The 60,948-nt window shown below is 43.1% G+C and overlaps 2 protein-coding genes and 1 pseudogene across 3 annotated transcripts; 2 read left to right on the plus strand and 1 right to left on the minus strand.

The window, feature by feature from the left end:
- Window positions 1-7,965: 7,965 nt before the first annotated feature.
- LOC115499764 lies at window positions 7,966-13,425 on the plus strand (annotated as a pseudogene).
- Window positions 13,426-21,100: 7,675 nt separating this feature from the next.
- On the minus strand, window positions 21,101-41,414 carry LOC115499762 (cathepsin L1-like). 2 transcript variants are annotated; one of them, XM_030293921.1, is made up of 8 exons: window positions 41,289-41,414; window positions 33,382-33,401; window positions 24,222-24,324; window positions 23,987-24,121; window positions 23,337-23,561; window positions 22,479-22,641; window positions 21,709-21,826; window positions 21,101-21,240 (listed from the first exon to the last, which is right to left on the minus strand). In XM_030293921.1, the coding sequence occupies exons 1-8, from the start codon at window positions 41,412-41,414 to the stop codon at window positions 21,141-21,143; spliced, it is 990 nt and encodes a 329-aa protein (XP_030149781.1). In that variant the 3' UTR covers window positions 21,101-21,140. The 2 variants fall into 2 exon arrangements, with proteins under 2 accessions (XP_030149781.1, XP_032451510.1); XM_032595619.1 differs by lacking the exons at window positions 33,382-33,401; window positions 41,289-41,414 and adding an exon at window positions 24,630-24,755 and having other exon boundaries at window positions 24,222-24,341.
- A 5,167-nt stretch (window positions 41,415-46,581) lies between these two features.
- On the plus strand, window positions 46,582-47,322 carry LOC115499767 (protein YIPF6-like). Its single transcript, XM_030293927.1, has one exon. It carries the CDS (start codon window positions 46,609-46,611, stop codon window positions 47,320-47,322), a length of 714 nt encoding a protein of 237 aa, XP_030149787.1. The 5' UTR covers window positions 46,582-46,608.
- The last annotated feature ends 13,626 nt before the right edge of the window (window positions 47,323-60,948 follow it).

Below are 60,948 nucleotides of genomic sequence, written 5' to 3' on the forward strand. Positions count from 1 at the left end.
TTCCTCACCTTCAGGTCAAGCTCCAAGTGTCCTGCTGTCTTTACTGCAAGTTCATCCTGAGATAAATTCCTCTGAAGAGGATGGATGTTTAAAAGATGCCCGAGTCAGTCTTTGGGCTACACACACAGTTGAAGTTGAATTGTTAGGAAGTGGGAGCCTGGGTGCATTTCTTGGGAGACGAACCCACCCTCGCCCTCGTGGCCCAACACCTTCCCTCTAGAGACTCAGAGCAAGTGATACCCCTGTAATAGAGTCTCTCTTGAACCACAGCATCCTTGTCTTTACCACCCGACCCTGTACCACCCCAATCTTGCCCATAAAGAAAGAAGGCAAATGTGACTCAGAGGGAAACCAAATCCATCATTTTGTACAGGATCTAGAGGCCATAATCTCTTTCATAATTTCTCGGCACCCTGTGCCCTGCAATCCAGCTGATAATCTTCATAATTCCTGCTGATGCAACCTGGTTTACAGAAATGACCTGTGAGCAGCTTCCTTTTCAATTCCTCTGCACCCTGACTCCTGGTTTCTTGTGCCTTCACGGTTTAAGGGAGACCATTCACCTGGGCTTGCATACCCCAAGGATATTTGGTGTATGCAATATTTTCCCAAGTCCTTAAAGTCCAGCTAGACACTGTAACTTCTACCCAAGGCTCCCTGCTGTTACCCTTTACTCTATAAACAAAGCAAGCTGGGAGCTTTTATGGACTCTCTCATTCTCTTAGGGGTACTAGCTGAACAAGGCAGACAGCTTATACAGCTCTACATCTAGACTCCAAGAGATGTAAACAACGGTTATCTATTTAGGATGACGTGACCTGTTTAGGACATGCCTCAGGGCATTCAAAATCTTACTCCAAATATTCTTTTTTTTTTTTGCTTTTTTAAATTTAACTTTCTTTTTTATTTTTTAAAATTCACATCCAAATTAGTTAGTATATAGTGAAGCAATGATTTCAGTAGATTCCTTAATTCTCCTTACCCACTTAGCCCATCCCACCTTCTATCTCCTCCAGCAATCCTTGTTTGTTCTCTATATTTAAGAGTCTGTTATGTTTTGTTCCCCTCTCTGTTTTTATATTATTTTTGCTTCCCTTCCCTTATGTTCATCTGTTTTGTCTCTTAAAGTCCTGAGTGAAGTCATATGATTTTTGTCTTTCTCTGACTGATTAATTTCACTTAGCATAATACCCTCCAGTTCCATCCACGTAGTGGCAAATGGCAAGATTTCATTCTTTTTGATTGCTGAGTAATACTCCATTGTATATATATACCACGTTTTCTTTATCCATTCATCCATCGATGGATTTTGGGCTCTTTCCATACTTTGGCTATTGTTGATAGTGCTGCTATAAACATGGGGGTGCAGGTATCCCTTCAAAAAAGCATACCTGTATCCCGTGGATAAATGCCTAGTAGTGCAATTGCTGGGTCGTACGGTGGTTCTATTTTTAGTTTTTTGAGAAACCTCCATACTGTTCTCCAGAGTGGCTGCACCAGCTTGCATTGCACCAACAATGCAAAAGAGATCCTCTTTCTCCGCATCCCCGCCAACATCTGTTGTTGCCTGAGTTGTTAATGTGAGCCATTCTGACAGGTGTAAGGTGATATCTCATTGTGGTTTTGATTTGTATTTCCCTGATGATGAGTGATGTTGAGCCTTTTTTCATGTGTCGGTTGGCCATCTGGATGTCTTCTTTGGAGAAGTGTCTGTTCATGTTTTCTTCACTGGATTATTTGTTTTTTGGGTGTTGAGTTTGATAAGTTCTTTGTAGATTTTGGATACTAACCCTTTATCTGATATGTCATTTGCAAATATCTTCTCCCATTCTGTCGGCTGCCTTTTAGTTTTGCTGATTGTTTCCTTCTCTGTGCAGAAGCTCTTTATTTTGATGAGGTTCCAATAGTTCATTTTTAGTTTTGTTTCCCTTGCCTCTGGAGACGTGTTGAGTAAGAAGTTGCTGTGGCCAAAGCCAAAGAGGTTTTGCCTGCTTTCTCCTCCAGGAATTTGGTGGCCTCCTGTCTTACATTTAGGTCTTTCATCCATTTTGAGTTTATTTTTGTGTGTGGTGTGAGAAAGTGGTCCAGGTTCATTTTTTTTTTTTTTTTTGCATGTCTCTGTCCAGTTTTCCCAGCACCATTTGCCGAAGAGACTGTCTTTACTCCATTGGATATTCTTTCCTGCTTTGTCAAAGATTAGTTGGCCATACGTTTGTGAGTCCATTTCTGGGTTCTCTATTTTGTTCCATTCATCTGAGTGTCTGTTTTTGTGCCGGTACCATTCTGTCTTTACAGATTTGTAATACATCTTGAAGTCCGGGATTGTGATGCCTCCTGCTTTGGTTTTCTTTTTCAGGATTGCTGTGCTATTTGGGGTCTTTTCTGGCTCCATACAAATTTTGGGATTGCTTGTTCTAGGTCTGTGAAGAATGCTGGTGTTATTTTGATAGGGATTGAATTGAATATGTAGATTGCTTTGGGTAGTATCAACATTTTAAAAATATTTGTTCTTCCCATCCAAGAGCATGGAATATTTTTCCATGTTTTTGTGTCTACTTCAATTTCTTTTATAAACTTTCTATAGTTTGTAGTGTATAGATTTTTCACGTCTTTGGTTAGGCTTATTCCTAGGTATAATGTGGTTTTTGGTGCAATCATAAATAGGATCATTTCTTTGATTTCTCTTTCTGTTGCTTCATTATTGGTGTATAGAAATGCAACTGATTTCTGTGCATTGATTTTATATCCTGTGACTTTGCTGAATTCATGGATCAGTTCTAGAAGTTTTTTGATGGAATCTTGGGTTTTCCATACAGAGCATCATGTCATCTACAAAGAGTGAAAGTTTGACTTCCTCCTCGCCGATTTGGATGCCATTTCTTCCTTTGTGTTGTCTGATTGCTGAGGCTAAGACTTCCAATACTATGTTGAATAGCAATGGTGAGAGTGGTCATCCCTGTCATGTTCCTGACCTTGGGGAGAAAGCTGTCAGTTTTCCCCAGTGAGGATATTACCGGTGAGTCTTTCATATATCGCTTTTATGATCTTGAGGTATGAGCCTTCTATCCCTACTTACTGTAGAGTTTTTATCAAGAAAGGACACTGTATTTTGTCTAATGCTTTCTCTGCATCTATTGAGAGGATCATGTGGTTCTTGTCCTTTCTTCTGTTGATGTGATGAATCACATTGATTGTTTGCTGATATTGAACCAACCCTACATCCCGGATATAAATCCCACTTGGTCATGGTGAATAATTCTTTTAATGTATTTATCCAGTTGGCTAGTATCTTCTTGAGGATGTTGCATCCCTGTTCATCAGGGAAATTGGTCTGTAGTTCTTTTTAGTGGGGTCTTCATCTGGTTTTGGAATCTAGATAATGCTGGCTTCATGGAAAGAGTTTGGAAGTTTTCCTTCCATTTCTATTTTTTGGCACAGCTTCAAAAGAGAAAAGGTGTTAACTCTCCTTTAAATGTTTGGTAGTATTCCCCTGGAAAACCATCTGGTGTTGGGTTCTTCGTTTTGGGGAGATTTTTGATTAGTAATTCGATTTCTTTACTGGTTATTGTCTGTTCAACTTTTTTATTTCTTCTTGTTCCAGTTTTGGTAGTTTATGTGTTTCTTGGAATTTGTCCATTTCTTCCAGATTGCCCACTTTATTGCATATAACAGCTCATAATATTCCCTTATTATTGTTTTTATTTCTGCTGTGTTGGTTGTGATCTCTCCTCTTTCATTCTCTGTTTTATTTATTTGGGTCCTTTCCTTTTTCTCTTTGATAAAACTCGCTGGGGGTTTATCAATTTTGCTAATTCTTTCGAAGAACCAGCTTCTGGTTTCGTTGATCTGTTCTACTGTTTTTTTGGTTGTGATAGCATTGATTTCTGCTGTAATCTTTATTATTCCCTGTCTTCTGCTGTTTTGGTGTTTTATTTGCTGTTCTTTTTCCAACTCTTTAAGGTGTAATGATAGGTTCTGCAACTGAGACCTTTCTTTCTTCTTTAGGAAGTCCTGGATTGCTATATAGTTCCCACTTATAGCAGCCTTTGCTGCTTCCCAGAAGTTTTGGACTGTGGTGTTATCATTTTCATTGGCTTCAATGTACTTTGTAATTTCCTCTATAACTTCTTCATTAGCCCATTAATTCTTTAGTAGGTGGTCCTTTAGTCTCCAAGTATTTGTTATCTTGTCAAATTTTTCTTGTGGTTGATTTTGAGTTTCATAGCATTGTGGTCTGAAAATATGAAAGGTATGTTCTTGATCTTTTTGTACTTATCAAGGGCTGATTTGTGTCCCAGTATGTGATCTATTCTGGAGAATGTTCCAGGTGTACTTGAGAAATTTGTGTATTCTGCTGCTTTAGGGTGAAATGTTCTGAATATATCTGTTAAGTCCCTCTGGTCTAGTGTGTCATTCAAAGTAATTAGTTCCTTGTTGATTTTCTGCTTACATGATCTGTCCATTTGCTGTAAGTGGGGTAGTGAAGTCCCTACTATTATGGTATTATTATCAATAAGTTTCTTTGTGTTTGTGATTAATTGATTTATATAGTTGGGTGCTTCCACGTTTGGAGCATAAATGTTAAAATTTTTAGATCTTCTTGGTGGATAGAGCCCTTATTTATGATATAATGTCCTTCTTCAACTCTTGTTACAGTCTTTATTTTCAATTTTTTAAAATGCTTATTTATTTTTGAGAGAGAGACAGAGTGGGGGGGGGTGGAGAAACAGAGAAAGGGAGACACAGAATCTGAAGCAGGCTCCATGCTCTGAGCTGTCAGCACAGAGCCCAATGCAGGGCTTGAACTCACAAACTGCAAGATCATGACCTGAGCTGAAGTTGGATGCTTAACCAACTGAGCCACCCAGGTGCCCCATACAGTCTTTATTTTAAAATCTAGATTTTCTGATATAAGTGTGGCTATTCTGGCTTTCTTTTGGTGACCATTAGCATGATAGAGGGTTCTACATCCCCTTACTTTCAATCTGAAGGTGTCTTTAGGTCTAAAATGGGTCTCTTGTAAACAGTATATAGATGGATCTTGTTTTCTTATCCCTTCTGTTACCCTATGTTTTTTGATTGGAGGGTTCAATCCATTGACATTTAGTGAGTACTGAAAGATATTAATTTATTCCATTATGTTCCCTGTAGAGTTAGAGTTTCTTGTGGTGTTCTGTGGTCCTTTGTAATTTTTGTCACTTTTGGTCTTTTGTGTTTTTTCCCCCTCTTTTCTCACCTCAGAGAGTCCCCGTTAATATCTCTTGCAGGACTGGTTAGTGGTCACGAACTCCTTTAATTTTTGCTTTTCTGGGAAACTTTTTATCTCTCCTTCTACTTTGAATGGCAGCCTTGCTGGATAAAGAATTCTTGGATGCATATTTTTCTGATTCAACACATTGAATATATTCTGCCACTCCTTTCTGGCCTGCCAAGTTTCTGTAGATATGTTTGTTGTGAACCTGATCTGTCTTCCCTTGTAGGTTAAGGACTTTTTTTCCTCTTGCTGCTTTCATGATTCTTTCCTTGCCTGAGTATTTTGTGAATTTGACTATCATAAGTCTTGTTGATGATTGGTTTTTGTTGAATCTAATGGGAGTTCTCTGTGCTTCCTAGATTTTGATGTCTGTGTCTTTCCCCAGGTTAGGAAAGTTTTCTACTATAATTCACTCACCACAGTCTTCTACCCTTTTTTCTTTTCATTTTCTGGAATCCCTATGATTCTGATGTTATTACTTTTTAATGAGTCACTGAGTTTCCTAATTCTTATATAGTGGTCTTTTGCCTTATTTTTTCTGCTTCATTATTCTCCAAAAGTTTATCCTCTAGGTTGCTGATTTGCTGCTCTGCTTCATCCATCCTTGCCACTGTGGCATCCATTTGAGATTGCAGCTCAGTTATACCATTTTTCAATTTCATCCTGACTAGCTTTTACTTCAATTTCCACAGAAAGGGATTCTATGCTATTTTCAACCCCAGCTAGTATTCTTATTATCGTGATTCTAAATTCTGGTTCAGATATCTTGCTTGTATATATGTTGATTAATTCCCTGGGTGTCATTTCTTCCTGTTCTTTCTTTTGGGTGAATTCCTTCATTTTGTCATTTCAAAGGAAGAAAATAAATTAATAAGGTAAAAAAAAATTAAAAATTAAAAACAACACGAAAAATCAAATAAAAGATGCTAGATCCTAGGTGTGTTTTGGTCTGGCTGTTGATGGAAGCTTGATAGATTAGAGAAAAAGGGAAATAAGAGAACATTTTTAAAAAGGAAAAAAAGAAAACGTTTGAAAATTTGAAAAAAATGAATACAATAAGATAGAATAAAATGAAATGTTGAAAGTAAAATAGAATTTCAAAAAATTACAAAAAATATAGTAGAAAAATTAAAGAAAATCTTTCTTTTTTTTTAATTTTTTTTTCAACGTTTATTTATTTTTGGGACAGAGAGAGACAGAGCATGAACGGGGGAGGGGCAGAGAGAGAGGGAGACACAGAATCGGAAACAGGCTCCAGGCTCTGAGCCATCAGCCCAGAGCCTGACGTGGGGCTCGAACTCCCGGACCGCGAGATCGTGACCTGGCTGAAGTCGGACGCTTAACCGACTGCGCCACCCAGGCGCCCCTTTTTTTTTTTTTTTTCGAAAATCTTTCTTATAAAACCAGAAAATAAAAATAACGTTTTTCTCTTTCTGTATTCAAGAATAAGAAAAGAAAATAAAAAGAAAAAAATGAATAGATAGAACAGTGAACAGAATGAAACACTATTGAAATTACATCCAGTTTCCCCTAGAAGTAAACTATGAAGAACTTTAGAGTCCATAAACAAAGCTGATGGAGAGACTTGTGGTGTTCAAGAGTGCTGTTGGCCCAATTGGGTGGGGTTTAGTGTAATGGCTCTCTTCTCCACTAGATGGTGCTGCTTACTTACTGGGTTTCATTGCTGTGGTGAGCGTAGGTGTGTATGCGCATGTGCTGGAGGGGTGACAATGGCATCCTTCAGCTACCAAGTCTCTAGTATCAGAACTCTGTGTTCTTCCCGACCAGCAATGAAGCAACCCTCCTTTGTCTCCCACCTCTATCCATTCCCCACTTCTACACTGTCCGTGAATAAGCCATCAGTTTGCAAGGTGGCACCTCCCTCCCAAAATTTATCTCAGATGGGGCTGTTGCCTAACCCCTCACTTCTGATGGTCCTGCAGCTTTGACTCATTGAGATCCTCTGGGGAAGGGTCTCACCAATAATGGTCAGGTGCAGGCCTGCCCCCAGGAACGTTTGCATGACAGTGCTGCTGCCGATGCCCAGAGACTGCTGCTTTGTGCCAGTCTTCCCCAGAAAAAGTTCCTACAATCGTGTAGACACAGCGTTTCAGGGATTATGGAAAATCACCACACACATCTGGTGCCAGGCTCCACCCTTAGCATTCTTGTTCCAACATCAGCAAATGTGGCTGCTCTCTGGGGTCTAATGGGACCTTTGCCTCTGGGGAGGCCACATCACCTCTACCAAATGTCATCCCAGCAGGGGAAGCACCTCTCCCCATGTAGCCCGAGGACACTCAGACCTTGCTCTCTCCTTCTGGAATTTTCCCTTCCCACCAGAGCACCACAATGTGTTGAGCTGTGGAGTTTCAGACTCTACACCCTCCCTGTTTATATAGTCTTAATGGAATTTAAACCCTCTCCTTTCTCCTTTCTCCCTTTTTTGTTCAGTCCCTTACATCTGTTTCCACTCTTCCTCTTTCTCTCCAGCTGCTTTGGGGGGGTTTTTTCCCTTAATCTCCCCCATCTCTGTCCTCTGTCTGCAAGAAAAAACAGCTCTCTGCCCTCAGTAGTTTCTCTCTCCCCCAGTTCACTTCTCTGCTTTGCATACCTGCTGAGTTCTGTGGTTCAAGTTGTGCAGATCATTGTGTTACTCCTCAACTCAGTTTCTACATGTGCCAGATGGTTTGGTGTTGATCTTGCTGCATTTCAGGGATGAGAGATGCAAAAAAAAAAAAAAAACTTCCATGCTGTTCCACCATCTCGGCCCTTCCATGAAAGTTTGTATTTCTAGACAACTGGTCATTAAGGTAAGGAAAAACTTTGGTTATATTTTTTATAATAAGCAAACTAACACTCTTAAGAAAATGTTTTGTCCCTTGTAACAGAGAGAAAACATAAGTTTTAATGTTGCATCAGTATCCTTTTGATATGAAAACTCATTCTTAAAAAAAAATCTTAAATAAAATCAATTTTGGCATGGCTTGCAAGAATCCAGGAGGGTTTTTCTTCTGTTCTGATAGCAGTGTAGCTGGTGAGCAGTACTTCATAAGGTCCTTCCCAGCGAGGTGACGGCACACATTTTCTTCCAAAGATCTTGAGGTCCACCTGGTCTTCCGGTGGACAGATGTGGCCAGCCTCACCAGTTGGTGGAGGCCATGCCTCTTTTCTCTGTTGGCAAGGTGCTTCAGGTGTACTAGAGAGTCCTCATCTCGAGTTAGTCATAGCATCATATTGTCCAGCCACGGATGGAAGATTTAGAGATGCCAGTAGGCTTTGACAACCAAACACTCTTTCAAAAGGGGTCAGTCCGTGTCCCCTGTTTGGAGTATTCTGGATCCTAATAAGGCTCAGGAGCAAAGTGTTTGGCCTTTCATGGTTAATTTCTTGATATTTATCTTACAATCCATCTTATGTCTAGATTTTAATGTTCCATTTGCCCTGATAATTGAAGATAATATATGGTATGAAATTTTAATGTGTACCCCAGAGATTTTGCAAGCAGGTGGTTTACACCTTCTGTAAACAGAATGTTTTGTCTGATTCAAACCATAAGGAATGGCATTTCTCCATAAGGAGAAATGGAGGTGTTAATTTCTCTATTACCTGCTGTGGCAGTGCCACATCTAGTCAGAGAGCATCAGCCCATCTGCTGAGCATGCAGACAGTGACCAAACAGTGAGACTGCACAAGGCTTGGGGCACATCTATCAAATCCGTCTATACAATCACAGAGGGCAGGTGGGCGTAGGAAGCCTTCCTGGGGTGTGCTGATTTCTTCCAGAGATTTCCCGGGATTTACAAATCATTCACTGGGAAATCATTTGGTCAGGAATGTTGTGGATGCCTGGGCAAATCCAACTGTCTTTTTGGTCCTTCATTATCTTTGTGTCCAATTTGGTGGGTGATAAGTGTAAGCCACAGGGTCAAAAGAAAGGGTGCTCTAGGAAGTCCATTTGGCCCACTGTATAATCCATCTGATAGTTGTTTGACACCTTTTTGTATCTGACTGTCCTTTGTAGACTGTGGGGCATTTGCCGGGTAATGAATACTGTCAGTCAGGGATAAAGGCAGGGTTCACAACTGGGTGGAGAAAGAACAAGTGGGCCTGTTTGGGGTGCATACTTACAGCTCTGCCAACCCTATCATTTTCTAAAGATGCAACATCAGCTGTCTTAGTATGCGCTGAACAGTGAACAATGATGGTTTTAGAAGGAGGGTGAATAGTGGTAATATGTCAGCAATTATAAGCATTTTAGCAACGGAAATAAGATGACGGAGGGTTAGTTAAAAGCGCTTGTTTGTAACGGGTCTGTCATGTTGTAGAGAGGTGCTATGATTTATGAACTTGTAAGACAGCAGGCACCACGTGGGGACGCACAGGTGAATAGGGAAGCTTAATGTCAGAGTGCTGGCTATGTCCATCAGGTGGCAGCTGTGGCCACCGCAGGAAAGCATGGGGCCATACCTGATGCCACAGTGTCTGATGGGCATGAGATGTGTGCTCCTGGTTGTATCTGATTGGCAAAATGCTGTCCCAGAAAGCATGAAGCAACACCGTTCCTTTCATTCAGTATAAATGAAAGGGCTTGTCAAAGTTACGTAAGCTAAGAGCTGGGGTGTGGACAGAGCCAGTTTTAAGGCTTCAAAGGAGGTTAATGCCTCTAAAGTCCATTGATATCTGAGAGAAGAGCATACAAAGGTTTATCAAACATTGCAAAACTAGGGACCCTTTGGAAGCAGTAGCCAGCTGCCCCTAAAGATTTATGTAACTGTGTTTTCATTTTGGGGAGAGGGATGTACATAACTGATTCAAGAATACTTGGAATAATGGGGAAAAGCTGAGAGGTTTCCCCCAAAGGTCAGGAACATGACAAGGATGACCACTCTCACCATTACTATTCAACATGGTATTGGAAGTCTTAGCCTCAGCAGTCAGACAACACAAAGGAAGAAATGGCATCCAAATCGGCGAGGAGGAAGTCAAACTTTCACTCTTTGTAGATGACATGATGCTCTGTATGGAAAACCCAAGATTCCATCAAAAAACTTCTAGAACTGATCCATGAATTCAGCAAAGTCACAGGATATAAAATCAATGCACAGAAATCAGTTGCATTTCTATACACCAATAATGAAGCAACAGAAAGAGAAATCAAAGAAATGATCCTATTTATGATTGCACCAAAAACCACATTATACCTAGGAATAAGCCTAACCAAAGACGTGAAAAATCTATACACTACAAACTATAGAAAGTTTATAAAAGAAATTGAAGTAGACACAAAAACATGGAAAAATATTCCATGCTCTTGGATGGGAAGAACAAATATTTTTAAAATGTTGATACTACCCAAAGCAATCTACATATTCAATTCAATCCCTATCAAAATAACACCAGCATTCTTCACAGACCTAGAACAAGCAATCCCAAAATTTGTATGGAGCCAGAAAAGACCCCAAATAGCACAGCAATCCTGAAAAAGAAAACCAAAGCAGGAGGCATCACAATCCCAGACTTCAAGATGTATTACAAATCTGTAAAGACAGAATGGTACCGGCACAAAAACAGACACTCAGATGAATGGAACAAAATAGAGAACCCAGAAATGGACTCACAAACGTATGGCCAACTAATCTTTGACAAAGCAGGAAAGAATATCCAATGGAGTAAAGACAGTCTCTTCGGCAAATGGTGCTGGGAAAACTGGACAGAGACATGCAAAAAAAAAAAAAAATGAACCTGGACCACTTTCTCACACCACACACAAAAATAAACTCAAAATGGATGAAAGACCTAAATGTAAGACAGGAGGCCACCAAATTCCTGGAGGAGAAAGCAGGCAAAACCTCTTTGGCTTTGGCCACAGCAACTTCTTACTCAACACGTCTCCAGAGGCAAGGGAAACAAAACTAAAAATGAACTATTGGAACCTCATCAAAATAAAGAGCTTCTGCACAGAGAAGGAAACAATCAGCAAAACTAAAAGGCAGCCGACAGAATGGGAGAAGATATTTGCAAATGACATATCAGATAAAGGGTTAGTATCCAAAATCTACAAAGAACTTATCAAACTCAACACCCAAAAAACAAATAATCCAGTGAAGAAAACATGAACAGACACTTCTCCAAAGAAGACATCCAGATGGCCAACCGACACATGAAAAAAGGCTCAACATCACTCATCATCAGGGAAATACAAATCAAAACCACAATGAGATATCACCTTACACCTGTCAGAATGGCTCACATTAACAACTCAGGCAACAACAGATGTTGGCGGGGATGCGGAGAAAGAGGATCTCTTTTGCATTGTTGGTGCAATGCAAGCTGGTGCAGCCACTCTGGAGAACAGTATGGAGGTTTCTCAAAAAACTAAAAATAGAACCACCGTACGACCCAGCAATTGCACTACTAGGCATTTATCCACGGGATACAGGTATGCTTTTTTGAAGGGATACCTGCACCCCCATGTTTATAGCAGCACTATCAACAATAGCCAAAGTATGGAAAGAGCCCAAAATCCATCGATGGATGAATGGATAAAGAAAACGTGGTATATATATACAATGGAGTATTACTCAGCAATCAAAAAGAATGAAATCTTGCCATTTGCCACTACGTGGATGGAACTGGAGGGTATTATGCTAAGTGAAATTAATCAGTCAGAGAAAGACAAAAATCATATGACTTCACTCAGGACTTTAAGAGACAAAACAGATGAACATAAGGGAAGGGAAGCAAAAATAATATAAAAACAGAGAGGGGAACAAAACATAACAGACTCTTAAATATAGAGAACAAACAAGGATTGCTGGAGGAGATAGAAGGTGGGATGGGCTAAATGGGTAAGGGGCAATAGGAAGACACTTGTTGGGATGAGCAGTGGGTGGTATTCATAGGGAATGAGTCACTGGAACTAGCCTTGAAATCATTGTTGCACTATATGCTAATTAACTTGGATGTAAATTAAAATATAAATAAATAAATTTTCAAAAAAAGGATATAAAAAAAGAAATATAAATTTTCTGTGCTTCGTCTTTATCAGATTATTCAAGAAAACTGAGTCTTAATATTAAAAGAGCTAAAGTTTGTTCACTATTGTATAACCTGCAGCATTTGCCTTTAAAATCTTTTATTCTTGGCCCTCCTTTCCAGGTGTCATCATGAGAGTGACTTCTTTCTTAAACTCTGCATGGCAATCATTGATGCATCCCCATGATGCCCAGGGAAGACAAGGTGACCCAGAAGTCCAAATACTTCCTTAAGATCATCCATCTTTTGGACGATCATCCTTCATTGTGGGAGCAGACAACGTGGGTTCCAGGAAGACGCAGTAGGCCCGCATGTGTTTGCATGGGAACGCTGTGGTGCTGCTGTGGCATGATTCCCATGATGTATGAGGTCATCTGCGGGCATCTGGAGAACAACCAGCTCTGGAGAAACCGTTGCCTCATATCTGGGTGAATGTGGGCTTTGTGCTCACCAAGGAGGACCTCAGCGAGATCAGGGACATGCTTCTGGCTAAGGTGCCAGCTGCCGCCCATGGTGGTGCCATAGCCCCATGTGAAGTCACTAGCCCAGAACACTTGTCTGGGGCCAAAGAAGACCTTCTTCTCCCAGGCTTTAGGCATCGCCACTAAAATGTCCAGGGGCACCACTGAAATCCTGAGTGACGTGTGGCTGATTAGACTGGAGACAAAGCGGGGGCCAGCGAGGCCACACAGCTGAATATGCTGAGAAACTCCCCCTTCTCCTTTGGGATGATCACCAGCAGGTGTTTGACAAGGGCAGCATCTACAACCGTGAAGTGCTTGACATCACAGAGGAAACTACATTCTCACTTCTTGGAGGGCGTCTGCAGTGTTGCCAGTGTCTGTCTGCAGATAGGTCACCTGATTGTTGCCTCACTGCCCCATCCTATCATCAATGGACACAAGCAGGTTCTGGCTTTGTCTGCATGGACTGGTTACAGCTTCCCACTTGCTGAAGCCATCACCACCACTGCTGTACCTGCTGCTGCCCTCAGCCCTGGCCATAGTTGAAGCAAAGAAAGAGTCAGATGAGTTGCATGAGGATATGGGACTTGTCTCTTGATTAATCACCAAAAAGCAACCAATTCAGCCCATTTTATTTGTGGAACAAGGGAATAAAGGCTCACTTCTCTTCAAAAAGGAATCTTTTATTGTCACTTGGGTTGAATAGTTAAATATTGTTGCATAATGATCTGTGATCCTATTTAATCAAATGTTCAAATATTTTGATTTTTTGTAACACACACTTTCCAAAATCAAATTCTAAAATGAAGTATTTTGACCACAATGCAATTAAAATATTCCAGAGGATCCATGGAACGTTTTCAAGAGATTTGGTCTGTTTATAAAAAGGAAGATATTACACAAATTAGGCTTATTTCTTATGTTAAATTACATAGGAAGCAATGTCAAATAAGGGATACTAACACCCTTAGATTACATTTATGTAGAAATATGTTAATAAAGTAAGTGTTTTAGAAATCATATGCAACTCTTAGAAACCTGATATGTCCTGAGATGTTACTGTCGTGTGTCAGAGAAATAACCAATTTCCTTGTCAGCAGCCTTGTCATGATCTCTCATCAGATCTTTAACCTTGGACATTTTAAATCTTTATCATTTATAGACAGACTTTTACTCAGACGCTTTTACAAAAGCTTCTGCAAATGTGTTTCACCTGCAATGATGCTGATGGGAAGAACTCTTTTCTATAGGCTTCCGAAAACCTTAAGATTGTAAAGCTGAACTGGGTTAAGAATTTCCAGAACGAATGGAAGATCTGGATTGAAGCAGAACAAGAATTAATAACATGAGACTGGATGAATGGAAGATGATTCTCATTTTTACAAATTTTTTTGAAACATTGCTGATTTTTAAATGTTTTTTCCAGTATTAAGGAAACTGTTTTAAGCTATGACTTAGAGCTGTATGATAAAACATGCTTCTATGAAAAGACTGGGACACTTATCTTTTTGTCCCTACCAATCTGTCCAGAATTCAAAACCTTTCAGTGAGTATTCTCATATGTTCATGACAATAGGTTAATTTGCATAAGTTGAATAAGAATCTGCTCTCCTTGTAACAGGACATATTTGGAAACACTGGTTACATCACCAAGACTTTGACAGAAATGTCATATTCAAGGGGGGACTTGCACAGACACAGATATGACCAGACTGCTTGAAGGAACTCAGGCAGACTTTATGGAGCCAGTAAAACCCATTGGAAAAACAGCCTGATACTTATATCTGGGTCTATAAGCAAGGCAGTCAGTTTTTATACATTGTGACAAGGAGACAACAAATTCATGATGAATTAACAGGATGAAGAAAACAGATGTTTGGGACTGTTAATTAATAAGGAATCCTAAGAAACTTTTTCTCATAAGCTATGATTTACAGCAGTTTCATCACCAGGCCAACTTAAAAAAAAAAAGCAACTATTACACTTTGCAAACAAATTGGTCTTAATTTGGCTGTCCTTGGTAAAAATGAGGGTGATTATAGAAAGAAACATTATGTTTCAATAACACACCATTGTGGATATTACAGTCTAATAGAGTTCACTATGAACTGGACGAGATCCTAATTTCTTCTAGTTTCCTCTGAAGCCTGGCCACAATCTCCAAACTACTATTTTCCACTTTTTTTCTATCCTTTTGACTTGGAATCACTGGATACCCAAAACTCCCCTTTTCCTGAAGCCTGCAAATGGAATATGAACAACTTGATGTAACCTTCTGAGAAATCACTGCAAAACTCATATGTAGACAATCTTCATGCCAGTTCCTCTATGAGCCTCTCAGAAAGTCTGTCAGCCTGCCAGTACCTACCTACCTTATCTGCCTAAAGATGCTTTAAGCCCAGCATCTAGAGATTCTTTCAACTGGCTATCCTTGGAACTCAGAAACTGGTTTATAACTGGATCCTTTTATTAACCATTATCTTTCTTGTATTGCCACAGAATTGCCTCTTATTTATTACCTGATTGTTTGAAGCAGAGGCCTCACTCTAAGAAGATACCTGCATTGCCTCTTCCTGAAATGAATTTGACTGAATTGACTCACTGTCTGAACAAAGAGACTGGATTAAGGACATAAAACCATCTATCAGCTCAACTTTGTTCTGAATGACAAGTTTGCTGGGTAAAGGATTCTTGTCTGCATATTTTTCCTGTTCATCACATTGAAAATTTCCTGCCATTCCCTTTTGTCCTGCCAAGTTTCAGTAGATAGGTTTGCTACTACCCTCATGTATCTACCCGTGTAGGTTAAGGGCATTTATCCCTAGCTGCTTTCAGAATTCTCTCCTTATCTTTGTATTTTGCCAGTTTCACTATGATATGTCATGTAGAAAATCAATCCAAGTTACGTCTGAAGGGAGTTCTCTGTGCCTCCTGAATTGCAATATTTGTTTCCTTCCCCAGATTGGGGAAGTTCTCAACTATGATTTGTTCTTAGCTTTGGCCCCTCTCTCTCTCTTCTTCTTCTGGAACTCCTATGATACGGATATTGTTACATTTCACTGAATCACTTACTTCTCTAATTATCCCCTTGTGATTCAGAATGTTTTTATCTCTCTTTTTCTCAGCTTCATCTTTTTCCATAATTTTATCTTCTATTTCACCTATTCTTCCCCCTGCCTCTTCAATTCTCGCTGTCACCACCTCTAGTTTATTTTGTACCTCATTTACAGCATTTTTAAATTCATCATGACTATTTTTAAGTTCCTTGATCTCTGCAGCAATAGATTCTCTGCTGTCTTCTGTGCTTTATTCAAGCCCAGTGATTAATCTTATGACTATTATTCTAAATTCTCGTTCAGTTTTGATCAATTCTCTGTCATTTCCTCCTGGAATTTCTTTTGAGGAGAATTCTTCCGTTTCATCATTTTGGCTAGTTTTCTGTCCCTTATGTGTTTTAAATGCTCGTTATATGTCTTGCACCTGCAAACACTACTATATTAAAGAGGGATCATACGCTGTCCAAGGCCTGGCCTTTCAGGAGGTGTTCTTCAGAGAGTTACTTGCTCTCTGTTGTTGTTACTTTGGTTACTTTATCTCCCTGCTTGTAGTAATGTTTCGGACCCTCCACCAGGTGTGCTTTGGTTTGTTTATTGAAGTAGTCCTGGAAAGGAAAACAAACAGACAAACAAACAAAAAAAAACAACAGAAAAGACACACACACACACACATACACATACACAAAACCAAAAGCAAAAAATCAGAAACACCAGCTACAAGTAAACAATGGGGTGGAGGCAGTGCTGATGGAAGAGGCCTTATCCCATACAAAAAGAGAAATGACAGGGCTGGGGAAGAAAAAAAAAATAAAACTTGACCAGGCAAAGAAACTATAGGCTTAATCCAGAGAGAGAGTAAGGAAAATAAAGAAGGAGGCGGGGAAAAAGAAAAGAAGGTAAAGTTGTCCAGACAGAGAAACTATTAGGCTTAATAGAGACAGAGAAACAAAAGTAAAGAAGGGGGTGGGGAAAAAGAAGAGAAAATAAACTTGATCAAAGAAACTATATGGCTTAATCCAGAGGGAGAGAAAGGAAAATAAGGAAGGAGGTATAGAACATGTATCAAGAGAAAGGATTAAACATGTCTGCTTAAATAGGCCAAAAACCAGGGTAACCAGACTAGAGGAGGGAAGAGATAAGAATAAGAAAAGAAAGGAAGAATATATCTATATAATAAGAATTGTCCGTGAATTAAACCAGGCAAGGCAAAAGCGCTGCTCTGGAGGAGGGGCTATCTCAGCTTCAATCCCACTCCAGTAGATACGCAGTTGCCAGGCACGGAGGGGGTAGGTTTGATGTAGGCAGGTCCCACCTCCACTGTGGGCATGATGTCTGTTCCCTGAAGCGCTCCTCCTATGGCCTGTCAGGTTGTCCAGGTGGGTCCCTGGAAGCAACTCTGCCTCTTTTCCTCCCGGATTCTTGGGGTTCAAGGTCCTTTGGCCTCAACATGGCTTTGTTGGAGAGGACAGAACTTCGGATCCCCCTACTTCTCTACCATGTTGGCCCCTCCCTTCAACCCCTCCCTTTTGAGGAACTGGGGCTTTGACCCACTGAGTTCCTCTGGGGGAGGGTCTTGCAGAGCAATGGCCAGGTGCCAGCCTGTCCACGGGAATGTTCAGGATACCACGCTGCTGCTGGTGCACAGAGACTGTGGCTGGGTGCCAGCCAGCCGCGGAAAAAGTTCACATGATCTTGTAGCAGCAGCAGTTCAGGGTTTATGGAAAATCACAACACACATCTAGCACCAGGCTTCCCCCTCAACATCCTTATTCCAGCACCAGCAAATGTGGTTGTTCTCCAGGGTCTACTGGGATCTTTGCCTGTGGGGAGGCTGCACAGCCTGTAACAAATGTCCTCCCCACAGGGGAACTGCCACTCTCCGTGTGGCCCACGGACCCCTTAGACCTCATTCTCTGCCCCTGTGGATTCGCCCTTCCCACCAGAGCCCCACCAAGTATTGAGCTGAGGAGCCTCAGACTGTGTGCTCCCCCCTGTTTATAGAGTCTTGATGGTGTTTAAACTCTCTCCTTTGTCCTTTCTCCCTTTTTTTGTTCAGTCCCTGCTGCTGTTTCCGTTTTTCCACTTTCTTTCCAGCTGCTTATGGGGAAGGGGATGCTTTTCCGGTACTCTACCCCTGTCTCTGTCCTCTCTCCACAAGCAAAAACAGCTCCCTGCCCTCCACGGCTTCTCTCTCCCCCAGTTCACCTCTCCGTTCTGCGTACCTGCCAAGTTCTGGGGTTCAGGTTGTGTAGATTGTTGCATTAATCCTCAAATCAGTTTTCTAGGTGTGTGAGAGAGTTTAGTGGTGATCTGGCTGCATTTCAGCGATAAGAGACACAAAAAATACTTCCATACTGTTCTGCCATCTTGGTCCTTCTCAGTCATACTTTAATTTTGTTTCAGAAGACTTGAAGAATGAGCTGGTCTTCTAAGGCCAAATAAGGGGAAATTATTTCCTTCCAAGTTGTCAGTGGAAGAGCTGCTTTTTCTTTATATCTTCAGTTAAGGGTTTTCTTTTCTCCCAATATATACAAAATACACCAGTCTCCCATGTCTGGCACAGATCTAGCAGAAACCTGGCCCACCCGCCAGAAGCCAGTCAGGCATCCACTCAGACCACCCTGAGGACAGGTCAATGTTGAAGACAGCTCAACATTGAATGTGTGAATCTTCCAAGAGAGTTGCAGAGCAAGGAATTGTATTGACCAAAGACAGGCCACCTAAAAACGTGGACCAAATATCTGGGCTTACTTGGCTGGGTGACAAAACCAAGCTTCCTAGCTGCCGGAGCCAAATAAGAAGACTCTGAAATCAGCTATTTTGAAACGTGTGCTACTCTCAAAGACTGACAGGACCACAAAAAAATGGAGATGTATGAACATTAACACTATCAATTAACACTCCAGACTTTGAAAAGTACAGGTTTCAATCTCACCTTGTCTATAAACCACACTGCCTTTTTTTTTGAGAGAGAGAGAAAGAGAGAGGGCCCAAGTGAATGAAGGGCAGAGACAGAGGGACAGAGAGAGGGAGGTAGGGAGGGAGGGAGGGAGAGGGAGAGAGACAGGGGGCTCACCTGAGACCGGGCTGGAGCTTACCTGATATGTGACTCAGGCTCATCAACTATGAGGTCATGACCTGAGCTGAAGTCAGATGCTTAAGGACTGGGCCACCCAGGTGCCCTTCTCCTTTATTTCATGTGTCAACAAAGCATGTGGGGTTCCCACCTAAATGGTCAGAACCATATGGACTTGGATACCTGGCTCTTCTGTCACTGTGCTTAGTGACAGCATTTGTTCATAAAATTGTGTCACACCCACATGCCTGTTGAGGAATCATAGAAAATCGGATGATACCTCAGAATTCCAGGTTCTCTTCAGCATTAAAGATCTTATTCCCAAGTTTCAGAGATGGTGAATTAGAAAAGGCAATCCTAAATCTGTCTATGATAATGGAACAAGGAGGGTTCAATACCATTATGCATGCTTTGAAAACACTCCAGTCAGAAGGTAACAGCTTAGCCTCTGGGGGTCTCCAAAGTCATCATGTTCTAGATACCGTGACTGCTTAGCAGGGGGTGCTCGTGCAGTCATCAGTGGAAAAAGTTGCTTTTTATCTAACCCAAATGAAGCACATAATATCTAACTTAAATCTACTTTTAAAAAGGAATTAATATTTTCCATCAGATAAATGAAGCACATTTAATTGGTCGGATCTATTCCAGGATTGTGGGACTCATTTCATGAGGTGTGGGGAAATGTGTTCTCTTCTATTGATTCATCCTCTTGCCTTCTTCTTTCCCAAATGTTTTGAGTATAAATGACACACGATGTTACCGTAGTTTCAGGTGTACAACATAGTAACTTGCCAACTGTATACATTATGCTGTGCTCACCACAGTGTAGCTACCCCCACCCTACATTGCTCTTAAAATACTGTTGACTATATTCCCTATGCTGTGCCCTTGATTCCTGTGACTGATTCATTCCATACCTGGTATGAATGAATACCAGGTACCCCCCACCCTCGTTCACCTGTTCATTCATCCTCATGGTGATCTATGCTTTTCTTATTCTTTGTAGATTTCTTACTGCTCAATCCAAACTGGATTTCTCTCTCCACAGTCATCTACTCAGCTATTTATTATATAAACTTTCAGGGGAGTTTCAGAGGAAGAAACTGTGAGGCCCCAGGGAAGCCACCCCAAAATGTGCCACCATGGCATATTGACTATCTTGAGTTGAAGCCACTTGGGACACAGCCGGTGCAAGAACACCCAGGCTGTCACATGCCTCTCTTGAAAGCAGGAAATGAGTGTCCCATATGAAAGGTCCCCTCCCTGTACTATGAGGTAAAGAGACATCCTTATCAGCAGAGATGGGGCTTCAAAGCTGAGAAAGCTGTAGAAACAAACCTTGTTACTTTTTTACTCATCTACAACCTCAGCCCAGATTCCACTTAGAATTCCTGCAATTTTAAACTCCCACACACCTTTTCTCTTTTTCCTGTCAATTCCTCACAAATTATTGTCTTTGTCCAAAATATATAAGACTGCAAAACAAAACAAAACAAAACAAAACAACAAAACCTGTCTGCCTTGGCCATTTCTTTGGGCTTAAATTCATTACTGGGCCTACCTGCCTATGTAATAAAACTTTGAGGGTTGTTTTTTTTTTTTTTCCTCCTGCTAACCTGTCTCATGTCAATTAAATTCTTAAACCAGTTGGAAGAATTTTGGAGGAATAAGGGTATTTCTTCCTCCCTACAAAACCATTGCATTTTTACTACAAAGAAGTTTATGTATTAAAAACAGAGCACACCTCAACATATGAAAGTAAATTTTATTTTAAAAGGTAAAACTTTCATGCAACTTTTAAACATGAACATTCAGGGGCACCTGGGTGTCTCAGTTCACTGAGTGTCTGACCTCAATTCAGGTCATGATCTGATGATTTGTGGGTTCAAGACCTACGTTGGGCTCTGGGATGACAGCTCAGAGCCTGAAACCTGCTTGAGATTCTGTGTCTCCCTCTCTGGTCTCCCCCACTCACACCCTGTCTGCCTGTCTCTCTTTCAAAAATAAATTTTAAAAAATTAAAACATAAACATTCAAAAGTTATTAAGGAACTTAATCACACACTGTTGATTAGAGCAGGGATTAAAGAAGTAGTTTCGTCACCAGTGTAAACACTAACAGAATTCGTCACAACTTGGATCTCCAGTGATTCAAGTGTTTTACCCCACAAAATAAGATGTGATCAACTTTAGAATAAAATACATTTCCTGAATATTCTGTTATCAGTCAAGGCCTTCTTCATCACCATCATCTCACACGATAGGAAAGCTGGCCCTGGTGGCGATTCCACAGTTGTTATTCCGGTCTCTGGCCATTTTTATGTAGCCACCCATGCCCCAGTCAGTGCCCCAGCTGAAAGAAGACAGGGTTTTCCAACTATTACAAACAACCGAAAACATACACCTTTTGAACAATAGCATCCAGTATTGAGCAGTGCACCAGAGGCCAGGACAGATTCAGGAAGAATCAGAAGAGGCCGTTCTTGTTCATGGTTGAGTTCTAACCCAGCACAGACATTTCACAAAACTGCAGCGTGAACAGGAAAAGGAAACCCTTGGGACCTGGGTGTGATATAGAATATTGAAAAACTTCCAATTTAGAAATACAGTGGTACCAAAACTATATCAGGACCCTAGCAAGCCTGAGACAGTATCTTAATGTTGTCATTATATGACTATGTCTGTGCTCCCCCCTAGATGGGATAAACACTGCTGGGATTTCAGAAGTGTGCTCAAGGGTTGGGGGACCTGCGTCCAAACACTGGTTCCAAAAAACATTCCCTTTTCAAATTCAAAAGTACGTATTCCTCGATTTTCATACCTGTTCTTGACAAACCAATATTTTTGGTTATCGGATTCTTTTCCTTGAAAGCCATAGCCAACCACCAGAACACCGTGATTCAGGTCTTCACTGCTGCACTTTGGATCATAATAAATGCCTGGGGAGTAATATTCAATGCTGAGTGAGGATTCCCACATGACATGTGATAGTAACCCAGCCTATCAACCACAGTAGGGGAGGCATTTCAAAATTCAGTTGTGATATTGATATGAATTCAGATGAGATTTAAAAGTCAGATATTTTTGTTTAGTGGGAAGGGGTGGGGATTTGGGCCCTCATCTCACTCCAGGAGAAATACTAACTGTCACAATCCCTTTTGAAAATAATAGTCAAGGGGCATTAAAAAAATCACCCGCCGAAACCTTATTATTCTACTTGTAGGATGTCAACCTAGGGAAACAGCAGAGAACATAAAATTACTTGAGCCAAGAGCTACTTTCCACTGTTAATTTCAGTATCAAAATTCTTTAAAAGTTATCAAGGTCTAACATTTGGAAAAAAGTAAAGTAAGCTCTACTAATTAAATTATGTTGTCATTTAAGTATATTTATTATATACTTACACTCGTGGGGATTTGGGCCAAGTAATGGCAAATGGAAACAGCAGACATAAATATTACATGTACAGAATGAACAACTATATTAAATCCACACACCCCAAAATTATACATTGAATTCTACATACCAAAGTGTCATTCTTGCTGTTTCTTAGGGTGGTTTTCCAATTTTTCTATATCAACAAATGCTTACCTCCTTTATAGAAGCGGAAGGTATCCAAGCTTGCATCTATAGCAGCAGAGATGGATCCCATGTTTTTCATTGCCACCAAGAGGGCCTCCTCCCGCCGAGGAATTGTCTGAAAGGCAGTGACATTGGCAGCAGAATACTCAGGCCTGTATTTGCAGGGTCCATCCTTTGAATGGTAAGGGAAAAGAAACTTGATTATGACCATCCACTTCCTGGGGAACATGACTTCAAGGCAGCTTACAGGTAAAAGATTTCCAAGTCAAGTTTGTTGTGAAGCAACCCAGGAGGTGAAAGGCTATTTATTGTCTTAAAATTAAAAAAACTAACTGGTGGCTCAGTAGGTTAAGCATACAACTCTTGATTTGGCTCAGGTCATGATCTCACAGTCATGGGATCGAGACCCGTGTTGGGCTCTGTACGGAGCATGGAGCCTGCTTGTGATTCTGTCTCTCTCCCTCTCTCTCTCTCTGGACCCCTTCCACTCTCATGCTCTCCCTCTCTTTCTCTCTCTGAAAATTAATAAAAAAACCTTTTTTAAAAAAAGCAAAACTAACTGGTGTGGATTCAATGAAACACTCATGGTCTACCTGTCCATAAGAAGTTTTTCACTCTGGGGAAATCCGTACCTTGTGTAAAAGGTATGCATATCTCCATGTAATGTAGAACTAAAAACAGCTATGTGGTAACCATCTAAGCAGAGAACTATGCCAGGCTAATACCGTTTAATGACAGTCTTGACAGACTGCAGATAGAGAGTCTACAATTGGAAATGTGAATGTTAAACATGGTGTCTGTTTTCTTCAAAAGCATTCAGCTCTAAGGACAGAGCTGGAATGGTGACAAGTGAGGAGCTCTACTCACTCTTGCAACATATGGATAGGATTCTTCTGTGTCCAGACCTCTGTTGTTCCTAACATACTGGAAGGCATTACTCATTAGACCACCATTGCAGCCCTCATTGCCTTCAGCCTGAGAGCAGTCCAGGAGGTTCTGCACACTCAAGGAAACACGTTTGCCGTATTTCCGGAATATCTGTCCTTCGATGGCACCAGTTGCACTAAAAGCCCAGCCAGAAGCACACCGACCCTGAAAACAAATTATAAAGGTCTCAGTCTACAAAACCAATAGCAAGAGTGAAAACAGTCCATCTATATGAAAACTTTAAAACATAGCAACGGCAGGGTGCCTGGGTGGCTCATGGTTAAGCGTCGGACTTCAGGCTCAGGTCATGATCTCAAGGCTTGTGGTCTACCTTCATCTACTCTGCATCAGGCTCTGTGATGACAGCTCAGAGCCTGGAGCCTGCTTTGGATTCTGTGTCTCCCTCTCTCTTTGCCCCTCCCCAACTCGTTCACTCTTTCTTTCTCTCAAAAATAAATGAACATTAAACAAAATAAATAAATATAGCTACAATATATTTTTCCACAGCAAGAAACCATAGCAGGGAGCCACTTTCTTTTTGGCTTTCCTCTTGGAGAGAGACCTGTTGAGTAGTCATCCTTGATACTCACAAGACTAATATCAGGTGTCTGTCTCCTATTCATAGGTAAGGAGATACCAGCAGGGAAAGGGACTTGAAACATTGTCCCATTCTCATTCTTCTGGATTTTAAGACCAATCATCATGTGCCTGAATTCTTCATTGGTCTTCAGGGAAAAGAAAGTAGAATATTGACAAGCATGAGATTTTGGGGGGAAAGTACTGAGAGAAACAACAAAACTTTCAGCAAATCCGTGCCACACTCACCATGTCACCAAAGCCATTCATTGCCATCAAGAAGCTATGTTTCCCTTGAAGGTATTCCCTATTGTGCTGCATAATCATTTTCATATTCTTCTGCCACACGGCTCTTCTGCATTCTTCAACCTACAGGCAAACATATAACATATCATTTTTATTTGTATTTAAAACCTACTGACCTGCACCAAATGGATGTGCTCACAGAGAGGAGGAGAAAGATGGTCTTATGCTTCTGGGAGCTGTTCTCCAGCAACCACACAGCAGGACATATGCCCACACTATGCACACTCATGGTGCTGTGCTTACTGCTTTGGTAAGAGTGGTCTCAAGATGCTACTCTGTGCTACAAACTCCCACCAGCACGGGCATTCTCTGTGAGTCCCCTAGATAGTTTAGATTTTAGATGTTACCAACCACACCATATTGTTTTCCATGTGTCTCCTTCCACCGGATCCACTGTGCATCTAAACTTTGATCAAGCTCTATAGTAGCTGAGACTATTCCCAAGCAAAGTGCAGTCAGGAAGTCAAAAGGATGCATGTTTCAAAACCTAGGAAGCAAAAAAAAAAAAAAATTAGAATCTGATTAGACTGATCTTTCTAAAAATCCATCCTCCTTTCTTCTAGATGTTAGAGCCACTATGGTGGAGTAAAAACATTGAATTTATCCTCCCAAGTACTTACAGAAGGATAACACTGCTCACCTGATCATGCAGCTGTGCAGATGCTCTCGGCAGGTGTAGCCCCAGGGCTTTCTGGTGCTAGGCAGTGACTCTGAGGCCACCCACTTAAATCCCTGGGGTTTGGCCTGATTGGCCCTATCCATATGGCCCAGTACACTGTAATCTTCCCGATCTGCTTTTGTTTCCCAAGCTGATGACTTCTATTCTGATGTTTTCTTGATGATAATTGCTTGTTCTTTACAGAAGAAAAACTTGTTGACAATGGTCTGGGCTCACTTTCCTGTCAAATGGTCCTTAACTGGTTTGACTAAAACAATAGAGCAGTCACAGTGGTCCAGCTAAGGGTCCAAAAGAAAAAGTTCATGCTTATTCAACAAAGAAAATAATGTTAAACTTCCATTTAGTTGATGCCATCATAAGATATGAAAAAAGTGTGTATTGAAGGCACACTGAAATATATTTAGTGGTGATTTAGTGATCTGTGTCCCTGCATGTCAAATCTGAGGACAGGGAGCTGGGAGGAGCTTGGGACTCCCCTTATTTCATTCTCAGAGGCTACATATCAAAGATTCAAAGCCACTGGTGGAATGGCACCCGGGTGACCGTCATTCCATAGGCAGGGGACAGAGGAACTATTGGGATCTCTAGCCTGTGACCTGAGAACCCCTTTCTTCTGTTTCTCATTCTTTCCTGATTGCCTTTCCACTGGAAGGTTACATGCTTGGGCCTGTCTCAGGGGGAATCCAGGTGTGCTTTCCATTTTCTAGCATCCCCTAAAGTACTCTGTAGAGCTCTGGCCCTACTTGGGGAAGGTGGGAGCATTCACTGGGTTGCATTGGACTCTGGGAAAATAGGCTTCAGCAACTGGAAGGCTAAGTGATCAAAAGGAGAAAAGCCATATGATTATTTTAATAGATGCTTTTTAAAAATAAAAAGAAACATGCTATTTCAAATCAGTGGGAAGAGAACGGTCAATAAATAGCTAGTCATCTAGGAAAAATTAGAAGCAGATCCACAAAACGTATTACTGATGGATTCCAGAATTCAACATAAAAAAACAAAAGTATGAAAGTATTAAAAACATAAAAGAAAATGTATTTATGACCTTACACGGGACCAAAGACACTAAGCACAAAGTGTAAAGAAAAGATAGATGTGATTACGTCAAAATGGGAATTACACCCCACGAACAAAGTTAAAAGACACTCCACAGCACAGGAGAAAAACGTTTGTAACATGTAACACAAAGTGCACATCAAAGATATACCTATTAAGAGGGAAAAGATACATCACTTCAGAGAGATAAACTAAGGATATAAGACTACAGTTTGTGAAGAGAAAATACAAATAGTAGATGAAGCCATGGGAGACGGTGAGCCTCCCTGAGGATCAGGAAATCAGAAGAACATGGCCCATCCGTTCTCACTTAGCAGATGCACAATAAACAGCAGCGACTGATCCTTTCAGATGTCCTCAGGTGCTGGGACACGGCCCTCTTCTGCCTGATGGAGAGACAGATCACAGGACGGCCACGGGACAGCAACGTGGCAGCTCTGTGGACGTTGAGAAGTTTAGATAAGCAGGCCCTCTGACCTGCGGGTCAACAGGAAAACCTAGATGAGCCTTTCTAAAGTTACATATTGTCTGTAAGAGCAAAAATATGGGAAGGATCGAAGTGTCCAGCAGTAGGGAGATGGTTGACTGTGGAAATCTCTTCAGTGGTTTGAGAAAGTTGGGAATTACTTAGAAACCCGCTCCAGCTTTTATGAGCTTGGAAATCAATCCCTTACCTGGTTCAAAGGACATCACAATAGACGAATGTGAAAAGAAATATATTGGTGCCATGCTAAGTAAGGCCTTTTGCTTCCACCTATCCTGATGACAATTAACACCGTCTTGACTCTCTATTCACTTCCTGTAATGAAACTAACCACTTTCTATAATAATAATAATAATTGCAAAGAAGGGAAAAAGGCATGAGAAAGATATGCTAGGAGATGGTGGGTGGGTCTATAGGATGGGTCTGTGTATCAGTCTGAGGTCCCCAGAGAAACAGAACAGAGTTTAAGCCCTCCACCCCACGTAAACACACACACACACACACACACACACACACACACACTGTGTCACAGTCTAGATGCAGCATTCCTTCTTCCGCAGAAACCTCAGTTTTGTTCCTAAGACATTCTACTATTCGCTGAGGCTGCAGGGGTTTGGGACACACTCCCCCAAAGTAAGCGACTGTGGCATATTGGTTGTTTTGAGCTGCAGGCACTTGAGAAGCAGCAGATGCAGGAAGGGCTCTCTAACATCCCCTTTCCAGAAGCAGGTCATAAAATTTCCCCGAGAAAGGTGTTCTCCCTTGAGAAAGGATCCAGCAAGAGAGAATCCTGACCAACGGAGGCTGGGAGTCAACACCGAACGCATCTATGCAAACAATTCCTAAATAATCCTGTTCTTCCACTAGTTTTGTCCCCTGCCCCCCAAAGTATCTCCTTGTTACTCCCCACAACTTACTGTGCTTTGTCTTGTCATTTCTTTACAAATTTATCAAGACTTCCTCTAAAGTTATAGAAGCTTCCAGCTGTGGTCACCCCTTGGGGTATTTAATTCGATTGTGAAGGCCCCCATGTCAATATAAAAATTTAATACACTTGGATGCTTCCTCTGATGAATTTGCCTTATGTCAGTTTAATCTCATGTTAGACCAGAGATCTTTTTTTTTTTTAATTTTTTTTTTTGACGTTTATTTTTGAGACAGAGAGAGACAAAGCATGAATGGGGGAGGGTCAGAGAGAGGGAGACACAGAATCTGAAACAGGCTCCAGGCTCTGAGCTGTCAGCACAGAGCCCGACGTGGGGCTCGAACTCACGGACCGCGAGATCATGACCTGAGCCGAAGTCGGCCGCTTAACCGACTGAGCCACCCAGGCGCCCCAAGACCAGAGATCTTAAGAGCACAGGAAAACATTTTTCAGCCATGTGTGCTCAGGTGTGTGTTCTGCGTCCTGGCTGGGAACTCGTTCCCCAAGCCCCAGTCTCCTCCACCTGACTTATGTGGATTCCTGTTGCAGAGGGGAACTGTTCTAAGGTCACTGCCCCATGCAGTGGGGTCACTGCACCCTAGAGGTTCAGTGAGCACTTGAATCAGAGGAATCCAAGCAGTCTGGGCAATAATCCAACATGGACTGTGCCAAATGGTGTTACTATAAAGGTCAGGCTTGGTGCCAACAATCACCTGTACAGGAGGAGATCCCACCCCAACCACACAGGGCTTGGGTTGAATGCAGGTGAAATGTGGGCCCCACGGCCCCCTCCTCCAAGCACATTGTAGCAGTCTACACAGCACACAAGCGTTTGCAGGGACTGGACAGGAAGTATGCTGTTGCAGGGAAGATGCACAGCCCGCTGCACCCCTGCTTGCTCAGAGCTCATGATCTAGACAGGTGGGCAGCAGAAGATCCCTGCTGGCTGGTCACACTCATAGGACAGCACCAGGGAGCTGGACCCCAGGAGGTCAGCACTGTCCTCCTGAGACCACAGACCACCATCTTACCCAATGTGTTCCTTGCTCTTTTTCCAGGACAGAGTGAGACAGCTTCCCACGCTCGCCTGCTCACTGGGAAGCAAGGTGAATTGCTTTTTACTGTGGTGAAATATGCACAACAAAATTGACCCTTTTAACCGTTTTTATTTAGTGCAGTCACACTGTTGCAACCCTTACCACTATCCATCTCCAGAATGTTCCTCATCTCACATTGAACTCTGTCCCCGTGAAACCCTAACACCCCTCTCCCCTCTCCTCTCAGCCACTCAATTTTGACTGTGATAGGGATAATATTTTTGGAAGGCTTATGTTCATTTTTGATTCACATTCGTATATGCAACACACCCTTGATTCACCAGAAGCATCCATTGCCTTGGGAAGTGTAGTAAAGGAGACATGAAAATAAAAGTCAAATGTTCAGGATTTAACTTGAATAACCCGAGTTTTGACCTCCTGGCTTTCAATAATAAGCCAGGCTTTATAGATAGATACACTGTCCTTCCAAATGCCAGATGCTCAGGAGAAGCTGGGTGGCACTAAGGACCTCCGACTCACAATCACCTTGTCTTCCACTGTGCACGTCTTCAAGAGACAAAGGAATCCACAAGCAGCACCATAACTAGTTGTCTTAGAAATGTTTACATGGCTATCGTGGATGAGGATTCCAGGCTTCTCTGTCACGTGGAAGGAAGGACAGGGATGGGAAGTTCAGGTGGGAACATGAACACTCTTATGAAGTAAAACCTGCTCTTCCCATTCTCCATCCCAGAGTCTATGGAATAGAGATGCACTGACCCTTGTGTTTCATGGCAGGCCGTGGTCTGACATGTGCATGACTCCAGGTTTCCTACTAACGCTGGGATCTGTGAGCACATTTCAAGTACAGCCAGAATCACTGGTCTTCCCAAAGGGAGGCCCTGCCTGCGGAACACAGGATGAGTTTTACAGTGTCAGGGGACGGGATCCATGTGGCTACGAAATATTTCATGGGCAGGGCCTATGGGGCTTTCCCTGCATTTCTATGCACAGCACAGAACAAATGCTTCTAGACAAGCAAAACAGCAATAAACCTCAAAAAAATAAAAACGTGGTCACTAGTCTTGTGAAATGGAGAAGAAATAGGACCATAGGATGCTTTTGTTCTAAGATTAAGTTATTCAATTGAAAAATGTCCAGGGGCAGCTGGGTGGTTCAGTCAGTTAAGCATGTGACTTCTGTTCAGGTCATGATCTCGCAGTTTGTGAGTTTGAGCCACAAGCTGAGCTGACAGCTCAGATCCTGGAGCCTGCTTCAGATTCTGTGTCTCCCTCTCTCTCTGTCCCTCCCCTGCTCGCACTCTGTCTCTCAAAAAATAAATAAATGTTAAAAATTTAAAAAAAAAAGAAGAAAATATGTCCACAATTCTGAGGCTCTGACTCTCCTAGATTTCAGATTTCTTTGTTTTAAATGCTTGTTTTCTTTCTTTCTGTTTCTCTTGATAGCCAATACAATGTTTTAAAACTATTTTACCATGACTGGTGATTGCGCTGGGAAGCTGTTGCTGTTTCTACGGGGTCTTACTCTGTGTAACAGAGTGTCAGTCTCCATGTTCTTCGTGAAATTCACACAGTGTGGGAACCTCCGGCACACAGTAGGGCTGCTCAGGTTCTGGAGTCAGCAAATGAGAAGCTCATCTATGTTAAAAACAGTCTCAAACTACTTTGGGAACAGAGGTAGTAAAGCTTATTCTTATTTATTTTCAGAATAGCGTTTTGCCAAAATGATAAATGGAAACGAACCATGTTGGAAGTCCACGTTTGTCCAGTTTATGGGGCATAAGTTAGATGTCACCAGGAGAAACAATCAGGTAAGGCCACAAATCAGAACATTCTACAGGATAACCAGTTTTGCATGTTGGCCTTGGAGCTGGGTGTTCCCTACATGATGGGTCTTTTGTGGTGTCCTTGCTATGTACAGTCCTTGTTGACTGATAAGGTCCCCCAGTCAGGGGGAGCCTTTCCCAATGGGAGGCCAGGCAGGGCCCCAGCTGGACAGCAGGCTCCCAGGCTCAGAGATGTGAGGAGGCTGGAGAAGTGGGGACCTGGGCCAGGTGGCAGGGAGCCTCACAGGGAGAAAAGCCCAGAGTGCTAGTGAGGCTGTGTCCCCAGTGAAGGGAGCCCACAGAGGAATTCAGCCCCTCAGACCAGACTGAGAAGGATGCAGACCCCCAGAGACTGGCTAATATTGTTGCAATTCAACGAGCATTCAAATGAGTCAGCAAATAAGAAAACTCCACATGTCTGAAGATTCTAAAACTTACGTTTCAATAAAAAATATCTAACTTGATAGAGGTTTTCCAGATTTGGAAAAACTCTTAAAACTGCATCCATAATGAGTTTTGAAGCTGAAGGTTTTCTAAACTACTAATAACTATAATATTGACCAACATTTTTGTTTCTCATGATGGTAGGAAGATTGGATTTTCTTTCCATTCATGCTAAAACGTGACATAAAATCTGTTATATTTAGTAAAACAATGTTGTAAAAAAATATTATAAGGTATGGCAAAAATTCATTAATAAATTCATATTTTTCTAGGAAAAGTTCTCAGCGTGCTCTTTCAGTCCCTGGAATGTGGAAAATGGACACTCATGGATAAATCAGTGAGTCTCAAGGCTCTTGCCCAGGAGATCAAGTTTTTAGGGCTAGAAAATCCTTTACGTCATTAAAAAACATACACACATAATAACACAAACTTACATATATATGTATATATACACATGTATGTGTGTATATATGTATATATACATATATATGCATGTGTATATACACATATATATATACACACATACACTTACGCATAGGCACACATATAGTTACATACATTCATTCATTCGTGCACATATATACATATGCACACACAAACACATGCGCATGTATGCATATACACTTTCACAGTATCTAAATATATACGTACACTCATAACACACACATGCTCATACACAATATTATACTTTAAATACTTAGCACAGGAGAATAACTGGCCCCCAAGTGTGGGCAGACAGCCTGACAATTATTCTGAATTATAATAATTAAATATAAAATTCTATTTACAATCTTAAACCCTTTGTTTCAGGTCACAGAGAGAATGGCTTAATCAAACCCTCTGAAAGTCTCTTTAGTTGTAAATTCCATGATTTCAGGGGGACAAGGCACATCATCCTCCCCAGAGCTGGCCTAAGTACCCTCTCTGTGCCCCTGACAGGATTCCCGCAGGGTGGAGTCACAGCCTAAGGCACCCGGCCAGGCCCCCTCACCAAACATCAGCCCCAAGAGGGAGGGCACATCACAGTCCCACCTCGGGGGAACCTCTGCTGTAGAAACCTGTGCAACTTCTTTCCTGCCCCTCCTCCCCATGCCCACACTCTTCTTCATTCTTTAGGAGCAAAGACTTGGCCCTGTGAGCAATAGTCACAACCAGCAAGCATCTGAGGATGGGGTTCTAGAAGATTAGCAGCATTATCCTGAGTCATTTCTCGCTCTGGTCACACACATTTCCAGAGGTGCCCATGGAATCTCCTTAAAATCCCCTTCCAGGGTCTCCTCCCTGGCCCTCCCTCCTCCAGGGTGTTCAGTGGGGACCTGTGCTCCCACCCCTGTCCTGGCCTGTGTCTGGAAGCTACTGAGTTCCAGGCTGAGGGGGCTGAGGCCCCAGCCTGTAAGCAACACATGACCTTTGGTTGCGAAGATGAAGTCTGATCTTACTCTCAGGTGGCCATCCAAAATACAGCTCCAATCCCTGGAAATAACACCCAGAAACAATTTTTCAGGCACTGTTGACTTGACCCTGGTGACCTCCCTGGATAAGCAGGCACATGAGTGAACTTGACTCTGTGCCTTCTTGTGAGCCTGGGGCTGGCACTCACCATAGCTGCTCAGCCATGGTCTCTAGACAATGAATCTGATAACTGCCCACCTTATAAACAGTTTGGCTCAAGTCCTCAAGAATCAAAAGTCTGGACAAGACTATGATTCAAACTGGGGGGAAAAATGGAAAAACAAAAGAGAAAAAAGTCAAACAAAATTTTTAATTCTTCCTCCTCTGATACCACTTTAGATGTTTCCCTAAAGTAACACATCTCAAATTCTTGAAAAGTGCATTGGATCATGTTTTCTATCTCAGCCCTTTTTGGGAGCCCAGCTTCTCTGCATACTCTAAACACAGTGGGCAATTTTGCACACTCCTCTGCAAGCTTTTCTCTTACCTGGCTATTTTTAACTTTCAGCTTGATGGGTCTTTTTACTTTGTTTTTAAGAAGTTGTGGTAAGAGAGACAAACCTCAAAATTGGTCGTTTTAGCACATTTACCTGTGGGGTGCAGGGGCAGCCAGTCCTGTGCACCCTCAGCACCAGCCTTCTGCAGAACGTTTCTCATCTTGCAAACCTGGAAACTACTCCTCACAAAGGCAGTCATTTTCAGCCTCAGGTCTCCCAACCTCCCTCAGGTTTTACAGCCTGCCTGCCATCTAGCGGCTGCTTGTGCAGGTACAGCCAGGCCGGCCCTTGGTGTTGGAGGGGCTCTCCCAGGGTCACGCCATCCAGGTTTAGTGACAGCCCCGTGGACTCTGGACGTTGATGAGTCTCATTTGGCTGCAGGGGCTGAGCCATGTTCTGGTTTCTTCCTCCTGCAGGGGGTGGAGCCAGCTACGCATGGTGGGACTTCACCAGACAGTTCCCACCTCACCTGATTTCAGGAACAGAACACCCTGAAGGCCCCCCTGGCCTCTCCCCGGAGGGCTTTCCCAGGATGGGGCAGTGAGCCCAGTGGTCCTTAAGCCCTTCGGATTTGGGTTATACGCCTCGTTGTTTTACTTTAACATTCCCGGAGCCCAGGCAGCCACACATCCTAATGTACACGTGCCAGTCCCGGCACCTGCATCTGAGAAAAGTAGACAGACTCTTGCCATCCTTTGCTTTTCTTTGCCCAGAGCTCTTCTGGTCCCTTCCCTGTTAACAGAACTCTCCCCATGGGGAGGATGGCTACTTTCCCAGCACCGCCCCGGGGCCCTGGGGCCCTGGGGCCCTGGGGCCAGGCCACCAGGGAACTCCATCTCCCCACCCTTTGATGTTTATGCAGGCCCACTCCAGAACCCACGCTGGGACAGTCAGAACCTTCTGTGGAGCTCTGCACACAGAGAAAGACAGAGACAACCCTGACTTCTGGGTTCGGGCAGTGTGGTGCCACATCCCTGTACATGAGGGTCTCTTTGAAGCAAGAGACAGAGCCATCGCCATTCAGGAGAATGTTGCCATGAGAAAAGAGCATCCACTCTCCTAAGGAAGGGATACCCCGAAAGGTGGACCCCATGGACGGCCTCTCCCAGGCTTGCCTGTCATTGGGCTTCTACTTAGGGTCGGCTAATGGGGGGCACTGCACGGGCTGGGAGAGATTAGGCTCACGTGTTTCCTCCCCCATCACTCAGTGCTGCTTCTCTGACTCCAGCTGTGTGTCTGGGACTCTAAATTCTTGAGCAGCTTCACCCCTGGGCTCCAGCTTCCCCAGGAAAGGATTTATCCCTGTGTCTTTCTGCCCCAGGGGAGGTAATGGCTTCCTTCTGTCCCAGCCTCCACATGCTTCACTGTCTCTTGGGTCTTCCTGTGAATTTTGCCCATGACTCTGCCTTTCATTAATGTCCCCACCAGGACCCTGACTGATGTGGATCAAGCACTACCACTCAGGTCCGAGAGACCGTTTTTTGTCAAAGGCAACAATAAGTGCACACAGGAGCTGTCCGTGGTTTTCGGTGCCGCTGAGCGTCCCAGTGAGAAAGGTCTTCCTTTATGGAATCTCCTCCAGGGCTTTCGGTTGCTCTAGGGGCAGGTCTTGGTTTGTGGCCTGAAGTTCCTCCTGGCTAATCTCCCCTGTTGAGAAAGCAGGACTGAGCAACTGCACGTACCAGATGTCAGCCCCGTGGTTGGCGGTTCACGCAATATTTCTATCAATGGCAGCAGAAATGCTTTTCCGTTATGGGAAGGATATTAACGATCCACTTTTCAAGTCCACGTCTGTTAGTAAATGGAAATAATGGATCAATTTTGAAATATCGCATGAACATGTATGGTGAGACCTGTGAGGTTAGCTGGAAACACGATTTGGGTCCCTTGCATCTGTACCTAGAGCCTGGGGGCCTCAGGAGTGGTGCCCATGGACCCACGGCCCCATTACTAGCATGCCTGCCTGTCTCTCCTCCATTGTCCTGAGGGCAGAGCTAGTCTGTCTGCCTCAGGGCTGGGACTTGGGTGGTGAGAGGCGGTTCCCCATAAGTGCACTGGGGGAGGGACCCGGGGAGCTGAGATACAGCTGTAGTTAGCATCTTAGGTTTGCAGGGAATAGTAACACACATTGCAAAGTCCTGAAGAATTGACCATTTCCCCCGGGCTGCCTGGCTTTCACAGTCGGTGAGCCAAACACAAAGTGAGACCTTGCATAAGAGCAAAGATTTCAGACTGAGGACAAGCCCAATGGGAAAATTCAAGGAGGAAGGAGAAAAGCAGGAACAGTTACTCTTAAGTGAATAGGTCTCTCTGATTATACAAGTAGGACACTTGGCCAATAGAAATGTAAAGAAGAAATGACGCAACCCTCAGTGGCAACGTGGGCCCCGTCGCAGTGTGCTTCTCTGCAGACTCTTAGTCCAAGTGGCGAAGGCTCTCGGGTTTCCCGAGAAGGGGTCTGTCCACTCCCCGTGGCGTCAAACCTGTGTCCTGGACAAGCACCGTCAGGGATGGACTGTCTCAGTGGCACCACGGCCTCCGGCTTCCTAGGAGCAGACCAGATTTGCCAAATGAAAGGCATTCCGGCACCTGCTGCAGGAATTTTTTGTCGGGAGGACAAAAGATTGGGACAGGCTTGTACACAGTATTACAACAATAATGATTTCATGTGGAGACGTTAAAATTACAGAGGGAAAACATTAATTTTTGCTAACTGCTGGCCCCTAGTGGCCTGATGGAGAAGCCCCTTTGCAAGCTGGGCAGAAGACCCTCCCTTGTGCTCCTCTCTGGGGACAGAGGGCAGCAGCCCTCTACAAGAGGCCCAAATACCCAACTTGTCCAGTGACATCTCTTCAAGTGTGAATGGTGGCAGCAAATCCAGTTTTCCTCCTCCCTCCCTCACCCATGTGCACAGCACTGCCAGACCCTGGGTTTCAGCCTCTGCCTTCGTCACAGGCACATTATGTCTCTGAGCCCCGGGTTACTTCTCCCTGAAGGGGGTTTATCACACAAGCTCACCAAGTCGGGAGAATCCAGTGAGATGACATGTGTGTGGCACCTGGACCAGGTCAACAGCCTCCCTGGGAGACCCGCTGCATCGCTGTGCTGATTGCAGCTGGGGTGGCTTCTGGGTCAAAGGGCACATCCTCCTGACAGAACCTTCTGTCACCAGGCCCCAAGTCCCAAGTCTCCCTAAGCAGTGGCTGAAGGATGCTGCCACACACAGTGACACTTGTGGATAATCCCACCACCCTGGGCCACATTTTGTCAAGAATCTACTTGCAGAATCTTCAAGTTAAGGACAATCGATGAGAAGGAAGATGAATGGAGACATGACTTCTGAGGGGTGAGGGGTGAGTAGCAAATAACATTTCTCTCTCCCCAGGAACCATGTGTCACTTGTTGTGCGGCTGGTTCAGGGTAACTCCTAGGCTCCTGGAGCATCATCTTCATTACCGATGAGGACCTATGAAATTTCCAGGTGACAGATATAAACAGATTTCTTTGTCTCTCTATCTCTGTCTCTCTCCCTGCCTATCCTTGTCTGTCTGTCACCAATCTTTGTCTCTGCCTCTCTCAGTCTCGGTCTCTCTCTCTCTCTGTCTCTCACTCAGGCACACAAGTTCTCATCCTATCCTGCCTCCCCTGTGGTTCAGACTGGAATAAATTTAACCCCACAGCAGGGAGCTGGCTCCCTCTAGGGGGAACAGCAGGAATTGTGAGAGAACTTGACCTACAACTAGAAGCACTGGCCTGGTCCATATTCAGAGTCTGAGCCTAATCATTAAATCAGGAAAACTGCTGCCCGCAGAGAAGGTGTAACCCATCCTACATTTATAAATCAAATCAAAACTACAGAAGAAAATGAAAAATGCGTGTATGAGATTGCCTTTATGCTGAAGTCATCACTAGGCACTGGCAAAAGAACTAGATGCTTCATGAACTGCCAGCTGCGTTGCAAGGGCAGCCCGCTTGGCCCCTCCAGGCTTCAGTGAAATTGTGGAGAGATACCCTGTAGGCTCTCGTGTGGACATCTAATGAGGTGTTTCATGTACTGTATTTTGTCCAGTGCTCTGCACACACTTGGTGCTCAGAAAGTAGTAGCGATATGTATGAGCAACATTGTAGACATCAATCCAGTTTGGTATTATTTCTTCCCAAAGTAGCAATTCTTCTGTGTTCACAAAAAATAAGTGGAAAGGGCATGTTAACCTCAGTAAACTGTCCCCCGTTCCCAACAAATTCAACTCAGATGTCCTTCCTCATGGAGAGAGGGATCACATAGAAACATCATCTATAATACCATTGTTTTTGATGTGGCTACAGATATGACACTATGTGATATCATGTACACAAGTGAATTTGAGGTACAAAATTGAAACTGTTATGGAAAATCAATGATAGGCTATATTCTTATTTTCCCAAAGATAATTTCCTCACTTGAGGGGATCTGGAGAAATAAAATCCCAACAAAGCTCCATGTGAGTGAGTGCGCAATCCCAACATTAAGCCACATTACGGAGCATTCATTCCAACATCACCAACTTCGAGATGCACAGGAACAGGATTCCGTAGGAACCCAATTGTGCTGCCCTCTGCTCTCAAGTCACTGGGTGTGCCCAGCATTCCAAGAAGAAAGCCTAAGGCGAGGACCCATCCTGAGGCCAATGCTGGATCTGTGCAATCTGGAAGCTGTGTTCATCGAAGCTCATTGTGTCTTCAAGGGCTGGGTCCCACCTTTCCTCCCAATAGAACACGATGCCATGTGCAGTTTACACATTTGTGATTTGGACTTTTGCTTTCTGTGACCATGATTTCAGTGAGGCCTGTCCTTGCTATTCCTGGGACATCTGCAAGTGCAGGCCGGGAAGGGGGTGGACACAGGGCCCACAGCCAGGCTGACCACACCTAAGGCCACCAAGGCACTAGGAGACATGAGCCAAGCAACCAACGCAAAGCCAGCACTCCTCCTAGGCTGTGACAGGAGACAGCACAAAGCAAGCACGGAGTGGAGAGACAGGAGCCGGGGAGGAGGCGACTATGTGCTGGCTTGCAGGGCTGGGGTGAGGGCGGGAACCTTGTGGAGCTGGTGAAGGAGAGTCTGGGACAGTGTCTTCTGAAGAAGTTTCTCAGCTGCACACACTTAAGGATCCCACCAGGGTGGTTTTCCCAGACCCCGAGGGGCCCAACAGCTGCTTTTGATTCCACCCTGGATGTTAAGGAGGGTCACAGATACTGGAGGAACGGTCCTCAGTGCGTATCCTGAACACAGGTGACCGAAGGTGTGTTACTCACAGAAAAAGGCAAGGCCCTGAGCAGATTTTAAATTTTGCCCCAGGTTCAGAATTCCTGCCTGGTCTGTGCTTTTTGTGATAAGAACTTTTAAGAGCTACTCCCTTAGGAACTTTCAAATATGCAATAGAGTGTAATGAACTGTGGTCCCATCCTGTACAGTACATCCTGGGACTTACTTATTTTACACCTGGAAGTGGTACCCTGGTCAGCGATGCTACCCATGTCTGATTCTGTCCCGTTGCATCTAAAAACAATTCATGTAAAGTGCACACAACAGATAACTGACCATTTTAGCCATTTCAGAGGGACTGAAACTCTGTGGCTTTACTACATGTACAATGTGTACAACCAGCATAGCTCTGGGTTCCAGAGCATTTCCACCCCTTAAGGAAGCTCCGTAGCTATAACCAGTCACCGCCTTTCCCTGCCTGGGCCCTGGCAACCACTGGTGAGCTGTCACCAGGGATGTGCCCGCGCCCATGGTATTTTGGTGCACAAGAAGTGGGGTGGAGTAACTCCCATGAAGCTGTCAATTTAAAAGGGAACCAGAGTCAGCCTGTCAGCCTGGCCCAGGGGCCCCTGCCCCTCTGTGTGGAGGGGTCCCGTTCCCTCATGACACCGTGATGGCACCAGATGCTGAGAAGGGGCATCAGAAGTACATACACGATGCTGTATGGGGCCGGAGGACCCCGTAACCTTCCCACTGTCCTCTCTCAGCCCTACATGGAGAAGCAGGATTATTCACAGGTTCACTCACTCACTCATTTATGGAGGCCCCCATGGGCTGAGCAAAGTGCAGGGAATAGGAAGGTGTGGACCCGGTCCAGATCCGTGTCCTGAGGAGACACAGACACATGAACACTGACACCAAACCCAACAAGAACTCTGATAGGATGGTGTGGGTGGGTGCTCTGTGCACCCAGAGAGCCCACTTCTACACCTGCACAGTCAGGGATGGCTTTCACTGCCCTTGCTCCAATCGGCCTCACAGCCAGCCTGCTCTCCCACCCGCAGCCTGATCCTGGCCCCAGAACAGGGTCTGTTGGAGTGTGGGGTGCAGCCTCGGGGGGATTCCCTCTTGACCCAGGATGGTCCAGCTGCTTTAGCCTGGAGGGCGCAGTTGGGTGAGGCTTGGTGTAATAGTTCTGCTCTCCACTAGGTGACACTGCTTAGTTTACTGGGATGGATCAGTGTACAAGTGGAAATAGATTACCCAGCTCTCCAGTCTGGCACTGGAAATTGGCGCTCTCACTCACCCAAAATCAAGCACCCCTCTTTGTCTCAGGCCTCCTCCACTCCCCGCCTCTACCCCGTCTGTGTCCAAGCTGTTCACTTGCCCGGCAGCACCTTCCTCCAGAGTTTTATCTCAGATGGGGTGTTGTTTTAAAACCACACGCTTCAGAGACTCCCACAGTTCGGACCCGTGCCAACTCTCTGAGGGAGGGTCTCACTGAGCAATGGCCAGTGCTGGTTTGCCCCAGAAAACGTTTGTGCGGTCGGGAAGCAGCAGAGGTTCAGAGATTATGACAAACCACAACATACAGCGGGCACCAGGTTTTGCCGCAGTCTGGTGTCTTTGTCCCAATACCCGCAAACGTGGCTGCTCTCTGGGGTCCTGTGGGACCTTTGCCTGCAGGGAGGCCTTATGGCCTCTACCAAATGCACACCAAGCAGGGAAATTGCTTCTCCCCATGTGGCACATGGACACCTCAGATCCTGCTGCCTGTTCCTGGGGATTCGCCCTGCTTCCTCACCAGAGCACCACCAGGCACTGAGCTCCAAAATTTCGGACTCTGCTCTTCACTTATTATAGAATCTTGGTGGTATTGAAACCCTCTTCTTTCTCCCTGTAAATGATTTGGGGAACAGATTTCTTGTTCAGTCTCCTGCAAGTATTTTCACTCTTTCTCTCCAGCTACTTTTTTCTTTTTTTTGGAAGGGGGGGGTGTGCCTTTTGTGCATGATCCCGATGGGCCATACTCTCCCCATTTCTCTTTCTCTCTCTGTTCTCTCTCCATGAAAATGGCCCCCTTCCCTCCGCAGCCTTTCTCTCCCCACTTCACCTCTCCACACCGCAGACTTGCCAAGTTCTTTAGCTCAAGTTATGCAGATAGTTGCACTAATCCTCAGATCAATTCCCTAGGAGTTCAAAATGGTTTGGTGGTGATCTAGCTGCATTTCAGGGATAAGACAATTCAGGGTCCCCATGCTGCTCTGTCATCTTAAACCCTCCCTTATCATCTTTATTTCTATTTAAAACCAACTCAGGGCACCCAGGTGGCTCAGTCCATTAAGCGTCTGACTTAGGCTCAGGTCATCATCTTACACTTGTGAATTCAAGCCCTGTGTTGGGCTCTGTACTGACAGCTCTGAGCCTGGAGCCTGCTTCAGATTCTGTGTGTGTGTCTCTCTCTCTACCCCTACCCCATTCATGCTCTGTCTCTGTCTCTCAAAAATAAATAAACATTAAAAAAAATTAAAACCAACTCAACTGCACCAAGTGGACATGCTCACAGAAAGGAGGAGAAACCATAGCCAGGGATGGCCTGATGCTTCTGGGAGCTGTTCTCTAGCAATCACACAGCAGGACATATGCCCATGTTGTGCACAGTTACAGTGCCCTGCTTACTGCCTTGGTAAGATCAGCCTCAAGAAGATACTCTCTGCTTGTTATGCTAAGTGAAATAAGCCATACAGAGAAAGACAGATCCCATATGTTGTCACTCTTAATGTGGATCCTGAGAAACTTAACAGACCATGGGGGAGGGGAAGGGGAAAAAAAAAGTTAGAGAGGGAGGGAGCCAAACCATAAGAGACTCTTAAAAACTGAGAATAAGCTGACGGTTGATTGGGGGGGTGGGAGGGAGGGGAAAGTGGGTGATGGGCATTGAGGAGGGCACCTGTTGGGATGAGCACTGCGTGTTGTATGGAAACCAATTTGACAATAAATTTCATATAAATAAATAAATAGATAGATAAATAAATAAATAAAAATTAAAAATTTTTAAAAATTAAAAAAAAGACAAATATATGCTATGGAAATATTCTGGATTAAAAGAGGCTAAAAAATTCTGACAACTGAATGCAATACCTAACTCTAGACTGGATCTTTGTATTGAAGGCATGAAAATGTTACCATAGGCTATTATTAGGTCAAGTGACCAGAATATGGATAGTAGCTCAAATAAAAATATTACATCAATGTAAAAAAAAAAAAATACTCCCTGCTATGAACTCCCACCAGCACAGACTGTTCTCTGCAAGGGTCCCTCTGGAAAGCTTAAATGTTACCAACCATGCCATATAGCTTCCCGTGTGTTGCCTTCCACTGGGACCATAGGTCATCTAAGCTCTGGTTGAGTTGCGGAGCAGCTGAGGCTATTCCCAAGCAAAGGGCAGCCAGGAAGAGAGAAGGATGCATGTTTCAAAACCTAGGAAAGCAAAACACATGAGTTTCTAATTAAACCAAACTGTCTAAAAGCTATCTCCTTTCTTCTGAGATGTTAGAGCCACCCTGATAGAGAAGAAATACTCCCAAGTGTTTGCACAGGGCTGGGGAGGAAGGCTGAGGACGTGGGATTTGCAGGAGACTTGCAGGACTGCTCCCCTCCCTGCAACCATTTCCATTTCCAGGGCATGTGGACACGGGCACATGGCATGGCCATCCACAGCCCAGTAGGTGGGGTGTATGATGGGGCCAGGCTCAAGGACAGCACCTTCTGCGAGCTCTGAACCTCTAAACCAAAAGGTGGTGGCCAAGCTGGTTTGGGAGTGGCCCATCCCCTCAGGAGTGGCCCTGCACCTCACCTGTGCCAGGCGCAGCCCCACTGAGCTGACAGAAGGATCTGCCCTGAGCCAACCCCCCGCCTTTCAGGCCACATTCTCCATGTGGAAAACCTTACCAAGGTTCCCAAGGGAATGGGCGGTGGTGCTCACAGGGCTTTCATAGTGACAGGACACAGTTATGCTAATAAATGAAGGTACATATTTGCCTGTCTTGTTTTGTGTAAATAAAGGCTATTGCCAGCAGGTCTTGAAAGCCAAGAAACCACAAAACTCAGTGGGCATGGGTTGAGCATTTAAAGGCTGCTAGAGCTCTGACCATCTCAAAGAGACACCCATGATGGCAGAAGGTGGTCATAGAACAGGTTAGACGGACACCAGGTCACCTGTCAGCCTCAAGAAAATTTTCCTGTAACTTGGTACCCTGTGACACACCACACAGCCCTCAACCCCATGACACCTCCCTTTCAGGTATTAGCTTGGCTCCACAAAACCCAAAGCCGTAACTACTGGGATCCTTAAATTCTAGAGTCAGGTGTGCTAGCTTTTCACACACCTGCTTACTTTCTGTCTAAGAACTGTAGTCCCAGAAGGTACAGACATCTAGAAAGATGAAAACATTTATTAAAAATAACTTAGAATTATAGTGGCCATTATGGGGAATTTCCAGTTGGACAGAACTATTCACTTAAGATGTATACATGAAAGTCAGGGTTCTCAGTTTAAATAAACAGAATGGGGTACTTATTTTAATGCATATGCAGAAGACTCCAAAAGCCTTCAGTATTCCAAAATAGCTGCATTGAAAGATTCACTACAAAAGGCTACTGAAAAATTAGAAACACAAGAGGTGCTTAAGACCAAAGACTATAAGACTGACTTACGTCCTCCACCTCCTCAGCCCTCCTTGCCCTGAGTGCTGCATCTGCTACTTTCCTGTCCCAGGTGCCTTTCCACCTGAAGACACACTCACCTTTTTACAGGACACCACCTGAGGTTACAGGTGATCCTCCTGAGAGGCCTTTCATTGTTGGTCAAGGACTGAACTGAGGCCCACAGTAAAATATTTCTTTTTTTTTTAATGTTTATTTATTATTCAGAGACAGAGCATGAGCATGGGAGGGGCAGAGAGAGGGGAGACTCAGAATGTGAAGCAGGCTCCAGGCTCTGTGCAGACAGCTCAGAGCCTGACATGGGCCTCGAACCCAGGAACCATGAGATCATGACCTGAGCCAAAGTCGGACATTTAACTGACTGAGCCACCCAGGCGCCCCGCCCACAGTAAAACATTTCTTAAACCTGAGCAGGGCCCCCAAGAGTTTTTAGTTTGTTTGTTTCTTATTTATTTATTTATTTATGTATGTATTTATCTATTTGTCTGTGTTTGTTTCGTTTTTTAAAAATGTTTATTTATTGATTTTGAGACAGACTGCACTTGAGAGCCAAGGAAGGAAAGAGAAAGAGGGAGAAAGAGAATCTCAGGCAAGGTCCATGCCAGCAGCACAGAGCCTGACTAGAGACTTGATCTCACGAACCATGAGATCATGACCTAAGCTGAAATCAAGAGTCTGATGCTTAACCAATTGAGCCATGCAGACGCCCCTTTTTCTTTCATTTTTAAATCAATTCCTCCTGAGAAATAAAAATTCACATTATCCCTTCCTTTCCATGTCCAGTCTCATTAGTTATGGATCCTTTTTTCCCAGGAATAACTATTTCCTTCTTGTCCATTTGGTTTTACATCCTAAGAATGTGGCTTGGCTTTCCACTTGCCGGGGCTCTCTCTTCAGCTATCTTTGGGAGTGGCTCTAGATCTTGTCAAAGTAGTACTGTTTACACCCTTTTGGAGGATGTCTTTCAGGTCCATGATGTTGTTTAATACTGCCAGAAATGTTATTGGTTTTCCTGGCTAAAAACTGATAATATATTTTTAAAAATTTTTATAACTCTATAAGAAAAACTTACACCAAAATTAAAGTTGATCATCAGAGCCTGCTGGAATTTTTTGTTTTAATTTTTTTTCAATTTTTAATTTTTAGGCCTTATTCTACCAAACAGAAAAATAAAAACAGATCCAAAGTAAAAGGTTTTTTTAAGATTTTATTTTTTAAGTAATCTCTACACCCGACATGAGGCTTGAACCAACAACCCAGAGATCAAGAGTTACATGTTCTATCAACTGAGCCAGCCAGGCTCCCCCAAACTAGTAAGTTTTATATCTATTTCATGACAGTAATTTTACACCAGAAGCTATAAGGTCTGCGACTCTGTACATTGACGTTCACATTTTTATGTGTTGTAAACGCTTCCACATTCAGATGGCATTGCTAAAATTCCCTTGTGAAGACCTCTATTTACCTGATTCAAAGGCAAATGACCGTAAGCACTGGGCATTCTAAAACTGCAAAAGGTAGAGACCAACCCAAATACTTTCAAGTTCAAAAGATCTAAGAAATTACTTGATAAGTTACTTTAAGTTTGATGGTTTAATTAACACAAACACATCTTTAGAGTTATCAACAGTAAATAAACAGACTTGTATTCTACCTGAGTTTACTAACCAAATAAGTTATCTCTTATAAGATCTTACAGCCACAAAAAAATAAATAAATAAAATAATAGCCTAGGATAAAACTTACTTTGTCTAATGCCTAATAAAGCTTTGTAAGTAATCTGCACACAATTGTTAAAAACAAGTAGATTAAATCTCAAGTTTTGGAGCAAATTTTTTAAATGTGGATGCAGGGGCCAAGTGCAGGCTGCTCCAAGATGGGCCACTTTGGCAAAAAGATTGTTTTGGAGTTAAAAGAAACCAAAACCCAGCTGATTCAGGAAAAACTCTTTACCTCTCCCCTCAACTCTCTGTCTGTAGAAGGAAGGGGACATTAGCCTACAGATTGCTCCTTCCCTAAGAAACTAAACTACACAACAGGACAAACATTGTTTTCCAAACATCCTGCTTGCCAATGGTCTCCCTCCTCTTTGTATCCCCAGCCCTGACCTTTCTCCTTATCTCAGGATGTCCTGTGAGCCTCATGTTGCCTGTCTTTGGAATTCCATGACAACATGGGTTCCCTGTATGTATGAAACTAAATTTGATTTTTCTTCTGCAACTCTTAGATTCTTAGCCCAACTTAAAGGGCAGAGGAAATTTTTCCTCCTGGTAACTAACAAAATTCAACCAAATAAATTTGGAGATCTAAGTGGCTTTCTGAAATGCTTCATGAATCAGGCAGGACCCCACTGAGCATATAGAGATGTGCATCCAGGAGTAGTACAAAATGGAAGACTTTATAGAACGGGGTGTCCAGAGAGTTATTAGCAAAGGAAAAGGATTGCTCCTGGCAGTGCTTTTTCTAGGGGACAAAACATGGTTTCTACCTCACCTCTTTGAGGGATGGAGAGGACCCAAGTGGCAGACTCATTGGACTAGATTGAAATATTCCTGGCTGACAGGTTAATATTACATTGGTGGGGTAGGTGGAAACTGCAGTTAGGTTCTATATTAAGAACCACTTTGAGGGGCTCCTGGGTGGCTCAGTCAGTTGTCTGACTTTGGCTCAAAGTCAAGATCTCACGGTTTGTGGTTCAAGCCCCGCATTGGTCTCTGTGCTGACAGCTCAGATCCTGGAGCCTGCTTCAGATTCTCAACCTCCCTATCTCTCTGTCCCTCTCTTGCTCATGTTCTGTCTCTCTCTGTCAAAAATAAATAAACATTAAAAAAAAGAACCAGTTTGGGAACTTAGCTGAAATGATATTCTGGATTTAAAATGACTACTTTTGAAGGGTATTGCAAAGATTATAGAGGATAAGTTATATGGCAGTCAGCATACAATCCCTAGCATATAGCTGCTATATTATTATTCATGATGTTCTGGTATTTAAGAGGGCCCTTATCATCAAAACACCCTTGTTAGGGTCATATCTTAAGATATATCACTGAAGATTTGAGAACTGTCAAACAGTCCAGAAATAATAGGACACATGACAAGCCCTTGAGGTCTGGGGAGGGAAAAGCACTTGAGGTCACAGGACCCAACAGAGATGGACAGAGGATTAGGGTCAGAAGGCCACAACTCTCTCAGCTGGAGCCATTCCAACACACTGCCTCAGGTGTGCTCTCTGCTCAAGGTTGGATGGAGAATAAAGGACTAAGGTGCACTTGGAGTCTCTCAACCAAACCAGCTTCCATCATCATAGCTTTCTGCCCAGATTTTCCTTGCTTACTGGGTCCCCAAATGGGCATGATGCACTGAAAGAGGTCAATCGTGGGTAGATCTTTGGGCAAAATGCAATGCTGCCTCCTGGACTCACCTCAGTGAATCTTGCTCATCAGTGATCAAGCTGGTGTTCTTCCCCTCTTTTCTTGTGCGTTCTCAGAAAAATAATCAGCAGGTCAAAAACTACTTTCTCCACTTCTAGTGGATTCACTCTCCAAACTGGACTTGTCAGAAAACATGAGTCAACAGTTGCCTTAAAATTTCAGTGTCTAAGTCTTGACCTATTTGTAATCTAATGGAAAAGGTAGTGGGTTTTTGTGAAAATACAGAGTACGTGGATGTTTAATTATCAAGTGGAACAACTAACCAAACCAGCGACCTGGCTCATGAGCAATAGTGTCACATGTTGCTTACATGGTCGTCCTGGGGATGGGACAGGAATGCATCATTTCCCTGGCTTGTCTCCCCCCATTAGAGCTTTCATGAACAACTTGGCAGGGGGTGTTTTTAAGGATTCTCAGAGGGACCTTGGCCATTGTCCTTCCAGCAATTTCTTCTGTTTTTTAATTAAGAAAAACAAGTAGGGAGCAACCCAGGAGAAGGAGGGCCAAGATGGCGAAAGCAGCAGAGTCTTCGGGAGAGCCAGGGACAACGTGGCCCAGGCCCCTGTTTGCAGGCCTTTCTGATATATCCATCTCACAAGACATCCTCGTGGAAGAAGGAGAATTCACCATTCCTATGAGATCTCACATTCGGGAATTTGACAGATCCACGTTAAATGAATCTGTTCAGAATACTATTATGCGTGATCTAAAAGCTGTTGGGAAAAAATTCATGCATGTTTTGTACCCAAGAAAAAGTAATAGTCTTTTGAGAGATTGGGATTTATGGGGCCCTTTGATCCTTTGTGTGACACTTGCATTAATGCTTCAAAGAAGCTCTGTAGATAGTGAAAAGGATGGAGGGCCCCAGTTTGCAGAAGTCTTTGTCATTGTCTGGTTTGGTGCAGTTACCACCACCCTCAACTCAAAACTTCTTGAAAGAAACTTATCTTTTTTCCAGAGCCTCTGTGTGCTGGGTTACCGTATACTTCCCTTAACAGTGTCAATGCTGGTTTGCCAGTTGGTCCTTTTGGCCGAACAGGGACCAATAAACTTAATGGTCCGGCTTTTTGTGGTGATTGTGATGTTTGCCTGGTCTATAGCAGCCTCTACAGCTTTTCTTGCCGATAGCCAGCCTCCAAACCGCAAAGCCCTTGCCATTTATCCTGTTTTCTTGTTCTATTTTGTCATCAATTGGATGATTCTCACCTTCACTCCCAAGTAAATCAGGAAATGGAAATTAAAAGCCAGTGAATTGAAAGCTCATCTGAAGGATACAATTCACCATGGGGCTTTGCCTCTGGCCCTCTTTTGTCTAATTTTGGAGATATTTTGAGATGAAATGGGAGCCATAAAGCACCATCGCCACTTATATAAGGAACTGATGTTCGAAAGGTTGTCCTTTTCCTCTTAATGTCATTTCTTGAAAATACATAGTATACACAGTATAGTGCTGCCTTAAGGCATGATAGGGTCACTGTGGTCCATTTGAGTGACAACCAATGATTTAGAAAGCACATGGATACATCCTGCAAGTTGAGTAGAATTAGTAAGTGTATTTTCAGTTTTGAGAATACCAGTTCAGGTGCAGCTCTTAAATACATTGCCTTATGACTATTAGAATATGCCTCTCTCTTCATAAATAAGAATGGATAGTCTGTATCCATTTTCTTTTATTTCTCTCTTAGGCTTAAAAAGGCAATGACAGAGGTTGGGAAGGGGTTTCATAATTGGGTAGGAGAAAACATGCATTCACCAGTGTTCAGATTTTGACAGGGGAAAATTCTACACTTGTTGCTTTTTTAAAAAGCAAAGGGCAGCTAAAGAATTGGCTTCTTTAGTCTTTCCATATAGTCACCTTTCTGCCATGCTTAACAGCACCTCAGTGACACTCTAATTTTTCATCTTACCCCCCCTAGCTCTGAATATGCAAACTGTTCGCAGTTACCATATAATTTTCCTTTGGTTAAAGCTCTCTGTGGACCAGTGCTTGAACTTATCCAGGTGGAAGACCTTAGTCCTTCATTCATATTATCATGTGGGCACTTTCTTCTTAACAGTAGGAGGTAGTTTGGATACAGCATAACTCTAAAGAATTATTCTGCGTAGTCTGGCCTCTAACCAGAAAGTAAAGCTAAATCAGAAGCCTGCACTTAACCATGTGAACACGGAGGGATTTAGTGTTCTGATGGCTGGTTCACAGAACAGCTAGATGCTTAGAGCATGACGTAGAATGAGTTAGGTTTACAGCTGCCACCTTTTCATAGTGGGCTTAGCAGTTTTTCATTAGATGTGCTTGTCGGATTGGGGAATAGCAATATATTTTCTTGGTTTTAGACTTTATTTGTAAATCTAATTAACTCTTCTTTAGACAAGTACTTTTTTTGCACATGTGCACCTGCTTGTATTCTCAGCTATTTATACACACAAGTGTGAGGGCTTTTCAGGGAGCAGAGTGTCTGGAAAGGCTGATTTCTAAGCTAAACTGGGTTCCTTTAAGGTAATATGAGCTACTGCCTTCTATAAATTGCACATTGAAGAACTCTTAGTAGACAAAAGATTGGGAGTCAGGCAGACAACATCCACTGTATATACAGTTACTTATAAAAATAGGAATTTATTCCACATTTTTTCTTTATCATGGAATTTAAATATTTATTAATTTTGTATCTAAAGACTATCTACACATAGATATATAATTTTAAAACCACCCTTTCTCCATTCTCAGCTTAACTAAGAACAATACTAGGACAAATGTGTTCCTGGAGTGATATTAAATTACAGAGCATTACAAAGTTGGTCCCCTCTGTCCCAGCCTTGTCCAGAGTTTTTGGTTATATCTTTATTTCAGCTTCCCTTCTAAATTTCAAAATAAACCCGTGAGCACAAAGCCAATGTTTCAGTCTTAAAGTGGTAAAGAAAATATTTTGAAACTGGTTCTGATTGGTCCAAAAGTATCATCCATTTCCATTGTCTGAAATTTTCTAACTTCTTACCAAAAACATCTCTCTTCCAAAGTTATTTCATACTCTGTCACAATGGTTATAATGTAAAATTTAAAAAAATAATACTGTTTCTCAAAAGGGAATTATCTGCTGAATTTTATTCAGGCTAAATATTTTGGTCAGGAATTTTTAGGGCCACAAATGAAGTAAGGGGTTGTGTGGGGGTGGGTGGCGGGGGTTATACATATTGGGTGTTAAGGCAGCTTGTTCTGTATATTAACCTGTTGCTCTTTGGTGACTTCAAGAATGGTTTTATTTGATTTAAATGAAGGTGGGTAAAATGGAGATTATCTTTCTCAAAATGAATGATCCATTTTATGGCAGAAATTATATTTTCTTAATATATGCAAAAAAAGTGCATTGCTTTCTGTAGCAGAAGACCTGATTATCTGGAAGTTGTAATCCTCAACACAGCTTTCCCTGATTTGCTGCAAAGGCACATGGCTAATTATAGAAAGAAAGACTAGAAGAGAAGGGGATTTTAACAAAGGAATCCCTCTTCCAAGAATTGGGAATTTTCATGCTTTAGATGAAACTCAAGTGTGTGAGCATCATTACCAAATGTGGTGGATCGTTGCCGAGTGTGGTGCATCACTACTGTCGTGGCTTGTCATTTGCTGCTCCTGCTTCTGAGATTGAGCCTCCACTGTCATATTCTTTAGCAATAGGAAGGGTAAAGACTGGATTTAATCGCTGTTCAGATTATAAAAACTCAACTGATACAAACATATTTGAATGTGCCATGTAGTCATAAATGTCAGCCATACCATTAATTTTCAAGTCTTTTGCATTTTAAAAGGCTTATTACATGAATTCAATTGGATCTTTTTATTTTGATGGGGTTTTGTTTTGTTGGGCAACGTGGGCTTGTCCCAGAGCATGGTACTGGTAAGCATTTAACTGTTTACTATATTTGTCTTTTTATAAAGTATTCCCCAGATGTGATGAGAAGGTTAGCAAGACTTTGTATTTGAAGATTTAATTGTACACTTTTTATAAGCTAACTACTTATTGTACCTGGACTTCCTGTTTATTCCTGGAGATGAAAATGAAAATCTCCTGTCATTTCAAATCTTTGGGTCATCAAGTCATTGAAATGTATCTAAATGCTATCATGATATGATCAGACATCCATTGGATGCAGCTGTTTTATTCCAGGTAAAATACTGACATTGTTACTCTTCATTAGACTGTTAATTTCTGAGACAATTTGGATAGAAATAAATGTGTGAATGTTAAAAAATAAAAAATTAAAAAACAAGTAATCACTTTGAAAATATGACAAAGTTCTGGTAAGTGAGATTAAAAAAAAAAAAGCATCCAAAATTCCAGTCTACTTCCTTGTGGCCTCATGAAACCAGTAGACAACTGGGATTTATGGCTCACTCAAGGAATACTCTGTTTTGACTGATGGCCTTTGATCATCATAATAAACTTTATCTTATCTTACAGATGAATGAACTAAAGCTTAGAGAGGTTTGGGAACTTCCTTGCCAAGCAAGCAGGGAGCCAGGATTTTATCTCAGGAGCTGTAAGGTATAATTTCAGACCAGAAAGCACTTAGCACCACAGGGCTGTGCCAGACCCAGGATGGAAGGCTGACAATCAGTGAAGATAATGGAAGAGAATTGCAAAGGACAATAGTTAATGTTTTATGCTGCAGCCAAGGGACCTCACACCTTCCCCACCACCTCCCCAAAATCAGTACCCTAGGCACAGTCCCTAAAATGATGGTTTGGAGAATTGTTGCCAGGCATGGGAAGACACTTGTAGAAATCAGAATCCAGTTGTTATGATGATCAGTACTAGAATCTACTATGTACAAAGCTGTGTCTGAAACATATAATCTCTCTATAATCACTTCATTTTTACCAAAGGTAGTCAAATTAATATTATTTGCAAAATAAGTCTAGTTTTGAAAAATACTTGGCCTGATTATTTACCTAAGTGCAGCAAGAATAGTGATTGACATATGATTTCATCTTCTGACATCTTCTTGGGGCTTTATAGGCTCCATAAAGTCAACCTTAGTTCCTTAAAGCTGTCTGGTCAGATCTGAGTCTGTGCATGTCTTTCCCAGGTAGGTAGGACATTCCACTCAAAGCCTTGGTCATATAACCAGTGTTTCCAATGTGTCCCTGTTCTAAGGAAAACAGATTCTTACTGAATGTATGCAAATAAATACATTGCCATAAAATATAAGAGTACTCAGTGAGGTTCTGAATTTTGGAGGGTTCAAGTGGGGAGAAAAGATGGCTGTTTCAATCCTGCTTACAACAGTGTAATACATCAAATTGCTAGAAGTCAGTTAGCTTAAAAGAAAATGTTTCCTTAACTCTGGGAAAACAAAACATTTTTTAAGTGAGCATGAAGTCATAAAAATGCTACCAATCCTCCTTGGTTCATTCAGTCCCATGTTATTAAGTCTTTTTCTGCTTGAATCCAGTTTTTCCACTAGTTCTGGATATTTTTACATAGCTCAGTTTTATGATCTTAAGGTTGTCAGAAATCTATACTCAGAGGTTTAGTTTCTGGTTTTGTTTCTATGTTTTATTTTTTTCATGAGCCTCACTGAAGATGAAACACATTGGCAGGAAGCTTTTATAAAAGTATTTGAGTAGAAGTATAAATGTCTGTAAATAATAAAAAGCTTGAAAACTGCCATGGCTAAAGAACTGGTGAGAGTTCATGACAATACAATTGACAAGGACATTTGATTGTTTCTATGACACACAACACTTCAATATAATAACAGACCTGGACATCAGGTCTCTGTGGGCTTTATACGATTTTATACGATTTTGAAACACTTATTTTAATAACATCTCTATACAATTATAATCTAACAGAATTTAGCATCACTTACTCGACAATGCTTTAATTTTTTGTCATTTTTAACACACCAAGAAAGGCTAATTAATTTCTCAGAAAATCTTTTAAATGTTCCTATATATATATATATATATATATATAATGTGTGTATATATGTGTATATATATGTATATATACACACATACACATCAAAAGGTTTGAACATTTGATTAAATGGGATCATAGATCATTATGTAACAGTAGTTACGCATTTAACAAAGTGACAATAAAGGATGTCAAAGGCAAAAAAAAAAGGAAAGAAAAGAAAAAAGATGTCAAAGGTTATATAGTTATAAGCAAAATTTGTTAAGATTTTTAATAGAAAGACTCAGTTTTCTTAAGTTTTCAAAATCCAGATAGACATAGAAAAGTATTTTCATGGTATATAGAATCCGGTTTTTTGTTTTGTTTTTTTAGCAGATAACTTTGAAGGTAAAGAAAAACCTTTGTTTATAATTTTTTTTAACGTTTATTTATTTTTTTTTGAGACAGAGAGAGACAGAGCATGAACAGGGGAGGATCAGAGAGAGAGGGAGACACAGAATGTGAAACAGGCTCGAGGCTCTGAGCAGTCAGCACAGAGCCTGATGCAGGGCTCGAACACCAGGACCGCGAGATGGTGACCTGAGCCGAAGTCGGACGCTTAACCAACTGAGCCACCCAGGCGCCCCCCTTTGTTTATAATTTTTAATGAACAGCCAACCATTAGTTCAAGAAATATTTGTTCTTTTAACAAAGAGAAACAAATTTTCCACTAGGGTGCTTTTTTTTTCTTTTTCTTTTATATAGTTTATTTATTTTGAGAGAGAGAGAGTGCGCGCGCACACACACAAGTGGGGGAGGGGTAGAGAGAGGGAGGGAGAATCCCACTGACAGTGCAGAGCCCAATGCGGAGCTTGAACTCACAAAACATGAGATCATGACCTGAGCCAAAGTAGGACCCTACACCAGGGTGCTTTTAATATCAAAATTCATTTCTGGGGCACCTGGGTGGCTCAGTTGGTTGAGCCTCGGACTCTTGATTTTGTCTCAGGTCACGATTCCAGAATCATGGGATCAAAACCCGAGTCCAGCTCCATGATATGTGTGGAGCCTGCTTGGTATGATCTCTCTCTCTCTCTCTTTCTCTCTCTCTCTCTCTTTCCCTCTGAACCTCTCCCCTGCTCACACACACTCTCTCTCTCAAAAAAAATTTTTTTTACTTAAATTTATTTTTTTTAATTCTTTTTAATATCTATATTTTTGAGACAGAGAGAGAGCACCACCTGGGGAGGGGCAGAGAGAGAAGGAGAGAGAGGAACCCAAGCAGGCTCAGTGCTGTCAGCACAGAGCCCTATGTGGGGCTCCATCACATGAACTGTGAGATCATGACCTGAGCCGAAATCAGGAGTCTAGCACTTAACTGATGGAACCACCCAGGTGCCCCAAGATTATTTTAATTTTACAACGTTTATTTATTTTTGGGACAGAGAGAGAGCATGAACGGGGGAGGGGCAGAGAGAGAGGGAGACACAGAATCAGAAACAAGATTATTTTAATTTTAGCTTGTACTGACCAAACATAAAACTCCTCTCCAAAGATTACTTTTCTATAAACCTTTTACAAGTTTCCTTCTTACATTCAGATATTGTCTTAACTTTTTGTTGTTTTGTTCGTTTGTTTTTGCTCCCAATCAGCCTCACATTAAGAGAAAAATCTTCTTTTCTCTAATAAAAATATATATCTCCATCCTAATACCATTTTTGCAATAGAGCTAGCCTGCACTTATTTGAATCTTAGCAAACACACAATAAAAGTCTCATATTTAATGCTGATAATTCTAAAGACACGTCTATTTTAATAAAATCAATAATCTTAAATTACCTTTAGTACCAAATATTTTCCAAGATCACATGAACTTGAAAAACATTTCAGGTGTTTTTTTTATCTTTTTGAGGTTTACAATGCCCAATTTCTACAAGCACTTACCTCCAAACTACATAGAGCTCTTTCACAACTTAATGTTAGCAATACCATCTGGAGGAACAGAAATCATCCTGCATTTACAACATGTGCAGACATATACACAGACAAGATAGTAAAAAAATACTAATTTTCTGGAGAGGACTTAGGCACATTTTTCAAATACCTCCCTCTATTTTTTCTATTTTTTCAAATTTTTTTAAATGTTTATTTATTTTTGAGACAGAGAGAGACAGAGCATGAACAGGGGAGGGGCAGAGAGAGAGGGAGACACAGAATCCGAATCAGGCTCCAAGCTCTGAGTGGTCAGCACAGAGCCCGACGCAGGGCTCAAACTCACGGACCCTGAGATCATGACCTGAGCCGAAGTCGGACGGTTAACCCACTGAGCCACCCAGGCGCCCCTACTTTTTTTTTTCTGATGACACCTTTTTCTCTACAGTTTGCATTTCAACGAATGGCTTTAGGTCTTGGAGAAGATGGGGGTAGAAAATTTATATCAGGAAGCTGCAGAAAGAGTGTTTTAAGTTTTCTCCAAGGTAGAAACTAAGAGCATATCTTACTGATATCAGAGGTGGTAGAGTCTGGGAAGAAGAGCCCTTTTAGCAGTTTGTATTTTAAAAAGCTCGCTAATTTAATCAAGTGAGTAAGTAAGCAAGTAAGTAAAATTTTTTGAAAGGCCACTTTCCCTACTCCCGGCCAGGCTCAGATGATTCGGGCTGTCTTTACATTTTAAGACAAGATTTATAATTGTAAGAAGAGAGAAAATAATGTACACTTTTTTCTAGAGTTTCAGAATAACTGCTATTTAAAATGGATCCTACTTGGGACACCACGAGTAGCTCAATCAGTTAATCAGCCACCAGGTAGCTGACTCTTGATTTCAGCAGGTCATGCATGATTTCATGGTTTGTGAGTTCCAGCCCCACATCAGGTCTGAGCTCACTGTGCAGAGCCTGATTCGGATCCTCTGTATCCCTCTTTCTGGCCTTCTCCAGCTCACATTCTCTCTCTCTCTCTCTCAAAAATAAGTAAATGTTAACAAAAACATGAAAATGGATTTTTTTTCCTGAAGTACAGGACAATTTGTTCCCATATCCTGATCTTTTATATCCACAAACATTTTGAGAGGAATAGGTGCGTTTGGAGGATTGGTAAATACATGTGGATTTGGACTTATTTTTAGGGTTGTATTTCAGGTCTTGCGGAGATTTGGAAGACAGATGGTTGTTTCTAATTTCCCAAAGAACTGGATTATAGATTGAATATCAAGGGATTGGCCCATCTTTTTAATGAAATGATTTTGTTTCTCTTTTTATATCAGAAAGACTTTTCACTGAAATGGGAATCAAAAGATTTATACCTTTGTAAAGTCTGTGTAAAGCATTTTAACAAAAGCCTTCTTTGTGGGTATCCAACTGAAACATGGCTTCTATTAGCCCCTGAATATTGGCCTTTTGCAGATCATTTGTAGGAGGGCCTAGGGGAATTTTAGTCCTGTTTCCTCTGTGAAGTTGGGGGGGGGGGATAGTGAATAGTCATTATTCTACTTCTCTCCACAGCTGGTAGGATATATTTTTTTAAGTTTATTTATTTATTTCGAGAGATAGAGAGAGCTCAAGCAGGGGAGGGGCAGAAGGACAATCCCAGGAAAGTTCCACACTGTCAGCATAGAGCCTGATATGGGGCTCAAGCTCATGAACAATGAGAACATGACCTGAGCCAAAATCAAGAGTGGAACACTTAACTGACTAAGCCACCCAGGCACCCCTCTTGTAGGACGCTTTAAAACCAGAGGCAAAAAGCTTTATAATTTAAAAGATCGGTTGGTGCCCAGAGGACACCAATTCTTTGGTGGTGGGGCTGTAGGGTACACCTGTAAAGAACATTGGATAAGAATGTCTGACCTGCAGCGCCTGATGATGGAGCCTACAGGTAGGCAAAAAGTGGGCCTTACTGCCGGTCTCAGGTGCTTTTGTTAAATTCTTTTTCCAGCTTTCAGCATTTAATTTGAACCTGGACATTGGGCCAGAGTGCTCCCTGAAAGTTTTTAGGGCAGGGAAGTAGTAACAAGTAAATGAAGCCCAACCTTAAGAATGGCAGGCTGTCCTGTAGTAAGGCCTGGGAGTGAGGAGCAGGGGCTATGGATTTCCTAAAGATGGCTCCTGCCTTAGAATATTCTCCTGTGTGTTTCCCCACCCGCCCCTCACAGGCAGGCTGGTGTGGCTAGATGCAGAGGTGAGGCTGGAGTGTCTATGGCTGTGGGCCTCTTGCAGGTGTGGCTGCCAGTGTTGTGAAGAGCTGGGGGGCAGGGGGGTGGGAACAGCAGGGAACAAGAGGAATCAGAATTCTAAGCCAGTCCCTCCTTCCAGGTGGTCAGAAGAGTGTATTTGCGTAAGTAGGAGGCAGGACACGTGCTATTTCCCTGTTTGTTTGCTTTAATTTTCTACTTCAAGTATTTACCCAGGAATGGGGGCCTCTGTGTGCATTCCTGCCCATGGCTCACAAAGTAACTGAGTCTGGACAACCCCATCCAAGTGCTATCATAACTCAGAAATGACCTTCCACCTGGTCTCTCTGCACAGTGGGAGGGAAATTCCCTAAGTGGGTTCCATCTTGCTCCCACCTGCTGAGCACACCTGGACCAAACCAATCTCCTGATGTAGGTTTGTCAAGCCACCTACCTCTCTGATTAGATCTCCTCAGGCATCGTTCTCCCCCAGACCACCATGCTCAAGCCCTGGTGCCAGGCCTATCCCCCTTCCTTTTGGTGTGTTTCCTGTGACACACCCAGCTCTCTACTGCCCCAGGCCCTTTGCACTCACTATTCCCTCTGCCTTCCCTCAGCCCCTCCTCTGCTGCAGCCTCCCCTCTCTTGTCCTTCTTGTGCTGGTTTAAATGTCATGGGCAGAGAGGGGTCCCCTGAGCAGTCAGTGGGAAGTAGCCCCCCAGCCCCTTTCTCTCATTTCACCCTGTTAGAATCCCTGCACTTACACCAGGCCAGCAATCCTTTCTGTAATAGACCAGGTGTTTTCTCTCGTGACGGTCATGTGTCGCTAAACCAGTCATAGACAAGAGGAAATGAAAGGGGTGATTGTGTTCCATAACAGTTTATTTACAAAAATATGCAGTGGCTCCTAGGCTGTTGTTTGCCAACCCCTGACTGGCATTTTCCTTATTTGTTTACAGCCTGAGTCTTGCCACTTGGGCGCTGTGGTCTCCCCTGTACCTAGAACAGGTCTTGGCATATCTGGACATTGAATATCTTTTAAGTGAATATTGTTCGGTAACTGCATTGCTCTTTGGAGCCCCAGTGAATCTTGGGTTCTACTTTCCCTTTTTCCAGAACATTTTCCCCTGGCCATGTAGCTTCAGGCTCCTTGCAAAAGTGACTGAACTTCAGCATATTGACTGGGAAGCACTGTCAGAATCTGGGGACACCAGATAGCAGCAGGGAGAGGACAAGGCTTTCTGCACAAGGCAGGATGCATTTAGACCCAGCAGGGAAGGAGCTGCAACTCTTAATTATGCAAATGCAGTTTATCTGTGGTGACTTTTTAATCCTGGGCAAACTCCCAACTTTGTCCTCTTTTCCAGTATGTTCCTGGGCACCTTCCTTCACTGTGCTCTCTTAGGCTTAGAAAAATAACTGCTTTGATATCAGTGTATGAAGCATCTGATTGGAAGGACAATAAAACTAAATCAAAACAGACTAACTTCTTAACCACTCCCAAAACTCGGATGCTAAAATCAGATCAGAAGGGCAGGTGTGGTGATAGTAAACTAGATGCACTCGTGACATCTACCTGTACCCCCTCCCCACCATTCTGACATGCACCCCTCATCTTCCTGGGAGGCAGAATTGGTCTAAGCAATAGCACACTTCTGGGCAGGTCTGGGCAGCTGCACTCCCCTGTTCACTTGGTGGGGGGGGGGGGGCGGCACAGGGCAGAGTCAGAGGGGCTGCTCCTTTTGTAAGAAGGTGGTTCCCACAACCCAAGGTGTGGCTGTGGGGCTCCTGAGCCCCCAGAGCAGCAGTGGGCTGCTTCGCCAGCTCGCTGGGGGTGAACAAGCCTTGGTTTGCAGCACCGGCTGCTTCCTGGGATGCAAATACTGCCACCAGGGCTGATTCCAAGCCCCCAGTGTGAGGGCACTGAACCCGCAGGTGGGAAGACACGCATGTGGTAGGCTCTGCGGGGGGCACTAGAGGCTCCAGCACACGGCTGCCCCCCAATCACTTCGTGGTGAACTGGGTCACAGCACACCTCTCCCAGCTCAGGCCTGTCCTGGCTTCTTCCTTCCCCCACAAGTTCTGGCCGGGGCCACCCCCACCCCCACCCTGTCCAGATGCACTGGCTACAAGGTCTCACCTCCCCGAGGTCAGCCCCCAGAGCTAAGGACACGGGCCAGCTGAGTAGCTGTCGTTGGCCACATTGTGTGGCTGCAATAGGAAGGAAATACCCAGAGCAGAGGGGGAGCGAGTGTCCAGGAGGAGCCCTGCAGGGGCCATGGCTTGCTGTCCCCAGAGATCACATGGGAGGAAGTGTCTTCTGTCCAGGGTGCAAAGGTAGCTTCTCCATCAGGCCTGTCACTTTTCACCACTAGGGGTCAGCAGTTAGCAAAAATGTTTTACCAGGATGATTTCAATGTTTCCCTGTGAAATTATTATTTGTATGATACTGTATACAAACTCTATTCTAATCTTTTATCCTCACAGTGCAAACCAGTGAGCTATAGAAATACCTGACATTTACCAATCTGATCTGTTCTTGGCAACCACGAGCCCATAGTTCACTAGACAAGTCTGTTCCTGACAATGGTCGTTCCCAGCGCAGGATTCATTGCACAGGGAATGGACAAACTCATTCTTCTGAAACCTCATAGATTTTGTCAGACTCGGACTAACATTCTACAGAGAAATACACTGACATGTGGACTACGATAGTGTTGAGAATTGAGTCATTTTGTTTTCTTCCTTACATTTCTGTTTGCCAACTGTCCCAGTTTTAGAATCAGAGAAACAGGTACATTTAAGAATAAGGGTTCCAGCTTTTCCCCTTCCCCTTGGATATTCCCCTTGTCCATGTCCTCAGTCTGTGATCGTGACCAGCCAGCCAGGACCTTCTGCCTGCTCGTCCTATCTTCTGAGCTCTGAGCCAGCAGGGGTGGGGGAGGCTGTGTATCTTACCTGCAAATGCTTGTGTGCTGTGTAGACTGCTGTAAGGTGCCTAGAGGAGGAGACCGTGGGACCCACATTTCACCTGTATTCAACCCAAGCCCTGTGCACCTGGGGCGGGATCTTCTCCTGTGCAGGTGATCCTTGCCACCAAGTCTGACCATTCCAGTAACACCATTTGGCACAGTCTCTGTTGGATTTGTGCCCAGACTTCTTGGGTTCCCCTGAGCTCACTAAGCATCCACTATACAAAATCATGGGGAACTGACCTTAGAACAGTTCCCCCTTTGCAACAGGAATGCATACAACACAGGGTGGAGGAGAGTGGGGTGTGGGGAAGGAGTTCACCAGCTAAGACTGAGAAACTAAAATGTGAGCACATATGGCTGGTGCAGCCAAAATGGCCTAACCTATTAGAGAGACTCTGGCATTTTCTTTCAATGTGTGTTAACCTTAATCCTTGTTAGTATCTGAGTAGAACTGGAAGTGAAAGTGTATCCACTGGAATCCTAGGACAAGCCTAAGGAGGGAGAGTAAACCTCAATTCCCCAGAATGCATCAACCCCCTGCCACTTCCTTCCATTTTCTGTGAACTAATTAGCCTTTGTCTTACTCAACTATATCTGTAACCCAGACTTTGGGCATAATTAATCTCCACACTATTGAGAACTACCATATTTCTTTATTCTTCTTAAAATCAATGTGACAAAGCCACCATGCAAAATCTAGTCTCTTTCATTCATGGAGCCCCTCCTTCTCCCCATGGCTGTGCAAGGGTCCTGGAGTTTTATAAACATTCTATTTTGCCAGCCCTTGGTCATTCCAGGATGCCTGGGAATCTTCCAGAGCCCATCCTTTCTAGACCAGCTTCACATAGCATGAGTACAAGCAGGCTACTGTCCTCAGTCTAAGAATCCCCTGCCCTTCTCCCCTCTTGTCCCATTCCACTAAGCAATAGACACTTCATTCCTTGATGACAGACACATTATAGGAGGTATTCTCTCTCCCTGCAATTAGGAAATCTTTTGGTTTTGTTTGTTTGTTTGTTTGTTATTTTGTCTTCAAAGCTTGGCTTTCAGAGCCCTTGGACTCAGGAATTCTAAATGAGACATCAAATGCTGAAAAGTGACTCTTTTCCTCTTTGCATTCCTGCTGTTGAAATCCTCATTTTCCATGAGACAAGGATGTCCCTGGCCATAGAGGGGACCAGTCCCTAGAAATGGAATGCAAACGGGAAAAGAACACTGACATTTCAGACAGTACCACTGCCCTGTGACACACATGACACAGGTCTGCAGGTGGCTACAGGATCTGATACAGTCTCTCAGCATCTGATACAGTCTCCCCTCAGCCCTGACAACGGCACCCAGGACCTGCTCTAGAAGAAAGACCTCAGGAGTGGGAGGTCTTCTGCTAGGAGAAAAGAGTTGTGGTTCCTGGGGAGAGAAGGGAAAATCTCCCCATTAGGCAGTGCAAGTCACAGACACAGGAGGCACTTTCCAGAAATGTTGAATGGACACAGTGACAGAGGGTTAGGGACTGTGCCAGGGGTAATGATGTGGGGCCCCAGGGAGGACTGTGGTGCCTTGGTTGCTGTGCCCAGGACTGCAGCATAAAGCATTGGCTGTTGTCCTCTGCAATTGTCTTTAATGATCTTTACTGACATCCAGCCTTCAATCCCAGGTCTGGTACAGCTCTGTGTGCTGCCTTGTCTGGAGTTACAGCTTCTGAGATCAAACCCTGGCTCCCTGCTCACCAGCTGAGGAAGCTGCCAAGCCTCTCCAAGCTTCAGTTCATTCATCCATAAGATGGGATAAGGGGAATTATGGTGAACAAA

The sequence above is a fragment of the Lynx canadensis genome, chromosome D4, assembly GCF_007474595.2.
Source record: "Lynx canadensis isolate LIC74 chromosome D4, mLynCan4.pri.v2, whole genome shotgun sequence".
Lineage (NCBI taxonomy): Eukaryota > Metazoa > Chordata > Mammalia > Carnivora > Felidae > Lynx > Lynx canadensis.

Excerpts from the sequence above, each read along its gene's own strand:
- LOC115499762 (XM_030293921.1), bottom strand. The coding sequence starts at position 41,414 with ATGCATCCTTCTCTCTTCCTGGCTGCCCTTTGCTTGGGAATAGCCTCA. Across the intron at positions 33,402-41,288 it reads ACGGGAAGCTATATGGCATG|AAAAGCAAAGGATGGCAAGA; the intron begins GTTGGTAACATT and ends CTCTGGGCAAAG. Across the intron at positions 23,562-23,986 it reads AGACACCTGATATTAGTCTT|GGTCGGTGTGCTTCTGGCTG; the intron begins GTGAGTATCAAG and ends ATTTGTTTTCAG.
- LOC115499767 (XM_030293927.1), top strand. The coding sequence starts at position 46,609 with ATGGCGAAAGCAGCAGAGTCTTCGGGAGAGCCAGGGACAACGTGGCCC.